Source organism: Arachis ipaensis, chromosome B10, assembly GCF_059453495.1.
Source record: "Arachis ipaensis isolate K30076 ecotype BB chromosome B10, ASM5945349v1, whole genome shotgun sequence".
NCBI lineage: Eukaryota > Viridiplantae > Streptophyta > Magnoliopsida > Fabales > Fabaceae > Arachis > Arachis ipaensis.
In genome coordinates this window covers 27,635,375-27,707,463 of record NC_142435.1, presented here as the reverse complement: position 1 = coordinate 27,707,463, position 72,089 = coordinate 27,635,375, and the positions used below count along the sequence as shown (strand labels likewise).

The following is a 72,089-nucleotide window of genomic DNA, read 5'->3' as shown; positions in this document are numbered from 1 at the left end:
ATCCAAATTTGAGTACAACTCATATGCATTGCTTTCACTATTTACTTTCGGGCATTTTGTCCCCTTTTACTTATTTGCTCTTTTTCTTTTCTTTTTCTCTTTTTTTTTATTTTTCTTTTCTTACTAAATTTTTTTTATTTTATTTTTTTCAATGCATATGATTAAGGTATTGAATGCATAAACATGTTCTTAACATTCTTATTCAAGAATACACATTACACAACACCCAATTCTCAAACCAAATATTTTCAAATCCAATTTTCCCATACTTAAATCATAAGCACTCTCACTAGTCTAAGCTAACCAAGGATTCAAATTAAGGACATTATTGTTTTTTGCTTAGAGTTAATGATGTGCTAAAGTAAAGAATAAAATGGGTAAAATAGGCTTAAATTGGTTTGCAAAGGATAATGAAAGGGTAAGGCCATATGGGTATGTAAGCTTAGTGAAACAAAGGCCTCAATCATATAAGTGCATGCATACATCAAACCATGGAAATATAGAATTAAGTAAGACAAAGATCACAATTTTAGAGAGAATAACATACACTAAAATAGAATATTGGTTGATAAAATGCAACCAATCAAATAGGCTCAAAATCTCACTGGTTTTATGTGTTCGAGCTCTAAACCATATTCCAAAATAATATTTCTTCAAATAAGTTTAACAAAAAATTTTATTCAAATTAGTGAAATATTATAAAAAGTTTCTTGAAAAAGAGAATATTACTTCAACCAAGTAGTAACTAAATGCATAAAATCAAACAAACATGCAATTAAACATGTAAATGCAACAATGAATTAACAAATAAAGTAAAATATTGGTATTGAGAAGAAAATAACTAACCCATGGAGATCGGTATCGACCTCCCCATACTTAAAGATTGCACAGTCCTCGGTGCATGCTGAGATGTGCAAGTGGACGGGTTGCTATACTGATGCTTTTCTCCAAAGATTGTGCAGATGGAACTTGTTTGTCTCCCCATTTAGAAGCTTTCCCTTTCCCTTCTTTGGTGGCCATCCTGAAAGAAGAGGAAAAGAAGAAAAGTAACCCAGAAATAAAGATAGGAAATAAATAAAGTATGGGTGTTAATGCCAAATAATAAGGGTCTCAATTACATGGTAGCTACAACATGCAAGTGGGAAAATAATAGAAGCACATGGCATACCAGTGGTGCAAAAGTTGCAACAATGGGGAGAGAGTGTGGGTAATGCAAGATACTGTAAGTTCATGTCAACTCAAGATAATATAAGTATCATGAAGGAGTAGCATTGACTTATAAAGAATAATACCCAGTCAGAGTAAAACAAGTCATGAAGCACCAGAATAATTCAAGAAAAGATGCAACAGTTGAAGAAGAAAATTTTAACACCAATGGAAAAATAATAAATTTAGAAAAAAATAAAAATATGCACAAAATTAAAATGCAATGTATGAAAGTATGCAAATAAATTAAATAAAATATAATGGAGGTTAAAAAGATGAAGAAGAAGAAGAAAGTAAAAAAAGAGGGAAGAAAGAAGTAGAAAGGAAGGAAGAAAGAAGTTAAGAATTTAGAAACGGGGCGCGACACGTGCGCGCAGGGCACGCGTGCGCGTGAAAATTGCATTAACCATGTGACGCGTAAGCATCGCCCACGCGTACGCGTGGGTGGTCAGAATTTAAAAATAGCGCGCACGCGTCAGGGACGCGTACGCGTGGGTGATTTTGTGCATTGGGCACAGTGCCCGCACCAGGCCAGCACAACTTTTGGCCTGACACCTCTTTACGCCGATTTGTAGGGTCATGCATACTCGTGGGTGACACGTACGCGTGGAAGGCTGATTTTGCAATTGACGCAGACGCGTCAGGGACACGTTCGCATGGGCGTGTTTGTGCCTGAGGCACGCCTCCAGCCACGCTCCCGCGCAACTCTCTCTAAGGTTTAGCGTTGCATGTGACGCGTGCGCGTGGTTCACGCGCACGCGTGGGATGCGCTTTTTTTTTATGTAGAATGCAAATGCAAATGCAGGCTATATGCAGATATTATAAATGAACACTAAGAAAAATAGAATAAAATAAAATTAAGAATAAAACGAAATAAAATAAAACTAAGACTGAAAAAGAACGATCATACCATGGTGGGTTGTCTCCCACCTAGCACTTTTAGTTAAAGTCCTTAAGTTGGACATTTGGTGAGCTCCTTGTCATGGTGGCTTGTGCTTGAACTCGTCTTGAAACTTCCACCAGTGCTTGGACTTCCAATAAGCTCTATCAATACCAAGTAAATTTCTCAAGCTTTGATGGAGTTCTTCACAAGCTTTGAGCTCCCAAATTTGATCCTCATATATTCCCGGATCCCAAATCTTGTTTCTACACCCGTGTTCAAGTGGATCATGATGATTCCATCCGGGTGGTTCAGCCTTAGAATTCTCATTTAGGCACCCAAACATCATCCTAGACCCAATTAATTGAGAATTATGCCAACCCTTGCAATCAGGCCTTGAGCTTCCAACCATAACGAACCTAGGATGGTGTTGCCAACCACTACCCATCTCCCTTTTACTCTTAATGCCACAAAGAGCTCTAAGTTGACCATCTGTCTCAAGTAAACCATATTCAAGTGGGATGAGAAAGCTAAGGGATATGAATTTTACCCACTTGAATGTTGTATTGGATGGTAATGGCTTTGGGGGAGAGATCTCCAACAGCTTTGGCAAGGTGATTTCAAGCTCCACTCCCTTGTGCTCTTCTTTGACAAATTCCACCTCTTTGCAAGCTTCTTCAATTCCAACCTCTTCCTCTTGGTAGCTTTCTTCCAATTTGATCTCTTCTTCATTGTTCACCAAGGGCATGGGAGGTTGTGCTTCTTCTTCTTTAATCTCCATGTCAAGTCCAATGGGAGAGGATTCAAATGTAGATAAGAATTTATCAATGATTGAATCCATCTCTTGATCATTCCCTTCAAAGTCTCCAACCATGATATGCCTTGGAGGTTGTACACCCTCCTCAATAACAAGTTCAAACTCCTTAGAAGGGGGCTCTATGACTGGGCTTTCCCATGGACGTTCTGCATCTCCTAAGTCTTCGACCACTTCTTCCTCTTCAATGATTACGGCTTCCTCCAATTGTTCCAATACAAAGTCATGCTGCTCACTGTCCACCAGAGTTTCTAGTGTCTCCTTCATGCTACGTTCTTCATTAGATTCTCCACATGAAGCCATGGGGGTTTCTTGAGTGTCCGAACGTCTGGAAGGTAATCGATTTATCGCTTGCTCCAGTTGATGAAGGGTTGCATGAAATTGATCTACTGCTTTATTGAGGCGAGCCTGTGATTCTTGGGTCGATGGATATGGACATGGTGCATATGAAAGTGGTGGTTCTTGGGAGTAATTGGATTGGAATTGGGGTGGATAAGGGTGTGGGTCATATGGAGGTGAATGGTTGTAGGTGGCTTGTGAGTATGGTTGTTGAAAGCTATGTTGAGGAGGTGGTTCATAAGCATAGGGTGGGGCTTGTTGGTAACTACAAGGGATTCTACCATATCTATCATCTTGGTATGCACCTCGGAATGGCTCTTGACCTTAGTAATTTGGTGGAGGTTGGTTGTCACGAAAAGGTCCACCATAACTATTGTCTTGGCATGCATTGTAAGATGGTCGTTGTCTATGGTATCTTGGAGGGTGTTGTTGCCTAAAGGGTTGATCAGATTCTTGTGGCTCCTTCCATCTGTGATTGTTTCGACCTTGATGCATGTTCCTGTTATAGCTTCCATTCCTTTCAACAACATTAGAATCAAACTTAAAGCAACAGGGGTGAGAGTTCATAGTAGCTAATAAAAATTAAAAACAAAAATAAAAGCAAATAAACAAGCAAAAATAAAATATTTACAATAACTAATAATAAGGCACACAGTTGCAATTCCCCGGCAACGGCGCCATTTTGACGATCGGATTCCTGCTAGTAAAGAATTTTCACAAATATAATCGCGTTATAAGTATAGTTTCTAAACCAACAGAGAATCCTTTCGTACAAAAGTTTGGTTGTCACAAGTAACAAAACCCAATAAAATTTATAACCGAAGTATTTAAACCTCGGGTCGTCTTCTCAAGGAATTGCAGGGAAGTATGATTTATTATTGGTTATGAAAAATAGTATATTTTTGGGTTTTTGAAATAAGAAACAGGTAATTTAAATGACGAGAAAAATAAATTAATAATTAGAAAATCTGTTGGCAAGGTATGAGAACTGGAAATCCTATCCTAGTTATCCTTATCAGGTGTGATGAGAATTGGATTTTGCTCCCACTTAGTTAACCCTTACTAAATAAAGAAAAGTCAAGTGGACTAATTAACCTGATTCCTCAAGTCCTAGTCAACTCCTATGGAAAGACTAGCTTTAGAGGGATCAAAATTAATCAGCAATTCCAATTTTCGATCAACTGCTGAGTTTGATAACTCAAGTGTCACCAATTACTTAACTAAAGCCAAAAGAAGAAGAAATCTAAATTAAATTGAAAATATCCATAACATAAATAAAACAAAGCAATCTTAATTCTGAAATACCTCAAATTATATTAAATAGAATATTCAAATCTAACATGGAAAAGTTCATAAGCCAATTTGGCAACATGAGTAATTAACAAGTAAAAGCATTAGAGTAAATAAAAGTAGAAGAGAAACATAAATTAAAGGAATATTGAACCTGGAATTGAGAAGAAGCAATCCTAAAATTAAGAGAAATCCTAAATCCTAAAACGTAAGAGAGAGGAGAGAGCCTCTCTCTCTAAAAACTACATCTAAAACCTAAAATTGTGAATTTGAAAGTTGTATGAATTGTTGAATGAATGGATGGATTCCCCCACTTTATAGCCTCTAATCTGTGTTTTGTGGGCCGAAAACTGGGTCAAAAACAGCCCAGTACGTCCAGGTTGCTGCAAAGTCACGCGGATTGAGTTTTTGCCAGGTCACGCGTTCGCGTGATCCACGCGTGTGCGTTGCCTGGCTTTGATGAAGCTATGAAAAATTATATATCATTGCGAAGCTCCAAATGTTAGCTTTCCAACGCAACTAGAACCGCTTCTTTTGGATCTTTGTAGCTCAAGTTATGGTCGATTTAGTACCAGAAGGTCAGGCTGGACAGCTTTAGCAGTTCCTTCAGTTTCTTGTATTCCTTCCACTTTTGCATCTTCCTTTCCATCCTCTAAGCCATTCCTACCCTATAATCCCTAAAAATACTTAACACACAGATCACGGCATCTAATGGTAATAAAAGAGGATTAATATTAGCAAATATAAGGCCAAAGAAGCATGTTTTCAATCATAGCACAAAATCAGGAAGGAGAATGTAAAGCCATGCATTTCATATGAATAAGTGAGTGAAGAATTGATAAAAACACTCAATTGAGCACAAGATGAATCATAAAATAGGGGTTTATCAATAACCACGCCACTATTTTGAGTTTTAAGTCCTTGATCTTTTTTCATTGTACAAAACTTGAACCCATGAACGTTATACTCCTCAAACCTCTTCACAATATTATTAGGCTCTTCTGCAAGCCACTTGATTTTAGGAGTGACATTTGGATCATTGTTTTTTGCGACCTACATGTGTTAGATAGATTCCAAAACGTGATCCTAAATTCTATTTAGGAAGGAACAAGTTTTACTAAATATAAATAACTCACATAATCCCTAAACCACTCATGGAATTTGGCGTGGATGTAGTCTACAACTAGTTTGGTTGTATTTTTTCTACCACGGTATATTCTGGCAATCTCACATCTACACTTTCTGGTAAAGTAAACTAAGGTTATGTAATAATTATAGAAAATAATTGAAATCTAAGTTAGAAATAACAAAAAACACATTCGTGGAATTTGTCCACCACTGAACAATTTATCAACACATAACGATGGGCTTGTAATTTCTTAGTTAGTGTTAACGAACAGATCTTGTGAGCTCCACGAGATATACCTAAGGCTGGAAAAATCTTAGAAAAGACAGGAGAGCAACTAATAGGAGTGTTGTCATTTTGGTCTTCATTGCCTTGATAGGTTGAACCTTGTCTCAATGTTGTCATCCTCTAAATATCTAGAGCAGAAAGTTAGACATTCCTCAATTATGTAACCTTTAGCTATGAACCTTTCCAGCGTAGCCTGTAACACCCTCACTATCAAAATGTCATGCTTCCGGCTGTGCCACTCTGATAGCAAGAAGTATTATGACCATTTCATATACTTAATAATAAAATAGGAGCCTTTGACTCAAAACAGTATCGTTGTCTCATTTTTAATAAAAACGGAAATACTTTTTAACTGAAAATAAACAAGCATATACATACATATAAGAGTTCTTACAGAAGTAACTTATGAATATAATATACTTACAAAACATTTAACTCATATCTCTCTTACAAAATATAATATTGATGGCGAGGGATAAATAAATAATAACTAAAACAACAACATCAAATAAGCAAAACACAATAAAACTCTTCGTGAGCCTATTCATCCGTCTCTTGAAAAGATAAAGTTATAGGGGGTTGAGAACCTAACCACACGGTCTCACCACGGAGTTTCAGAATTGTCATAAGAAAATATTTAAAGAGAAATATATTTTTAAACTCAGTGATTATCGATGTCTTGTGAATTTTTTAGAAACCGACGGTTTAACCACTCAAAAATTCAAAGCCTTTTTAAAAGAAATCAGTTAAGTATCCAGAAATCTAAAACTCACTTTTCTTATAAAAGAATCTTAAAAGTTTCCTAGCAGTATGAATGACCATCCTGTTTCAAACGCGTCGCAACCCTTGCATCTTACCCGCATACCCGGAGCAAGGGACAACTTCACCCTGCCTCTTACCCAGGTGGTGTTACAGTTCTCAACCCCCTACAACTTTATCTTTTGAGGATATGGATGATGAGGCTCATGAAGAGTTTTATTGCATTTTGCTTATTCGATGTTGTTGTTTTAGTTATTATTTATTTATCCCTCGCCATCAATATTATATTTTGTAAGAGGGATATGAGTTGTATGTTTTGTAAGTATATTATATTCATAAGTTACTTCTGTAAGAACTCTTGTATGTATGTATATGCTTGTTTATTTTCAGTTAAAAAGTATTTTCATTTTTATTAAAAATGAGACAACGATACTATTTCGAGTCAAAGGCTCCTATTTTATTATTAAGTATATGAAGTCGTCATAATACTTCTTGCTATCAGAGTGGCGCAGCCGAAAGCGTGATATTCTGATAGTGAGGATGTTACACAGCCTTGTTATGGACATAAGATTTTGAATGTCCTAAGGCTCTAATAACAAGAAGAGAAAATTAGTTAACCATAAAAAGTAGACAAAATAAATATATTCAATTAAAACTTGTTAGAGTGCCAAAATTTACCTTTCAACAGGATACATCCATATGTATTGTACTAGACCCGCAACCATTGCTTCCTCTACGAGATGAATAATTAGATGAACCATAATAGTAAAAAATACTGGAGGAAATATCATTTCCATGTGACAGAGTGTCAAAACAATTCGCTATCATAGTCTATCTAAATTCTCAAGGGATAGTGATTTGTCTGAGACTTCTCTGAAATAGTTGCATAGCTCAATGAGCACGGATGTAACCTCCTTAGGCAAGGATCTTCTAAGAGAAATTGGAAAAATATGTTCCATAAGAATATGTGAATCATGGCTCTTTAGACCGATCACCTTTCATTTTTTTAATATCAACACATCTAGAAATATTTGAAGAGTAACCATCTGGAAAAGATACACTTTTTAAAATACCCAGAAAAATATCCTTGTCAGCATTTGTCATTTTAAAGCACGAGGCAGGGTACTTGGAAGAATTAGGGTACGAATGAAGTTGCTCTCTGATTCCCATTAACTGCAAGTCCTTACGAGCTTGCAAGTTGTCTTTTGTCCTTTCTTTGTCATCAAGAACAGTAAAAGCACATTATCACAAACATTTTTCTCTATGTGCATCATGTCAAGGCAATGACGAATAAGACTATCTTTCCAATATGGTAAATCCCAAAAAATACTCATCTTTTTCCATTGTAGGGGGTTGTTGCCATCATCGAGCACATCCTAAGGTCTTTTTTGACTACCTTCGATGTGGAACAAAATCCTTCTGCCTGATAATGTTGGAGGTGGGCCTCTTAGTTCTGTAAGGCCATCAAAAGAGTGTTATTGTGCCTATACTCGTGGTCATTGGGTAACCATCGACGATGTCCCATAATGTAATACTTCATGCCAAACTTCAAGCTTCTGGAGACTGTATCAAAGTTACATGATGGACAAGAAAGGCTCATATGTTTATTCCACCCAGAGAGATTATCAAGACCTGGAAAATCATTAATAGTCCAAAATAATGCAGTATGCATATGAAACATTTTACCATCAACAGAATCATAGACGTCAACACCTCTCCATAATTCTTTCAACTCACTAATAAGTGGTTGTAAAAAAATATCAATATTATTTCCAGGCATCTTTGGACCAGGAATTATCATAGACATTATAAGAGAAGTTTGAACTGAGAGTCCCAAATAGATTGAAGCCATCAGTTGCTAAAGCAAGCCTTATGTTACGAGGATCTTTAGCAAATTCTGGATGTAACAAATCAAAGTCTTTCCATGTTTTGCTATCTCTAGGATGCTTTAACTTTCCACCTGAGTAGGAAATCTGAATGCTAGCGCATTAGTCTTGTTGTCTTAGAGGACATGTATAACACTTTTGATGGTATCCTCTTCTTTTGATCTTTACTTGTTCCCATAAATTCTATATTGTTGCCGGTGTTCTCTTCTACTTTATATTGAGATGCATTATAAACCACACATACATTTATTTTTTTCCTCATTGTCCTTTCCCGAAAAGAGCATACAGTTATTTGTACATGCACGAATTTTCTCGTATCCTAAACCTAACAATTTAATCATTTTTTTGGCTTCATAAAAAGAAATGGGCAGGTTAGCATAGGGAAAAGCATTCTTTAAAATGCTAACTATCATGGAAAATTTCTTGTCAGTAGCACTACACAATACTTTGATATGATACAACTCAACAATAAATAATAACTTGCTATATTTTGCACACCTGGGGTATAATTTACGATTCCCATCCTTCAGCAACTCTCTAATTTTCATTGAATCATCATTAGTGTCATATACTGGTGGCATTGGAACAGAATCAGTTTTTGAAGCAAAGGGCTCATCATCTTTGCCTTCATAGTTATGGTCATCTATACCGAAAACTTAAGTCAACATATCATTCAATGGAGGTTTTTTTAACAGGCTTTCCATGATTGTTGTAAACCCCGAAAAATTAGCGAATAATTAAATAATAAATTAAATTTTAATGAAGGAAATTAGAAATATAAATTTTATAGTAAAATAGGATAGAGCTAATTAAAATAAGAATTTTGACACTAATTTCAAAGAATCTAGCTCAAGATTGGGCCGAACTGGGCGAATTAGGCCCAAGGCCCAACCCAAGTCTCATAACTCTCAAAAGTCTTCAGCTCTCTTCCCTTTCTAGAAGCACAAAACGCTGGGAAACACATTTAGGGAAGAGAGGAGCTTCCAAACCCTAACTTCCACTTTAAACCACCGTAGCTTCTCCATTCGAGCTCTGATCGCCGCACCCTTTGCGGCCACACGACCACTGCGTTGAGCTCTACAAATCTATCGGAACAATTTTGTAGGTAAGCCTCATTCTCGCTCCAGTTGCTCTACCCCTTTGATTTTTGAAAACCTTGAGTAGACATGTTGAGAATTTGTTGGCTTTGATGTTATAGGTTCAATTTAGCTTGCGGAACTTGTTGGTTTTAGTTCGTTTGGTCCGTGGATACAGTAAGGATCCTAAACCCTAGCCATTTCTTGTTTTGGGTAAGTTGGGTATAGAGTTTTTGGGTGTATGTATGTATATATGTGTTAGGTGTGTATGTATGCATGATTTTGAGCCATTGGGAACTTGATCGGAAACTTGGTGGGTGTTAGAGCTGCATCGTGGTGTTGGAGCTTTGCCTTTTTGCCTAAGACGGTTGCTTGGAATAATACATGAAAATCGGCCAAGGTATAGTTTAGGTTTCAGGTATGTAATATATAACATTCTATGAAGACTTAGGCTAGTTGACTCTAAGATAGGAATGAATATATGAGCATGTAAATTGATTAGTCCTAAATCAATATAGAATGCCTAGTAATTAAGAAGAAGCTAGGGAAGGGGGTAACTTGCGGATGAAGAAAATGGAAATATTGAGGTATTATGACCAATGATAATTGTATTAGTTGTTGAGGAGGATGGTGGGAGTGCTGTGTATAATATGAGGTGAATGGCTGGATGTGATAATAGATTTGGGCTGGTAATGAATTACGATTTTAAGCTGGATGGCTGAGATGAATGTTGATTTATGGCTGAGAATGAATGCATATATGCTAATTTATTGATATTGTGATTGTTGCACTCCACCTATCTGAGATACGAGTTTCCCTAAATGAAAGCAGTGGCTAGCGACCACGTGCTCTAGGTTGAGACTCGATACTCTACTGACCTATGTCGTAAGTGTGGCCGGACACTGTGAAAGTTCCGGATGAGCTCGCCTTCGTGAATAAGCACCAGTGAGGGTGTTGTATGTGAAATATGATTATGTTGTGAATAACTCGAGTTGGGGATGCGCGACAGAGGGATAGTCTAATGGTTAGCTACCAGGGCTTGTTGGGTTGGATTTATAACCGACAGATGAAACTCATCAGCCACTAGGACATACGTACATCATATGCATTATATGTGATTTGTTTGGAATGCCTAATTGACTGCATAATTACTTGCTAATTGTCTGATTGTCGTATCTGCTTCCTATTTGTGCATTTCTTTATTTGATATAATTGTGTTTGCATATGAAATTACCGGTGGCGGTTGGGAGGTTTGAAGGATTTGAAAAGGGGAGTTTTAGTTAGACTGAAGATCCGTAGATAGTTGCCTATTTTCGTTTCCCATGGTTTAGTTATATTTATACGCTTTGATTATGAATTGGGAGTTCTAGGATTGCATTTAGCTTTCCCAAGACATTATATGTTAGATATTTGGGCACTGTTACCATGCTGAGAACCTCCGATTCTCACCCATGCGAATTTTGTGGTTTTCAGATGCAAGACGTGAGGCTCTTTGCTGAGGCATGCTGGAGACTTCTGTTTTAGCGAAGATCCTTGGCTCTCGAGACTTTATTTTGGTTTTATGTACTTACTTAGATACTTATTATCTCCATTGTGTATATATGTATATATATACTGTATTTACTCGTCTTAGAGGTTATTTTGGAGAAAGAGGTTCTGTAAATTGTCTTTCGGGTTTCTTTTGGGGTTTCCTACTTTATATATATGTATGTATACTTCTATGCTCGGACCGGTTATCTTCACAAATCGAGTCTTGAGCTTTGATATCTGTATTTTTGGCACTCTCTTGTATATATGCTCACGTTAGCTTACCTTATCTGCTTCGTTTATATTATCGATCGGAGTGTTGTGCTTTTCAATTTAACGGTTTTGATTTACCCCTTTTTCTCTAAAGGCTCATAGTTATAAACATTCTTCACACTACTATATATACTAAATTTTACTTTTAGAGGTCGTAATACCTCGCCACCTCTGTTTTATGACTTAAGTATAAGACTCTGTGTGGTAGGGTGTTACATTATGGTATCAGAGCAGTTCATTTCTATAGAGCCTGAGGGACGGACTGATTATGCTTCTGTGCATTCTCTGTGTATGTGTTTATGTGCTATTAGGATATCTGACTGATATAACTGGCATAAACATTCATGAGCATGCATTTGGGACATTGAAGCACTAGACTTCCGATATTGAGACTGATCAACTTGATATTGATTGTTTGGTGTGTATAGGAACCAGATGGCACCTCGTGGACGCAGTCGAGGCCATGGGAGAGGTTGTACTGGTACTCAAGGACCGGAAACCAACCCGAATGACTCGATAAACTTTATGGGGACGTTGGAGAACATGACTGCTGCTATGCAGGTCACTACGGAGGCACTTAGGTAACAGATAAATAATAATGGCAATGGCAGAAATGGAGCTCAGGACCCGATGATGCTAGCAACCTTCTTAAAAGTTAATCCACCAAAGTTCAAGGGAACCACCAATCTGACTGAAGCCGATAGCTGGTTTCAGGCCATGGAGCGAGCATTGCAAGCACAGTTGGTGCCTAAAGAGCAGTGTGTCGAGTTTGCTACGTATCAGCTTACTGGAGAAGCATCACATTGGTGGCAAGGAACCAAACGTCTCCTACAGCAAGGTGATGACCCTATTTCATGGGATGCTTTTCAAGTGGAGTTTTATAAGAAGTACTTTCCAAATTTCACCCGACAGCAAAGGAACTTGAGTTACTGCAGCTGAAGCAGGGTGCTATGTCCGTATCCGAGTATACACACAAATTTGAAGAACTATGCTGCTTTTCTTGTATTTGTCAGGGAGCTCCTGAAAGCTTTGAGGAGTGGAAGTGCATCGAGTATGAAGGAGGGCTCCGCAGTGACATCTTCAATTCAGTAGGGGCTATGGAAATCAGAACTTTCTCTGAGTTGGTGAATAAGAGCAGAGTGGCTGAAGATTGTGTGAAATGGGCAGCTACAGAGAAAGGAAGCCATAGGGGACCATTTCCACAGAATCGAGGGAAGAGCTTTGCTCCTAGAGGTCCGCCTTTCAAGCGGGGAGGCTTTGTAGCACAGCAGACTCAGGGTCAGAATAGCTTCAGAAGGCCTAACAACAACAATTTCCTGGGAAGAATATTTGGGAAGTAGCCTCTGAATGAGCAAGCTTGTGCTAGATATGGAAGTCACCATCTTGGTGTTCCGTATAAAGTCGGTTGAGGTTTATGTTACTCATGTGGTAAGCCGGGACATAAAGCCTCAAACTGTCTGGAGAAGCAAAGACAGGGTACTAGGAGAGCACAACAGCCTGGTCAGGTGTTCACTACCTCAGCTGTAGGTGCCGAAGGGTCTGATACACTTATCCGAGGTAAATGTAATATGGCTGGTCAAACCTTAAATGCTTTATTTGATTCGAGAGCAACACATTCATTCATTGCATTTGAAAAGGCTAGTGAGTTAGGATTGAAGATTACGGTTTTCGGCTACAATATGAAGGTGTATAATGCCACTCACGAAGCCATGGTGACTAGGTTAGGATGTCTACAAGTTTCATTTAGGGTCAAGCAGCGTGATTTTGTCCACAATTTAATTTGCTTGTCGATGACCGGTCTTGATCTTATCTTGGGATTGGACTGGTTGTCAAAAAACCATGTTTTGCTGAACTGTTTTGAGAAATCATTACATTTCATACCAGAAGGATCAGAAGGGCCGGTTGTGGTGAATGGCTGTTATTTGAACTACGTGACAGGAGTGTCAGGGCGTGATGCTATTAGCTGCGAGTGTGTCAGGTAAAGAACAAAATTTAGAGCAAATCCCAGTTGTTTGTGAATTTTCTGAGGTGTTTCTGGATGACATTGAGGAATTCCCTCCTAGCCGAGAGGTTGAATTTACAATTGAGTTGGTACCAAGAACGGGGCTAATTTCGATTGCCCCTTATAGAATGTCGCCTTTAGAAATGACCAAACTCAAGGCTCAGTTGGAAGACTTAATGAGTAAACACTTTATCCGCCCTAGTGTTTCTTCGTGGGGAGCGCCGGTGTTACTGGTGAAGAAGAAAGGCGGGAGTATGCAGCTCTGTGTGGATTACAAACAACTGAATAAGGTCACAGTAAAGAATAAGTACCCGCTGCTGAGGATTGACAATCTCATGGATCAGTTACAGGGAGCCGGGGTTTTCTCCAAGATTGATTTGTGATCCGGTTATCACCAGATAAGGGTGAGAGATGAGGACATCCCTAAGACCGCTTTCAGGACTCGTTATGGTCATTTATGAGTGCACTGTAATGTCTTTTGGGTTGACGAACGCTCCTGCAGTGTTTATGGATTATATGAATAGAATCTTCCGCCCGTTTTTAGATAAGTTCATTGACGTCTTTATTGATGATATACTAATTTATTTTAAGACTAAAGAAGAACATGTGGAACACTTGAGGATCGTGTTGCAGATACTAAAGGAAAAGAAACTCTATGAAAATTGTCCAAATGTGAATTTTGGAAGGACGAAGTGAAGTTTCTTGGCCATATAGTGAGTAAATAGGGGATAGCAGTAGATCATTCTAAGGTGGAAGCAGTAATGGAGTGGGGGCGACCGACCTCAGTAACTGAGGTAAGGAGTTTTCTAGGCTTAGCTGGCTACTATCGAAGATTCATCAAAGGCTTTTCGCAAATAGCTTTACCATTGACAAGGTTAACCCTCAAGGACGTGCCATTTGTTTGGACTTCATGGTGTGCCTACTACTATAATTTCTGACAGAGATTCCCGTTCACTTCAAGGTTCTGGGATGCATTTCAGAGAGCTTTTGGAACCTGTTTGAGCTTGAGCATAGCGTACCATCCTCAAACAGATGGTCAATCTGAGAGGACGATCCAAACCCTAGAAGATATGTTGAGGGCTTGTGTTTTGGATTAGCCGGCGAGCTGGGATCGGTATATGCCGCTAGTGGAGTTTGCGTACAATAACAGCTACCATGTAAGGATTGGAATGGCTCTGTATGAGACTCTGCATGGGAGGAAGTGCCAATCTTTGCTATGCTGGTATGAAGTTGGGGAGAAGAGCTTGTTGGGGCCTGAAATGATAGCTGAAACTACTGAACAAGTCAAGAAAATCCGAGATAAGATGCTCACTGCTCAGAGCCGTCAAAAGAGTTATACCGATCAGAGGTAGAAGCCTTTGAGTTTGAGGAAGGAGACCATGCTTTCCTTAAGGTCACTCCAACAACAGGAGTAGGTAGAGCGATTAAGACAAAGAAGCTGAATCTTCAATACATCGGTCCGTTTCAGATTCTCGAGAGGGTGGGACCGGTGGCATATGGATGGCTCTACCGCCTCACCTTTCGAACCTGCACAACATATTTCATGTGTCGCAGCTTCGGAAGTATACTCTTGATGCTAGCCATGCGTTAGAACCTGAATCGGTCCAGTTAAAGGAAGATTTGACTATGCTGGTGACTCCGGTCAGAATTGATGACACGAGTATTAAACGGTTGCACGAAAAAGAGGTTTCATTAGTCAAAGTGGCATGGAGTCGGGCCGGTATTGAGGAGCACACTTGGGAACTTGACTCGGAAATGCGAATAGACTGCCCGCACCTATTCTCAGGTAACTAAATTCGAATTTTGTGGCTAAAATTCCCATTTAGATGGGTAGAAAGTAAAACCCGGTTAATTAATGACTAATTAAACCATAAATTAAAATTTATTCTAGAAAATTAGAAACGTGATTTTTATGGTTTAATATGATAGAGAAAATTAAAACGATAATTTTGACACCAATTTTAAAGAAATCGGCCCAAAATTGGGCCGAACGAGCTAAACCAGGCGAACCGGGCGCAAAATGGGCCCAAAGCCCAACCCAACTCAGCCCAATTAAACAAAGAAGCACTCTTCTCCCCCTTTTGGCACTCATTCCACGCTGAACACAGCAAGGAAGAGGGGGAAAGCATGAAACCCTTTTTCCAAATTCACTTCAATCTTCAATTGATCATAACTTTTGATCCGGAGCTCCGATTGTTGTACCGTTTGTGGCCACGCGATCGCAGCGTCGAGCTCTACAAAACCCACTACTTTATTCTTGAGGTAAGCTACAATTTTCTCTCTGAATTTCCAGCCCTTAATTTCGAAAATTTTGGGTAAAAAGTGTTGAGATTTTGAGATTTTTGATGTTATAGGAGCCAATTAGCTTGAGAGAAAGGCTTAATCTTGTCTCTTTGATCTTTCAATAAGGTAAGATTTTTAACTCTAAGCTAAACACTTGGAATTTTGTGATTTAGTGATTGAGTTGTATGTGTGGGTGTATATTATGTGTATTAGGCAATGTATGTGTGTACATTAGAACTTGATTGATGGTTTTGGAAAGCTTTGGAGTGGATCAATAAGCTTGAAAATCTGTTGGTAAAGTTTTGGGACCTTGAAAGTTGAATTTGAAAGTGCTCCGGGTCGAACAGGAATCGGCCAAGGTATGGTTTTAGTTTCCTATATCTAAAATATAATGTGGTGTGAAAACTTAGGTAGAGACCCTAAGACAGGATTTGAACTATTGATGTTGTTGATTGGTTGAGATGAATTGTGTTGTTATGTATGTGATTAGTGGATTTTGGATGTTTTAATGGTATGATGTATGGGAGATATGCATGTTTTGATATATGTTTAATGATTGGTTAAAATTGGATTGTGGGTGAAACCATGTTAAAGGTGAGGATGATATTGATTGTATGTATTGATGGTTGATGGAATTGGTATTGTTGGAATTTGGGATGAGGAAAGATATATGATATGATATTTTGTTTGAAATTGAGTTATTTGATTGAGATTGGTCAAAATGGTGGATTGGTGGATTGTGAATTTAATAAAAATGTTAAAATATGAGTTGAGGACTCTTGAGGTTGATTTTTGGTAAGTCTTGGTTGGTTTTAAAAGGATTTGGAAGTGTATGTTTCGAAAATTGGAAATTGAGAATTTAGTGCACTTTTGTAAAAAAGGAAATTTTGATGAACTTTAATGGATCATATCTTAAGCTACCGTTTTTGAAATTTAATGAATTTTATATCAAATGAAAGATAATTTAACAAGCTTTAAAATGGTTTAAATTTTGTAGAAAACTAAATTCTGTGGAAAGAGATATGATTGTTGAAAGTTGGAGCTTGAAATCTGAATTCTATGAATGCTGCAGAATTTGTGATTTCTGGTTTGTGTGCGCACGCACAGCCCGTGGGTTTTTGAAACTGTGCATACACATAGCCTTGTGTGCACACACACATGGGGACATGGTTACTGATGGGAGCATTAGCACGCTCTGTGCGCACACACAACCAACGAAGTTTTGCAAGCTGTGCGCACACACACATTGGGAAGTGTATTCTGCTGAGGGCGTTCGCACGCCTTGTGCGAGCGAACAAAATTGGAAAAATTTTACACCTGTGTATATGCACACCTCTATGCGTATGCACACATCTTGAAAATTTTTCTAGGCGTGCGCACGCACACTGCCCTATTTTCTTATAAAAACCTTGTTTTTAAATGTTTCACCTTCCCAACAAGCTTGTAATCTTCCAAGACTCTGTTTCAAGCTTCTAAACCCCCATTTTCATCCTTTAAGTCCTAAATCAATATAGAATGCCTAGTAATTAAGAAGAAGCTAGGGAAGGGGGTAACTTGCGGATGAAGAAAATGGAAATATTGAGGTATTATGAGCAATGATGATTGTATGAGTTGTTGAGGAGGATGGTGGGAGTGCTGTGTATGATATGAGCCGAATGGCTGGATGTGATAATGGATTTTGGCTGGTAATGAATTATGATTTTAAGCTGGATGGCTGAGATGAATGTTGATTTATGGCTGAGAATGAATGCATATATGCTGATTTATTGATATTGTGATTGTTGCACTCCATCTATCTGAGATAAGAGTTTTCCTGGATGAAAGCTGTGGCTAGCCACCACGTGCTCCAGGTTGAGACTCAATACTCTGCTAACCCTATGTCGTAAGTGTGGCCGGACACTGAAAGTTCCGGATGAGCTCGCCCCTGTGAATAAACACGAGTGAGGGTGTTGTATGTGAATTATGATTATGTTGTGAATAACTTGTGTTGGGAATGTGCGACAGAAGGACAGGCCAATGGTTAGCTACCAGGACTTGTCGGGTTGGCTTTATAACCGACAGATGAGACTCATCTGCCACTAGGACATGCATATATCATATGCATTATATGTGATTTGTTTGGAATGCCTAATTGATTGCATAATTACTTGCTAATTGTCTAATTGCCGTATCTGCTTCCTATTTGTGCATTTCTTTGTTTGATATAATTGTGTTTGCGTATGAAATTACCTGTGGCGGTTGGGAGGTTCGAAGGATTTGGAAAGGGGAGTTTTAGTTAGACTGAAGATCCGTAGATAGTTGCTTATTTTTGTTTCTCATGGTTTAGTTATATTTATATGCTTTGATTATGAATTGGGAGTTCTAGGATTGCCTTCGGCTTTCCCAAGACATTATGTTAGATATTTGGGCATTGTTACAATGCTGAGAACCTTCGGTTCTCACCCATGTGGATTTTGTGATTTTCAGATGCAGGACGTGAGGCTTCTCGCTGAGGCTTGCTGCAGAATTATGTTTTGTGCCTTCCCAGGTCTCGCCGGTCTTGCCTGTAGGTCGTGATGCGCCTTGAGATGGCCGTCCGTATGGCTAATAAACTCCTCGCTTTAGTCCGTTCTTTCAGTTGCTCCTCCGTGGGAGAATACTTTTTCCCCCCGAGGTTGAGGTAGACTTCCCTATCCTTAAGGATAAAATAAGATCTCTTGCTTTGCCCACAAGCCCTACTAGCGTAGCAAGTCTGGTCGCAGGTGTGTTGTTCGTTCTAGCGATAGGCTCCAAGCGCGATTCTGATTCTAAATTAGGTTTTCTGTTCTGGAATGAATCTGTTCTAAAGAAAGACCTGCCTTCCAGTCTCCTCAGAAGTCTGCTCTTCCATCTTCGCTAGCTTGTTGAAGACATTATAGATAGAATAGATAGAAGCTCGGGGTAGAAAGAAAACTTTAGTAGCATAGATAGGGCCTTCTAGGCATGAAATAAGGGAACTCCACTTCTCAGGTATCCGCCTCAGGTTTTGCACCAAGAATTAATTGACAAGCGCATGAGTTTTCTCAAGTCGAAGTCGAGGCTTAGGTAACTCTTCAAACAAAAGTTCTTTGACGCTCCAGTTGTTAAAAGACACTATATATATATATATAACTTATCTTTTGGGTTTTTTTTGGGTTTTCCTACTTTATATATATGTATGTATACTTCTATGCTTGGACCGGTTATCTTCGCAAACTGAGTCTTGAGCTTTGATATCTGTACTTTTGGCACTCTCTTGTATATATGCTCACGTTAACTTACCTTATCTGCTTCGTTTATGTTATCGATCGGAGTGTTGCGCTTTTAAATTTAACGGTTTTGATTTACCCCTTTTTCTCTAAAGGCTCCTAGTTACAAACATTCTTCACACTACTATATATACTAAATTTTACTTTTAGAGGTCGTATTACCTTGCCACCTCTGTTTTATGACTTAAGCATAAGACTCTGTGTGGTAGGGTGTTACACCGCGAATGCAAGGGCACGAGATTGTGACGACGAGATTCAATCTCAGACAAGATGAGACCGAGTGAGTGACGAGGTGAGACCGTGAGAGACTAAGAGTGACGACTGAACGGACTGACGAGGTGAGGGGAGAGATGAGGGTTAGGGGTTCACCATTCACCATTCAGGTTAGGCATATGGTTTCATCAACATACAGAAGGGGGAAGGGGGGAGAGGAATACCTGAAACGATGTCGTTTTCAGGTTTAAAAAAAAAAGCACGGCCTGAAAATCGGGTAAAATTAACCAGTTGGGTCATCGGTTTTACTAAAAACCTCCAGGTCGAACCAGTTTTCGCCGGGTCCAATACTTGTCTGGTTCGACGAGTGTCTTGGCCTGGCCAGGTGACCGAGTTTTCGGTCGAACTGGCTGGATCAAGAAGGGTTTAACAACTAACATTCCTCTAATAAATATATTAAAGCCATGGTTTTGAAAACCGGACTGCAACGGCCGATTCGACCAATTCAACTGTGAATCGTCAACTTAAACAGTTCAATTTGTCATTCAAAACCGCTAATCCAAAAATCAAATTTAAATAACTGAACCGGTCAAGAATCGGTCAGTAGGACCAGATTGGGACCCGACCACTTTTCATGAAACAATGCCATTTCACGTTAAACGAAAACAAAATGGAAGCACGCATGAAGCCCAAGGTTCCGAAAACTAGTTCAAATTGTTTGGTCGAACTGGTCAAATTGTGAACCGACGAGATTTGCGGTTCAGGTAGAAACTATAACCGCCAGATTTAAAAACAGCTGTTGAACTGCTAAACCTGTCGAGAACCGATCAGTCGAACCAAATCGAAATCCAGCCGGTTTTCAAAAATTTTCCCAAACAGCGCCGCTTTGTTTCAAACCAAAGAGACCCTAACTAAACTACAACACCCTCACAACCTCACTCACTCACTCACTCACTCCTCCTTCTAGCCCCCTTCCTGAATCAGAAAGCAACCCAACCAACCATAGCTTCCAAACTCCAAAGGCTCAAACGGCAACCCTAGCCTCCACCACCGTCGTCGTCTTTGTCGAGCAGCTTCGTTGTGGTAGATATCATCTTCATCTGCCCTCTGGTCACTTTTGTCTTTGTCTGCCTTTTGGTCGCCATTGTCCTCGTCTGCCCTCTGGTCGACGTCGTCTTCGTCTGGTCGTCAAAGGTCAATGCTCAATGCTCCCGTTGTCTCTTTTTTGTGTCGCGACAGCTCCGCTGTGCTTGTTCGCGAGGTTGCAGTGAAGCACACCCGCAGAACCACTATCGCCAGTCTCGTTCATCACGCCACCACCGTTCATTGCACCACCGTCCTCGTTACCATTTAGCACCTTGTCGCTGCCTTCAATCGCGGTATCTTCTCCTTCGTCGTTCACCAACGACCTCGGTGCCATTGCTTTGCTCCGTCGTGTGACAACGGATCCACAGTGAGTGAGGTCGCATTTTTCTCAATTGAATTTCTTAGATCTAAATTCTCAGGTAGCGTTTGGTAGAGAGATAGAGACTGAAAGACTGAGACTGAGAGACAAAGACTCAGAGACAGAGACTGAAATAAATTTCAGTATTTTGTTTGGTATAAAGTGGAAGACAGAAATTGAAACAAGAATGAAGCTCTAATTTAATTTCTACAAAGGGTAAAATTAGAATTAATTAATTGAAATAAGGGTATTTCAGGTATAAAATGTTATTAAACTTTCAGTCTTCATCTCTAAAAATTTCAATTCCCTGTGTCCCAACTTTTTAGAGGTATTGAAATACTAAAATTTTGGGGACAGAGACAGAAATTTTAGTACCAGTCTCTGAGCCAACAAACATGATACTGAGTCCCAGTCTTCCAGTCTCTGTCCTAGTACCTCAAAACAAACGCTACCTCAATGTGCTGTTCTATTACTTCTTCTACTACATCTCTAATTTTTGAATTTTGGCATGAAGTTTTTTAGTTGTTGCAGTTGGTTCTATTGATGCTGAATTTGTGTTGCTGCTTCATTGTAATTACTAATTTGCTATCATATAATTTCTGTTGTTACTGAGTTTAGATATGAAATTATGGTTGATAATTGTTGAATTGTTGGTTGTTAGCTATGATCAATGTTCTAAAAACCGGATCAGATTGACCGGTCAGACCAGTTCAACTGCAAACCGGCAACATTAACGGTCCGGTCAGGCATAGTAGGGATGGCAAAACGGGTTGAACCCATCGAGCTGACCCACTAAACCCGCTAAAAATGGCGGGTTGGGCTAGGATTTCGAGTCCGCCTAATTAAAAAAATCTGCCAAACCAACACCGTCAATTTGGCAGATTTTGGCGGGGCGGGGTAGGCCGGTCCGCACGGGTCAAAGATTTTTATTATTTTTTTTATTAAATAAAAGAGTGATTATTATTATAAAACTAATAATTATAGAATTTTCAAACACTTTTGTTTTTGTTTTTGTTTTTATTTTTCTTTTAGTTATTAACTTTATTTATTTTATTTTACAATTTCGTATATTTGTTCAAATTATGCGACTTATTTTTTAAAATAAAGATGGTTCTATTGACAAATATTATTTTGAACAATTTTATTGAAGTTAAAAATAAAAAATAAATTATATTATAATTTGGCTATTTTTTATTTGTATTTGATTTTTTAATTATTATTTTTTTGGTTAATTTTAATGAATTCTTTATTTTTCAAAAAAAAAAAAAAGTCAAGCGAGCTAGCCCGCCGACCTGCTAATCTGTCATAAAGCGTGACGGACTGGCATTTTGAACCCTCTTAGTTGGCGGTTCCGTTTATAAGACGGGCCTAGGCGCGGGACGGGACAGATTGGGGCAGGCTGGCCCGCTTTGCCACCCTTTTATACCTCATTTAGAAATGCTGGAACAAAAAAAAAAAAGAAATTCTGAAACCGGCCGGTCGGACCGAACCAAAACCCACCCGGTTCACACAAAAACGGAAGCTCCTTCGTTTCTTTCTCTCTTTCCCCCTTCCTTTTCAGAAAGAAATCACACCACCCCAGCCAAAAAACCCTAGCATTGTAAGCCTACACCCCCGCCGCAAGGAGTGGCATACGCCGCGTCCGTCGCACGCAAAGTTCGCCATCCGTCCGTCTATCTAGCTTCCCTCGTGCTCCAAGTCTTAAACCCTTGTTTGCTGTCACCGATCGCGGCTGCTTCCTCGAGCTCCGCGTCCGTCGTCTTTGTCTGCTCAGCCGCGCTTCCGTCGCCGTTTGTTTGCCGTTCACGTTAGCGTCTTCGTTCAGCTGTCGTCTTTGTTCGCGTTCTTCGCCGTTCACGTTCGCTCGGCGTTTACTGTTCGCATTCACTCGCCGTTCACCGTTCGAGTTCGCATTTGTGTTCGTCTGGAAGCCACGTTGCTCTGCTTCAAACTCTGCGACCAACCCGCGCGCTCCACCTAGCAGTCAAACTGTTCTCTTTTGTCACCGCCGTGAGTTCCCTAAACCCGCCACCAGACAATACACTCACACAACACCAATACTCGCTTCAAACTCTGCAACTTCTGATTTCTATTACAATAAGTAACTATTTGATTTGGTAGTGGTTTGGATTATTTCATAGACTGAATTAAAGTTATAATAGTTATGTTCTCTTCTCTGTCACATTGATATTAAGCTTTGAATTCTCTTATTTCATCTTAATTTTACCGCACTCAACATGTTTGATGAAATGCTTTAACCATATTTCTGGTTGGTTTTATAATTTCTAACTTTTAGAAACTTAGTAAGTTGATTGCATGTGAAATTAGAATAATTGGATCTTAGTAATTAGGAAATTTTAGCTGCACAAATAGCATCTTTGCAGAAAACATATTAGCATGATGATTCCACTTGCATTAGTATTTTTCTGGTAAATTTTTTTGTTTTTGTTGTGATTTTCTGTTCTTGATTTAAGCTGTGATTGAAGGTTCTTTGGTTTTGGCATTCTTCACTTTCCTGTAAGCTTAGCTTTTAATTCTTTGAGCATACACGGATCAAATCATTGTTTTCAGCAATGGTGATTTTTAGATTTTTTTTTTTGGGTTGCTTTGTTTTAAATGTTCCTATTGTTGTTGTGTTTTTGCTGTGATTTAAATGTTCTCTTGGTTCTTTTTTTTTTTTTCCCCGAATGCCCAGTCAGTACTTGGTTGATTGGTTTTGCTCACTGATTGTATTTGATGATAAATTTTAAATTGATAACTCTATTACTGCTTTACTGTCTGTTTCCGTAGTTAAATTTTATTAAAGTTTCTTGAATTTGCACTGCCTATGTTACTGATTCACTGTTCCTTCATTGCTTTTTTTTTTTGTTAATCATTGTGATGAGCTTTGTTAAAATTGGGATGCAAACTGCTAATCTTTCTTCATTTTTCACTGTTCTAACTTCTGTTCTTATTAAGAAATTTGCAATTGGTGATCTTTTGATTTATTATATGCTTCATGTTTTCATTGTTCTGTTCTTATGAAGAAAAAATTTGCAATTAGTGATTGTATGATTCATGTTTTGATTGTTTTGTTATATAAACAAAATTCTGTTTTCATTCTTCTTGTTTCAGGCTCTACCTTTAACTTGTGCATTGTAATTCAATCTAGCTATTTTTAATGGAAGTATAATTATGTTAATTGTCAACAAATTTGCAGCAAGATATTGCATATTTTGATGATTAATTACATTTAGTTGGTGATATTTTATGTGGGTTTTAAATTTGAAAGATATTTAGGATGTTTATTTATAATTTATTTATTATTTTATCATGGAACGGTTTTTCTGGTTGAACTACAGTTAGACCGGTTGGACTAGTAAATCAGTGAAGCAGTGACTAAAGCGGTTTGATGACCGGTCTGGTTTTCAGAACCTTGGCTATGATTGAACCATCTTAGAGCTTTCCCTCCCATAACTTGAATCATTGAATGATTAGCTATGCTCCAGACCTCCAGTACTGTTCTGTACTCTATATTCTGTATTCTTGGTAGGGGTGTGCAAAAAAATCCAGATTTTGGATTTTAAACTAAATCCAAACCAAACCATTAAAAAAATTCAGTTTTAAATAAAAAAAATCCAAACCAAATTGGATTGATTTTATAGTTTGGTTTTTTAATCCAAACCATTTAAACAGTTTTAAATCTGGATCCAGATCCAAATTTAAAAAAACCCTAAATCTGATTTGGTGAACCACAGAACCAGTTCATAGTTGACACTTTGCACGCACAAATCCAGTCCTCTTCTCCTTCGGTTCTTCTCCTTCAACCGTGTAGTCTCCGCCGCAGCTGGCACCGGAGCAGGCAACTGGCACCGGCACCGTGTTGTCTCCTTCAACCGTTCAACGGCCTCACCTCTATTTCTCTTCTTCTGCCTTTGGTCCTCCTTTCTCGTTTGCCATCGTCATCCTTTGGTTTCACCGTCACCGACTCGCCGTCACAGGTGCGGGCTTCCGGTTCTTTTGCTTTCCATTCGCCTCTGCTCGTGCTTATTGCCTCTGGGTCCCAGGGTTAGTACCATTTGCCTCTGCTCTTGCTTTTTTCATATTTAATTTTTTTAATCAGTTGATAATTGCTTTACAATTAGTTGATAATTACTTAATAAGTTGATTGGTGCTGGTAAATAATCTCATACATATTTGATTGATTGATTGATTCTCACAGGAAAGAATCTGATGTAAAAGAAGCCATTTGGCGATAGTTAATCTTTGATGATACGTAACTATCCAACAAATGAGCTTCAATTCACGCATTCACTGTTAATATGAACTTGATTTGTGAAACTAAAATGTACATTGATTTCTGCCTCTTGATGAATTCTATGAATCTAGAATGCAATGCACTTTGAAATTTCCCTGTAACTGTGTGGTATTTGAGATTGAAATTGCCCTGTGTGGTATTTGAGACTGAAATTGCGCAAATGCAAAAAGGTTTTTGGAGATTTGCATTGGCTTTTGTTTCTGTTCTGCTGTTAGCAGTATTGCTGTTTCTAGTTTTTTACTTTGAATTATTTCTGTTCTACTGTTAATAGCAATTAGCACCAAATTTTAGTATGTGAGATAGATAAGGCCGTTTTGGTAGGGTAGTTTATGATATTTTGTGGTAAAATGAGAGTATGGTGGGTTAGGATTTTAGGATTTGGTTAGAAAGGTGATGGTTCTATATAAGTGTCATTTATGGTTTGTAGGGGATCTTGGGTATGATATAGGTTAAATACATGTTTTTAAGGTTGTTGAGGTTGTGTTTTGACAGTGAGGAGTACTAACATTGTCACAATCTTCTCTTGGAGACCCATCTTTGACTTGCAACATTCCCCTTCAAATGTAATCATCAAGCAATCATATCTCACAATAAAGATCTCAACTTCTTTTCTTAATTAATTTATTTGGGCACCCACCTTTTTTTGGCTTTTTCCTTTTTAATTTAATTTTTTTCAACCCCAGATTTATTTGCATTGCTGAGATCACCCTTTTATGTCCTTGGGAGTGTTTCATAGTTCACAAATTTTTGGCTTTGCACTTAACAAAATGACAAAGGCGTTGGGGTCATAGTCATACATTAACTTTGTTTTATTAACTTTGTTTCTCCAAATAAGTGATGCCTTGTTTGTGTTCCTTGGCTTTGGATCTTAGTTTGTTCATTTGACTGAATTCGGATTACATTTGAGTCTACCAAGTACTAATATTAAGCTGCAATTATTTTTAAGCATTACTTTTCTTGCATTTTTTCCCTTCTTTTTTCTTTTCGGTTATGTTATTCATTTTTAATCTTATTTTCTATTTTTTGTGATGCAGAGTGCCTCATATAGAAGACTATGTTTGAGTGATGTACCTTGCTTTATATGCAGATATATTTTTCTCCAAGGTTGTGGTTGTTTGATGATTTTGTTAGCATCTTTTGATATTTTGGGTTGGTTGTTTTAGGGAGATTTTTCAGTGGTGTTCTTTTGATGTTTTGAGAATGATTAAATGTTACATAAATTAGATATTGTCATTAGATTTATAAAGAACCAAATTCTAGTTGTAATGAACCTATATAGTTTAAAAAGACTTTAGTATTAATTTTACTTTTAAAAAAATTATGGTTTGAAAATTAGATTTCTAAAAACTGGTTTTAAAACTGGGTTTTTTGTTAAAAAGTCTGGTTTTGGAAATTGGATTTTTAAAACTGGTTTTAAAACTGGATTTTCTAAAAAAAATCGGATTGGATATTTAAAAACCGGATTTAAAACCAGTTTTTATATAAAACTGGATTTAAATATTAAAACCGGTTTTTATTTTTTCAAACCGGTTTAGAACCGGTTTTTCTTTTTAATCCGGTTCCAGTTTGGTTTCATCAACCACAAAACTGGTTCTAAAGTGGATGCAGTTTGGATTTTTGAAAATCCAAACCATGCCCACCCCTATTTCTTGGTGTTGATTGAATCATTGAATGATTAGTTTACTGTTTGGATTTTTTTTGGTTAATTTTTGGAAAAAAATTGTTAATCTTTGTTAAAATTGTGATAAAATTTTGCTAAAATTGTGATCAGCTGAAAATCTTGTTAATCTTTATTAAAATTATGCTGTAAATTTTGTTAAAAGTTTTTCAGGATTCTATTTGTTCATTATGATCCGTCTTTTGTTATAGCGCAATTTTTGTGAGAACACAATACTACTGATTTGCTCATTTGATTGTTCAATTTTTGTATGAACATACTCTTGTTATTAAGCTTAGTACCTACATTGTTCTCAAGACTTTCACACTATATACTATAGTAGTAGTAGTAGTACTTTCACACTCTATTATAGTAGTAGTAGTAGATGGGAATTGATGGTAAACTACTTACTACTGCCATATGAAAATATATTATATAGGATGTGTCATTATGTAAATTCTTAGCTTGTTGAAAAGTAGGTGTGTTTACTGTTCAAACTAAAGAATAATTGTATGCAATGGTAATGGGAAACCTTAAATGCTGTTCATTCTGGTGCGTTTAATTCTTGTCTTCAGAATGCTTCTGTTTGAATCACACTACTGCCATGATCCACTCAAGAAATGAGATATTAAACACAGCTGTGACATATTGTCAATATTTTTTTTGTTATTTGACTTGAGTTTATATTTGAATGAGATTATAACATTGTGGTTTATGTAGTACTTTTAATTTGGATGATATTTTAAAGTTTATATTAAACTATAATTATGTTCTAGTGTGTTTATTTATATTTTATTTATTATTTTATTATAAAATGATTTTTTCGGTTGAACCACGGTCGAACCAGTAAACCAGTGAATCAGTAGCTAAAGCAGTTCGATGACCGGTTTGGTTTTCAGAACCTTGGTGAAGCCACAAGAACCAACCTTTTCTCCAATTCTCCCATTCTCCCCATCTCCTTCCTCCTCTCCAAAGAAACGGAAACCCTAGTCTCACTGCCGCAAGCCACAAGAAGTGAGCCACCGCTGCCGTCTGTCGCAGTTAGGGGAACGTGTGAAGCACAGAAGCCTCTCCTCCCAACCCTAGAGCCCCTTCTCCGGTTTCTATTATCTCCTTCCTTCTTTCTCCCCAAACAAAAATGGAAACCCTAGCCTCATCGCCGCAAGGAGTGAGCCACCCACGCTGTCCATCTCAGTCAGGGGCTCCTCTCTTTATTCCGTCAGTGTCCTCCAAAGAAGAATCCCTGTTGGCTCTCAGTCTTCGTTTTCTACTGTCGACGTCGTCTGCTCGCAATCGTCCTTCGAAGGTCAGTGCTCACTGCTAGTGCTTGTTCTTCGTTTGCTCCGCCGCGCTTTTGCACCTTCCGTCGTCCTGCTCGTCGCTTAGTCTCCGTCTCTGTGGTGCTTCTGCCCCTCTGCTCAGACCGCTCACAACGAAGGCAATAGCTTCATTTTTTTTTTAATTTTTGTTCTCTGTTCTTCATTCTTTACTCAGAACATTGTTTTTTTTTTTTGGATTCTGCTAATGCTTGATTGAAATTTGAATTTAGCTATATTATACTCTGTTTTCTTGTTTTGGATTGAATCATTGAATGATTAGTTGATTTATTTTTCTGGTTAATCTTTGTTAAAATTGTGCTGATTCAGTTGATTTAGTTCACTGTTTAATCTTGTTAATCTTCATTAAAATTGTGCTGCTGTGTTTTGTTTTGTGTTGTGACTCGATTATGCTTAGATTGTGACTGTCTTAATGACTTAATTGTGCTTAGATTGAATGATTAATTGATTAGCCATGGCTGTTTTGCTGTGTTGCTGTTTTGTGTTTTGTATTTTCATATATAGTGATGTGCTGTTGTTTTGTGTTTTGTGAGTTAATTGTGCTTAAATTGAATGATTAATTGATTATTGATTAGGATTGATTGTTCTGCTATGTTGCTATTTTGTGTTGTGATTTTTATATAGGATGGTTATTCTGCTATGTTGCTATATTTTAGGATGTTTATACTAGTACTAGGAAATATGAATTATATTCTATAAGCACCCTTTTATTTGGATCTTAAGACTGACCTTTGTGTATAGCTTCACAAATTATGTTGCATTATGAAAGTCTTAATTCTCAGATTAATTTATTTTTTCTTAGTTTAAGGTGGATATATGAGTTTTTAAATAGTGATATGGTGAAAAATTTTGTTTTTGATTTACTATCTTATTTTTCCATATAAATTATGAGTATCATGTCATTATACAATAATAATTTAATCTTAGTCATCAAAAGTTATACATAATGCCATTAAAGTTTGAATAATATTTTGATGTTTGTATTTTTTAGGGTGTATTTATAATTTTAAAATTATTTTATTATAAAACAGTTTTTTCGATTAAACCATGGTTGGACCAGTAAACTAGTAAATCAGTGACTAAAGCGGTTCGATAATCGATCCAGTTTTCAGAACCTTGATTAAAACTTAAAATTTTTTTCAAAGCATTAGTTAAACCGAGTATTTAATACGAGCATTGATGGCATCATAGACTTATAGTGATTCACATTTTCAGTGTATGATATTCATATAATTATTGCATAAGAGGTATCAACAGCAACCAACCACCATCAGAACCAGGTCAGCTTCTAGGGGTATACATAAAAAAAACCAAAATGTGGTTAACTGGTTAAAATCCATAACCACATTTTGGTTAACCAATTTAACAAAATTTTAAAAATTTTATTCATATTTTTTAAAATAGGTTAACCAAAACCAAATTAAACAAAATCGGTTTCTAACTGGTTAATCAAAACCAAAACCAAATTTGAACAATTCTAATTTCAATATTTTAGATTAAAAATTCAATTTAAGAAAAAGGTTTTTTTTTTTTTTTATGTAAAAACCGTTTTTTCCCCCAAAAACTAGTTATTTTTTTAAAATGGGTTGTTATTTTTATAACTGGTTAAAAATCGGTTTTAAATTTTTTAACCGGTTAATAACCGGTTTTATCATATAAAATCAATTTGGTTAATTAACCAAGATTAAATTTTTTGTTAACAAAAAAACAGGTTTGGTTTTTGGATTAACCAAACCATGTGCACCCCTATCAGGTTCTACAACTTCGTGTGGATTCTTCTTAAACCCAATGACATCTACTTACTCTTATTTCTACATACCTTCCTTCACATCCATTTTCATTTCCATTTTCACTTTCGCAGTTGCATTTGCATTTCATCTCTGTCACTTTCAAACTTCTTTTCGTTCTCGTTTGGTTTAGACCGAAGAGAATGTGGAGGCTCAAGGTTTCCGACGGTGGAAGCCCATGGCTTCGGACACTTAATGATCACATTGGCCGGCAGATTTGGGAGTTCGATCCTAATCTCGGATCGCCGGAAGAGCTCGCTCAGATTGAAGCCACTCGCAAGAGTTTCCGCGAGAATCGCTTTGAACACAAGCATAGCGCTGATCTCCTCATGCGCATTCAGGTACTCTTTTTCTCTGAGGCTAATTTCCATTCAAGTTTTGATAGTTTTTCTTTTTCCATTTAAGTAAATTTGTTTTATTTACTTACAATTTATACTATAAAAATTTCTTTTTATTTTTTCATTTTTTTTTATTTTTAAATAAAGTATCAAAAGTTACAAGAGCATTTGATTTGATTAGTGGTCCCTATTTAAAAAATTTTAAGGATTAGAGTTATCAATGATTCATACTTTATGTAGAGGAGAAGTGACAACATATGTTAAGTTTGAATAGGTGGGTCTAGGGCAGTAAGATCATGAATTGTTTTCTGCTACATTTGGGTGCGGAACTAATCCTTGTGCAGGTGTTTTCTTTAGCCTTGTCTACAAAGTTGGTTGCTATTGGCATAATAATCCCCTCTTATAGAAATTCTGCTTTTAGTTGTGGTTTTATTTGCTGTTAATCAATCAGACACTGACCTAGTTCATTAATTTCTTAGAAAAAGCAATTATTATTATACTGTGTACTTGTTTGATACTTGTTCCTTCTTCGAACGTGGAAATCAATTCGGAAGTGTTTTTTAAATCTTTAAAATGAGGACATTTTAGAAAATCATTTTATCATATTGTTATACTGGGAGGTTGTATATTATATTTTGTGCGTTGTTATGGTATCAAAGCTATAAGTTTCTGATATCAGAAATTCAATCCTTTTAAGTTCAATGATGTTTCTTAAAAAACATTGCAGTTTGCAAAAGAGAACCCAATTAGTGAAGTCTTACCCAAAGTTAGAGTAAAAGATATTGAAGATGTTACTGAAGAGACTGTGACAAGAACATTGAAAAGGGCCATTACTTTCCATTCAACCCTCCAGAGTGACGATGGACACTGGCCTGGAGATTATGGAGGTCCCATGTTTCTTATGCCTGGCTTGGTAAGTTTTATTTTGAACACTTGATCTTTTCTCCTTTGTGAAATTTTTTCTCTGTTAATTGTTATATTCCACATATTCTGACCTTGAAACGCATGTTTTTTGACAATATTGAAACTTCAGCTTTCAAATTTGTGTTTGAAATTGTCTTCCCTCCCAAATGATAAATGTGGAACTCAAATAATGTTTGGGTTAATTGTTATATTATGCATATTCTGGCCTTAAAATACATTGTTTTTGACAATATTGCAACTTTTTCCTTCAAAATTATGTTTGACATTGTCTTTCCTCTGACTTGATAGCTGTGGATATCTAATACTGTTTGGGATATCCAATCAAACAGATAATTGCTCTTTCTGTCACTAGAGGACTGAATGCAGTCTTAACAGAAGAACATAAAAAGGAAATATGCCGATATCTCTATAATCATCAGGTAAGAGCTTTGTCCCATCCTTCACCCTAATCTTTGGACTTGTCCCAGAAATTATTCTCATTAGTGAACTGTAACTACAGAACAAGGATGGTGGATGGGGTTTGCATATTGAAGGTCCAAGCACCATGTTTGGCTCTGTCTTAAATTATGTTGTTCTGAGATTGCTTGGTGAGGGACCTAATGATGGAGGAGGGGACATGGAGAAAGCACGTAACTGGATTCAATCACATGGTGGTGCTACTTACATAACATCATGGGGAAAAATGTGGCTTTCAGTTAAAATCTTAGCCTATCTTTGAGTCTATTTTTTATTTTAAATTTTCATCATATGAATATTAAGATATTTTTAATGATTTTACTAATGTATATGGTATATTTGTTTATTTTCTACTTTCTGATTATAGGTGCTCGGGGCACATGAATGGTCAGGAAATAATCCCATGCCCCCTGAGATATGGCTACTTCCATACTTGCTCCCATTTCATCCAGGTTATTGTGTTTTATTCTAGTTGTTTATCAATCAATCTTCTCAGAGAGAATACATGAACTAATAGATGTGTAAAAATATTCAGTTTAGGAACAACTATCCACTTAAGTGGTTATCGATGTTAATGAGCTGTTACATAAATGATAGATTGTTTCCAAGAGTTCATTTTTCTTTCATGCTTCACAGTTGAGTGTTTCATGATAGGATGTTTACAAATGCATCAAGTTTCTTTATATGATCAGCTTTTGTATATTAGTTGGACTTTTTACTCCAGGAATAGAGCAAATTGCACTATGATAGTGAGAATTTCTTTCAACCTTACACGAAACCTGATCTTGTTGCTGGAGAGATACATATATTATTTTAGGTTGAACAATATGACTTCAAATTGTACAAAAGACTTTTGATGTAAAGTTTGTGCTGGAATTTATTTGTTGTTCATCTAGGAACCTTTGTGTTGTGATTAAGTACTCTATATCATCGTTACTGGATAAAAGGCTGGCATTGTTGTATGTGTTCATGAGTTCATGCGGCGTATGCAGTCCTTATTCCTTAAGAATGACTTCTATTGTTGATTACTTGTACAAAGAATCATTTTAAAATTAGTTGTCTATGTTTATTGTAATTTGTTTTTGGGTGAATTATCTTAAACACTGTTTAATGTTATATGTATTTTTCATTTTGAGTTATATTTTTTGTACTGTACAGGAAGGATGTGGTGTCATTGCCGGATGGTCTATTTGCCCATGTCCTACTTATATGGCAAGAGGTTTGTTGGTCCAATCACACCAACAGTGTTATCTTTGAGAAAAGAGCTCTATAACACACCATATCATGATATAGATTGGGATAAAGCTCGCAATTTGTGTGCTAAGGTTAGTGATGCTTGTAAGTTTTGAAAACATTTTGAGCCTCCACACTTGAAATTTTCTCTTGTAGTTAACAATTGCATGGAAATAGAATTTGCACTTTGTTCCTCGTATTGGCTTCTTTTTCTCGTCAAAATCATATGTTAATTATCCTGTTGAATTGATACCAGAACTTATATCCATGCAAAACCAGTTACTATTGTTTATGCCCACATAATACCAATCTACAAACTACAATGGCAACCATCATGTCACTATTATTAGTGGTTACTTTGTTTGCCACCCCGTTATCAACCAAGTAATTACTAGGATACTTCTTATATGCTTATTATTGTCCTTAGAATAATGCCATTGTAAACTATCATTATAACATGTTATTTTCATTTCAAAGCATTGATTCTTCCAAAAGCTTCAACTGATAGGTGATAATGCAATAAAGGTTTTTATATATTTAATGTCCTCTGTTGTTTGAATTTGAAATTCCCTTGGCTTGAAGCTTGAGCAATGCAGAGGCTCATTCCTTTTGTGATGAAATTAAACTTTGTGTGGAAGAATGTAGGTAGAAAGTGTCAGACTATTGGGAACTTTGTCATCAGCATTTGATTTCTCTAAAATTGTTAACTACCAATTTAATTGTGCTAAAGATAACGTTACAAGAGGATTGTCTTTGTTTTCATGCAGGAAGACTTGTACTATCCTCATCCTTTTATTCAGGATGTTCTTTGGGCCACTCTACACAAGGTCGTTGAGCCTGTTATGATGCATTGGCCTGGAAACAAGTTGAGAGAAAGGGCTCTAACAACTGTAATGAAGCATATACACTATGAAGATGAGAATACTCGGTATATTTGCATAGGTCCTGTAAACAAGGTAATTCTTGAGAGGGGACAGGAGTCACAAGGTTTCTCTTCAACTATTCATTGTTTCTTAACTTCCCTCCCTTTGCATTGGGGTATTAGAAATCTCCTTCTATTCATCTTTGGATAACTTGCTTTTCTAATGACCAAAATAATTGTTAGGCTTTGGTTACATATTGATTTATTTTTACTGTGTTATTTTCATTTAGTGTTAAACTGTTGATTGTATTTTTTGTGGATGCCTGAGCACCTCTTCGTTGTTCCCGTTATATATATATTTCCAGCTAACTGGGGACTTGATTAGCAAAAATACTGACAATTTTTATTCATTTATTTTTGGGGATAAAAATGAAATACTAATTATCTTGTTAATGTTATTTTGCCCGATTCTCAATCAGGTGTTGAATATGCTCTGCTGTTGGATAGAAGATCCAAATTCAGAGGCCTTCAAGTTGCATCTTCCAAGGCTTAATGATTATTTGTGGATTGCTGAAGATGGCATGAAAATGCAGGTCCACATATTAGTCAACTTATTCTCTTATCAGAGTGATCAGAAGATGTTTTTGATATAATTGGACATAGTCACGGATGATTAGGAATGATATGGGCTTAAAATTGATATTTATATAGTGCAAAATAATATGTGAAACTATTGTTGCAGCATTATTGGGTTTTTCTTAAGGTCATAATAGTGTTTGCTCAAGCTTATATCACAAAATTTACTTGTAACCAATTTTTGTTGCAGGGATACAATGGAAGTCAACTATGGGATGCTGCATTTGCTGTCCAAGCAATTATTTCATCTAACCTCATTGAAGAATATGGCCAAACTATTAAAAAAGCTCATTCGTTTATTAAGAAATCACAGGTAACTTTCACACTTTTATTACTATTGTTGCATCGGTTCACCCTTGTTGATCAACATTTCTCTTCTTTTTCTTGTAAAAGGTTTTAGAAGATTGTCCAGGTGATCTTAATTATTGGTACCGTCACATTTCCAAAGGTGCTTGGCCTTTTTCAACTAGAGATCATGGATGGCCAATATCTGACTGCACATCTGAAGGACTAAAAGTAATTATTGATTGAAAAAAGTAGAAGAAATTGTACTTGTTTAATTTATTCTGCCACTTTAATAAATATGCTACTTTTTAGGCTGCTCTATTACTTTCCAAAATTTCACCAAAGATTGCTGGTGAGCCAATCGAAGCAGAGAGGCTATATGATGCTGTTAATATCGTGCTCTCATTGCAGGTAATAGACTTGTCATGGCTGAAGCTAGATTATCTGAGTAGTTTGAGCAAATAAATCATTGATAGATTGGTGGAAGAAGATTTTCATTTTATCTTTTTCTTTCTTGTAAAGATACCATGTCCTCTCTCTATTTAACCTTTTCTTTCTCATTAATTTGTTCATTTTTTTTATCAATTTTTATTTATTTATTTATTTTAAATATCTTGTGTGTCTAACTGTGATCTACAGTGTATGAGCAAATAGCTTCTTTAAAATTTGTTGAATCTCTTTGAAGAATCAACACTATTATCGAGAGATGTATTTATTCATTTATGAATTTTCCCAACTCTTCAGAATAACGATGGTGGCTTTGCAACATATGAACTCACACGATCATATAGATGGTTGGAGGTAACTTTCTTTTATGAATAATTAGAAATTAGCCTACTTGAATTACACCATGTGAATAATAAAGTATGAAAATCTGTTACAATGTAGTCAATGCTCCCTCTGCCATCTTCCCCCAAAACTTATTTCTCAATTCGTCAAGCACATGAATTTGAAGTTATACCACAAAAGCTAGAACTTTGAAATTATTGTTTGTGAACAAAATTTTTTGGCCTTTCCTCTAGATTTTGGAATTACAGATGACGAGTTGATCTTGAAAATTTAGGAAGTTGATTTTGGATTAAGATTAGATACACACTTAGATGAATGCTTTCTCTTTTGTCAGATAATAAATCCAGCAGAAACTTTTGGCGATATAGTTATTGATTATTGGTAAGCTGTCAAATACTTGTTCAGTATAAGTTTTTGCATTCCTCTTCCTATCCCTTAACCCATCATTTGAATCTTTTAATATTTTTATTTGCTATGTGCTATAGTTATGTGGAATGTACATCAGCCTCTCTGCAAGCATTGGCATCATTTCGGAAATTATATCCCATGCATCGCTCAGAAGAAATAAGCCGCTGTATTAAAAAAGCCACTGCATATATTGAAAGCGTTCAAGCTTTGGATGGTTCATGGTTTGCTACTTCCTTTTTGGAAACCACTATTTTCAACTTTTTCCTATTGATTTGATAGTTGATTTATGCATGTTGTAGTTTTGCTCTCTTGCTTTTAGCATGAATGGAACTTTGTTAGTTTAGTAGACCTCTAAACCACTCAAATTTGCTTAACAGGTATGGTTCATGGGGAGTTTGCTTCACCTATGCCACATGGTTTGGGATAAATGGGTTGATTGCTGCTGGAAAGAGTTACAGTGATTCCGCAGCCATCCGTAAAGCTTGTGAATTTCTGCTGTCTAAGCAGCTTTCAAATGGTGGCTGGGGAGAGAGTTATTTGTCTTGTCAAAACAAGGTTAAATTTATTATTTCTAAATGCCAATATCATTTATTTTTCTTCTTAGAAATCCCTAAAACTACTAAGCATTTTCTTGTGGGAGAGTCTTTTTCGAGTAGTGCATGCATGAACACGATAAAGAAGTTGTCGAGATTATAACTTTCTGGGAAGTGTGTGGGAAGGAAAGGAGAGTATAAGACGAAGAATTTGATGAAACTGATAGTTGTCGAGATTATAACTTTCTGGGAAGTGTGTGGGAAGGAAAGGAGAGTATAAGACGAAGAATTTGATGAAACTGATACAATTTCGATATAACGTATTGCATTTTGTTTTTAAGTAACATTCAGTTAGAATACTCTATTACTTTCAGGAATCCAAAGGATGAGAGTTATAGTTATGTTTCTCCCAATGTCTGTTTTTCAGGTGTATTCAAATCTTGAAAACAACAGGGCTCATCTCGTAAACACATCGTGGGCCTTGCTGGCTCTCATTGCTGCTGGACAGGTATATACAGCAAAATATTTGCTACTTTTGTGCTGCTGCCATGGTTTTGAACTGATTAGTTTATTATTACACCAAATCCATTCTTCATTGAGGTAGGATAATTTATCACTTTGACAGTTTTTAAAAAACTTAAATAGCTTATACATATCCCACCTGTGTTGATACATGTATTATATAAAACCCATGGCAATGCTTTGTAAGTTCATGTTATCCTGCATTTGTCTTATCATATAATTTTATATTTCACGTGGAATGTATATGTATGAACAGGCCAAAAGAGATTCAAAACCATTGCACCGTGCAGCCGCATATCTGATAAATTCCCAGATGGACAATGGTGACTATCCACAAGAGGTATTGATTTCAAAATCCCATATCTTGCATTCTGTATATCATTTAAATTGTTAAAATGCCAAAAGAAATCAACTAAATCAATATTTCTTTTCTCTCCTGTTAGGAAATCATGGGGGTGTTCAACAGGAATTGCATGATCACTTATGCTGCGTACAGAAACATATTCCCTATCTGGGCATTGGGCGAATACCGATGTAATGTGTTGCAGGCTCGTTAATCTTTCTCCATTTGGATGCTGTCTGAATTGTTTCAGTTTTAGATCTTACTTGTTTCCATTATTCCTTTATTGAATACTTCATGACTAAATTAGTTTGGTAGTGAGCTAAACAAAGAGCTGACTTGTGGAATATTGCAATGTTAAATAAATAGAGTAAACTAAATATAGGATAAGAACATTTTGTCAGAGTTCAGAATCTAATTTCACTTTTTGTCTACATACTACTAATGCTTTTATAAAATATTTGGGGACCCCATTGCCCTAAAGAAGCTCCGCCCCTACGTACATGAGTTAATCACGTTACCGTAGGTGAGAACGCGGGGAGTTGAAAATATTATAAAAAAGGTTAAAATATATTCTTTGTTCTTGAATTTTGTTAAAAATTTTTAAAATATATTTAAATTGTTTTGTTTTAATTTTGTCTCAAAAGTTTTTGATTTGTATCAAATATATTTCTAATAGTTAAATTTTTAAAAAATTTAAGACAAATTTAAAAATAATACATGAAAATTATGTTTGATTTGTTTGTGTTGAGGGTTGTTCTTATGAAATTGTTGTTAAATTTATTTTAAATTTTTTAAAAAATTAGTTGCCAAAAATATATTTGATGCAAAATAAATTTTTTTTGAATAAAATTAAAACAAAATAAAACTTAGAGATATTTTTAAAATTTTTACTAAATTTTAAAGATAAAAATATATTTATTCTTAAAGAAATGTCACATAGAATATAGTATAACAAGTAACAACAACCTGTGATGATCGAAAATATAATTTTAAATTAAAGTATGGTGTCATAGATAACGTAATGATATATTTATAACTATATAAAAAATTTAAAAATTACAAAAATAAATGTTACTTTCCAGTATAATATAATTTTAAAAGGGAAAAATGTCACAACTCACAAAAGAGCTTCTACCGGCCACTTTTTTTTTTTTCTTTGGTCAAGTGTACCGGCCACTTTAAATTTTGGAAAAACTACCAAAAAAATCCTTTTTGTGAGAAATATATGTCATCCCAAATAAAAAAAAGAAACACGTCGGCAAAAGAGCGAAAACCTTGTAATGCAAAACGATCATTAATCTCCAGCCCCTTTCCATAAGGCCTCTCTGACTCTTTCGAATGATCCTTTTAGCCCTGACTCATGCCATATATGGCACGTTTTTTGTTCGCTTGTGACTATTTTCCCCATTTATTGCCGTTATTTTCAAAATTAATTATTTGAATCTCACGATTTAAATATATTATTAATATGCCATTATTTTTATATAATAATTAAATATTTTATTCTGTGAGTTTTTATATATAAATTTTAGATAAATTCTACTCAATCCTCTCTAAAATAAAGGATAAATTATCTTTTTATAACATATCTTATTATTATTATTATTATTATTATTATTATTAGATAAAAACACAATTAAAAAAGAACCCCAATTTTTTCTCTCTCCAGTATATGATTCGGAAAAAAAAAAAAACAGATACAAACGCGAAAAAGCCAGGACAGAGGACTCACCGTGGAGAGAGTGGCAGCACAGTGAGAGACCGGGGTCGAGCTTGGCCGTTGAAGACGCGTGGCAGGGAGGACAATCGACGCTGGTTCGAGGCCGGTGCAGAGACCATGCTGGACAGGGACGTCGCTCAGAACTTGTGTTGAGGCGTCGACAGCGACGACGTGTGGAACTAGGTTGAGGTGGCGAGGGGTCGGTCGGCGTTAGCGAGTACGCCTGCAGCTGGGTCGACGCAGCGTTGCCAAGGACGCGTGGAATGGAGCTTGCGAGGAGCAACAACGGCACGGGACCATGCTTCCAGTTGGAAAAGGAGAAGATGCGACGGCGCGATGTGGTGGCAGGGGAACGGGAGCGGCGCGATACATGGGAGAAGAAGGTGCAGTGGCGGCGGTGAGGTGCGTTGGTGACGACGCAACAGGGAAGGGGGTGTGAAGTGGTTGCGGTAAAAAGAGAAAAAGGTAGAAGGTGAAAGGCTAGGGTTATGGTGGATAAATGGGATGTGATGTCTTTTTTGTTTTAGTGGGTTTGGGTGTATTTACGTTGTTCGCAACTTCTGTTGTCTATCTAGTAGACTCTCTGACGTGGTTTGATGACGTGGATTATTAATGACACGTGTCACTTCATAATTTGACCACATGTAATGATATGATGATGGGTCAAACAGTGACATGTGGCATGCTAGCGTGGATGGATGTGTCACGTGTCATAATACTATTCAATTATGTGTCACAACATTAATCATCCATATGTTATTCACTATGTCATTATTGTAGATGCATCAAATTGGTTCGTGACTTTGCATTAAGAGCCCGTTTGGGAAACTCTAGAAGTAGCTTTTTTAAGTTTTGACTTATGAAAAGTAGTAGTATTAATGTCGGGTGCAATTTTCAAAACCAAATTGCAACTTTCTAAGAAGCTATTTTGGAGCTTATAGAGAAATTAAAAAAAATGACTTCTCTCATAATACTTCTACTTTTCATTACATTTCTTTAAAATAAACACTTTTAGAGTTAAAAATCCAAATACAAAATAACTTATTTATAAGTTACTTTTAACAGAGTCATTTATTATTTAAGTTATTTTATCAAAAGGAACTTAATTAAGTTAGTTACCCAAATTGGGCCTAAGTGACTTATTTTAGTTCTTGAAATTGAATGTTATTCTCCAAATTAGTCCCTTCAATAATTTTTTTTCTCTTTCTTATGAATTCAAAATTCTCAATATTTTTGAATGCACTAATTTTAATTATAATTTTTTTACATATTTTTTAAATACAAATAATGTTGATAAATATTATTAAGATTTTAGTTTTTATCATACAATTTTTTTCAATAATTTAATACTAATAGCTACGCCACTTGAAATAATTTGTTAACTTCTTATGCAATAACGAAGAAACTACATACTCCTCTTGAGATAAGATCATTAATCAAATGACTAAGTTATCATCTCTTTCTATAAATATCCCAACAAATTAAGGTATTTCTCAACTCAATTCTCACATAAATCAACTTAAACTCTTGCTGATTTAGGTATTGGAGTCTCTTATAGATACCTCCAACTATTGTCTTGGAGTTGACATGAAGGTACTTCAAGCATCTTACCAATGGCGGAGCCACACAGTAGAAAAGGGGGGCCAGGCCCTTAATTTTAATTTTCTACTTGTAAATTATATGTAAATTTCAGTTTAACCTCCCTTAAATTTTTATTTTAGTCTTATTTTATTGTGTAAATATTTTTAACCCCCTTCTAATATTTCATCTAGCTCCGCCCCTGACTCTAACTATCATCTTCGGCCTGTTTCATTTAGCTCATTTACACACAACTAGTTTAAAGTACGCCTCGTAACAATAATTATATGATTGATTTAAAAAACATAATTTTTTAAGTTAAAAAAAGAGTATATTTTGATTCTTGATTTCTTGTTAAAAATACACGTGTTTTTTTACGAAAATAAAAAAAATGTATTTAAGCATACATACATACATACATACATACATACATACATACATACATACATACATACATACATACATACATACATACATACATACATACATACATACATACATACATACATACATACATACATACATACATACATACATACATACATATTACAAAATTTATTAATGTTAAATTATTATAAAAAAATAAATAATTAAAACTAACATCTTAAAAATATTTTAAAAAAGTATTTATATTTAAATGACATGTGAAAAAATAGAATTAAAATTAGTGTATCTAAAGATATTGAGAATTTTGAACTAAAAAAATAAAAGAAAAAACTTGTGAAAGGACTAATTTTGTGTATGATATTCAATTTTAAGGACTATAATAAGTCACTAATGCAAAGTCAGGGACCAATATGATGCATCAACAACGCGACATAGTGGATAACATGTGGACAATAATGTTGCACATGGGGCATAAGCTAACAAATGGCCAAATAGTATTTTGGCACGTGATATACCTGACCACGCCAGCATGTCACGTGTCACTAATGATTCACGTCATCAAGCCACATCAGCATGCCGTTAATGAAAAATAGATCAGGGACTAACATGATGCACTTTTACTAATTTTAGAGACGTAATTGGTACAATTAAAATTTCAAAAAATCTCAAGAACCATATTGGAGCTTAACTCTAACAATATATAACTTTTTCTCCAAAATTTTTGTGGGAACAGGTGCCATCTCTCCTCTACACATAGGCTACTTTTGTTTCCAAAATCATAATTTGGGATTGAGATATAAAACTAAAATTTTAGTCTTGAAATACAAAATTTTAATTTTTTTAGTATCTCTAAAAAATAGGAACACAAGAGACTGAAATTTTTCAAAATGAATACTAAAACTTTAATAACATTTTTTTCTTAAAAATACCATTATTTAACTTTTCAAACTCTAAGAGCTTGTTTGGATGCAATTTTCAAAAAAGATATTTTTTAAAAGATCTTTTACAAAAGTAAAAGTGATTTTATGTTTGGATATCTCATATAAAAAAGATCTTTTCATCTATCAATTATATTTGGGTAAAATAAGATAAAAGTACTTTTTTGTTCATTTTTTATGTGAAAAATAACTTTTTTTTAAGAAAAATTTTTTTTTTTAAAAAAGATGTAAATTGTAATTTCTCGAAATTTTTTTTATTTTTCTAGTGCTGCACTAAATCTACCTCTCAATTTTCAGATTTATCTTAAACTAAACATAATATATATTGAGCAAGGTTCTGAGAAACGAACCGGTCATCGAACCGCTCTAGTCACTGATTTACTGGTTTATTGGTCCAACAGGTTCAACCGTGATCCAACCAAAAAAACCGTTTTAGAATAATATAATAAATAAATTATAAAAACATCCTAAAATATAATTATAGTTTAATATAAATCTTAAAATATCTTCCAAATTTAAAACATTACATAAAATGTCATCAACTCAAAATAGTAATATATGTATGTACTTTATTATTTTTTTTAACTGAGCATGCTAATTAAGATGTAAAGCAGAAGCCAAACTACCTGCATTGCTCTAACAATGGTGAAAAATAATTCATAAAAGTAGAAAATAGGTTCAATATAAGATACATGATTAAATAAAATTATTGGAGCAATTTCCCATGGAGCAGTTTTTCCCTTCATTTTATCCCTTGATACCTGCAATAAATCGAAGGAGACAACAAACACAAAGAAAGCCATCACTTCACCACCAAATTAAACTTAAGGCCAAAATGGACAAACCCTACCAATAAATTACCATCTCCTTTAAACTAAAAGTCAACACAGCATAAGCAGGGTCTGCAGTAGTGGTTTCACTGAGAGTATGATCAAATTGATTCAACAGTTATTATGAGATCATCTACCATCATATATACACTAGCTTAGTTTGAACACCCTAAAAATATTTTTTTTCACCTTAAATTTTAGGGGAAAAAACCATTTTCAAGAGCTATGTCTTAAATTTTTGTATTACAGATTATTATTTCAAACACAAACTAACTTAATCAAGTAAACACTAAAACATTGGTACATTAACCAAAGATTAACCAGCAATTCAGGTTATTATTTTTGTATTACAGGTTATTATTTCAAACACAAGCATTCGCCATTCAGCAGTAATCACACTAAACCTTTCACCAAAGATTAACCAGCAACCAGCAATTATAAAACAGAATATTGGTACATTATGAACCAGAGCAATTACAAAAAATCACAAAACATTAAATGAAATTTTGAACAAAATTTTCAGAAATTAAAAGGAAGAAGAACCAAGTATTCAGAAATTAAACAGAATCAGTAACCAAAGCAAAATTAAAAAGAAGAGCCAGTAACCAGAGCCACTAACCTTCCAAGCAAACATGAGAAGAGAAAAATTCCAGGGAATAATCTGACCAGCAACACCGATCGGTTCATACAATGTTTGCACATGATGTTGCCCGTCAGCAATGGTTTCAATGTTTGCAATGTTTCCAATAACAATATTACAGGCTTAAAGCAATCCATTAATCTCATAGATAATTAGCACATTGATACACAATAAAAAAAAATTAATAGTAGCAAGGTTGGAATAAAAAATATCAGAAACAAATCACAAATTAACTGATTAACTAACAAACTAAAATCACAATTACAGTTACAAAAATAAAAAATACCTTCGAGGGAAGGGCTGCGCCATGGAACAGAGCTGACGCCGCTGAAGGGACAGGAGTTGAAGGGACAGGAGCGCGGTGGAACAGAGCTGGCGTGGCGGGACAGTGGCTGCGCGATGGTGGCTTTGACGTTCGAACGGTGGCGGCGCGATGGAGGGAAGGAAGTTTGCGACGTTTGCTGCGCGATGGAAGGGAAGTGAGGGTGCAGGCGGTGGCTGTTCAAAGTTGGAAGTTTGCGACGGTGGCTGTTCGAAGTTGGAAGTTGCGATGGCGACGGTAGCTGGCGGTGGTTGGACGGAAGTGAGGGAGTGAGGGAAGAGCAGTAGGTCGATGAGAGAAGCTCTGGCTAAGTGTGAGAGAGGCAAAGAACATGTTTTGCTTAGGGCTGAACTCTGAAGTTAGGGTTCTGGATTCCTCTCCATAAAAACGACAGCGTTTCAGCAAAATTAAAAAAACCGGTCGGGTTACGGTTCGGTTCGACCGACCGGTTCCTGACCGGTTCAACGGTTCAAAGACAGTTTTTAAAATCTACGATTTTAGCATCTGACCGATTCGTTTTTTGTGTCGGTTTACGGTTCAACCGGTTCGACCGGCCAGTTCAAACCGATTTTCAGAACGTTGATATTGAGATATAACTCAATTTAATACATTTTACACCAAATACAATATAATTTCTATCTCGCAATCTCTTCTCCCAATCTCAATCTTTCATTATCATCTCCTTTCCAAACATAGCTTTAAATATTTCTGAAGACACAGGAAGTGGAAACTAAAACTTTAGTTATATCTTTTTTCGAAAATACAGAAAGAAGAGGCGACGACATGGAAAGCCACCGCTGCCACCGTCAGCGTCGCGGTTGTGGTGTAAGGAGAGAGATAAAGAGAGAACAAAGATTGAAGGAGAAGAAGAAAATTTGGGCTAAGGAAGGAATGAAGGGTTAGAAGAAGATGATGAAGGAAAAGGAAAATACGACAATGTGTGGAACTACTGCTGCCTCCGTCACCATAGTTGTTGCTCTTTCTATTACACCTTCATTGCCTTTTTCCTTTTCTTTTTCTCCTTTAGATTCCAAAAGTTTCAATTTTTTTTCTATTTTAAATTTTATTTGAATTTGACTGACTGGTATCAATTATTATTTGAGATTTATGAGATTGATGCACAACCTCTCAGTGGGCACATAAAAATTGTGTTTCTATCATCTAATTGTTAGTAAAATTTTCACACTCATTCATATTCCATCAATCAAAGATCCAAAATTTAACCTCTTGAAATTGTTGGGGGTGCTCATTGTTGTTGTGGAAAGATAATTCAGTTGTTATTTTTAGTGGTGTTCATAAAGGCAGTGATGATAGTGGTGCTATTGTTCAAGACGTTAAAAGAAGATAGTGATAATAGGATTGGATTAGTTGAAGAGGGGTAGAAGTAGGGGTGGAAATAGATTATATCAGATTAGACTTCACTCTTAGCAGACTAGGCTTGTAACGTATTTAACTGGCTAGCTTTGTAAATTCTGAGAAATTAGTGAATAATTAGATAATAAATTAATTATTATTCAAAGATATTAGAAAATTAAATATGATAAGTTAGAAGAGTAAAAATAATTAACACACGAATTTCTATTCTAATTTAAAAAAATTTGGTCTAAAGTTTTGGTTGGACACTTAAACCGGACCCAAGGCCCAACATAAAGAAGTCACACTTGGTCTTCTTCCCCATTCATTCATTGAAATCACGCTGAGGAGAAGAGGGAAAACGTGGAACCCTAGCCTTCATTCCTTCCTCAACTTCAATTTCATGTAACTTTCAATTCAGAGTTTCGATTGACGAGTCGTCAGTGGCCACGCGTTCATCTCAGAGTCCTCTTCAATTCTAATGAAACATTGTGGTAAGGAAATGTAAATTATGTGCCTAGTTTTTCCTTCTTTGTATTTCGCAAATTTGGATTTTGGTATTGAGAGATTCTGTGATTTTGTTTGTTTAGGAATACTTAGTGGTGGATAATTGTTGAATTTTGTCTAATTAATCCATGGATAAGGTAAGAAAACTCTAAACCCTTGTGGTTTGTTCAATTATGTGAACCCTATTTATTAATTTGGTGAATTTCATGGAAATATATTGAATTGTGTTAAATTTGGTGTTGAATTGGAAAATTGGAGCTTGTTGGAATTGATTTGGAGTCTTGGAAGCTTGACGTTCGGTGTTTTGAGCTTAGGGAAGAATCGGCCTAAGTATGATTTTGGTTTCTCATAGTTAATATATAATGTTGCGTGAAAACTTAGGCTAGTTGTTTGTAAGATAGGTTGAACGGTATGAGTTGATTGAGTAATGTGGTTAGTAAATGAGTATTTGTATATGTATGTATGACATTGGCAGTAGTATTGTGAAATTGAATTGTTAATATAATGAGTTGATGATGATTGGAAATTGTTAATATAAATGTTGAGTTTGGTGGAAAATTATGCATGAGATTTGTGAATAACAAAAAGGGTTTGTATATTGATATGTGATGGAATGATTGAGTGACATGAGGAAGTGGTTAGAGGTATTTGGTATTGATTCTGAATATGAAATGGTTGGTTAGATTGCTTAGAGGTGGTATGTACATTTTTTTTGAAACAAAGGAGCTCAACACAAGAGTGGAGCAAAATAAGAAAACAGACATAAATTAAAGACAACTAGATAGCACCACACAAAGCAAAACCATATCCCGCTGTCATCTTCGGCATTGCCATCAACAACAAAAGGGATTCTGATGCCTCCACTCCTCAAAACTCTGAACAGATGCGGTAATGGTATCTTCTACACTTTTTCCTGCATTTTGAAAAATCCTCCTATTCCTCTCCATCCAGACGTTCCACACAATAGCAAAGAAGCAAATTAGCCATTTCTTTCGCTCTTTCTTTCTCATAGTTACACCTGTCCAACTGTGAAAATGTTCCTTTACAGTACCAGGAAATGACCACTTCCTATCAAAGTGATTCAGCCATGCGCACCATACCCGCCAAGTAAAATCACACCTAATAAACAAGTGATAAACATTTTCAGCATCCTTACTACATAGGACACACATGTTGTTGTCATGACCAACTATCCCAAACCGGCACAATCTGTCCTTTGTATTCACTCTGCCTATCAAGACAAACCATATAAATAGCTCCACTCTTGGCGGAACTAATCCTTTCCAGATAGAATTGGTAAAACTATAACTTGTTATGTCCTCCGGGAGCGTATCCTCCTGTAATACCTGCACAAAAGAGTTAGTAGAAAACACACATTGTTTATCAAACTTCCACACAATCCTATCCTCACTGTTTGGCGCTAAATTAACCACTCTCAGAGTTTCATGTAACTGATTTAGAAGTTCCAATTCCCACTGGAACGGCTCACGCCTCCATTGAAAGTTCCAAACCCAATCTAACCCGTCCCATAACCCGCAGACCCCAATGACACATCCTTTTTGCATTGAAATCGAGAAGAGCCTTGGAAACCTATCCTTTAGGGGACCACAGTATAGCCAGACATCTTCCCAGAAACGCGTTCTTCTCCCATCTCCAACCTCCATGGACAACCCATTTATCATCTTCTCTCTGACATGTTGTTCCTTGATCTGTAGCTGACATATATCCTTCCAAGGACCTCCTTTAGTGGGCAATATCTGAGTGGATAATAGCTTGTTAGGATTGAGATTATTGCACGAACACACCACCTTCTTCCACAGCGGACAATCCTCCTTTGAGAACCTCTACCACCATTTAAACAATAGCGCTGTGTTACGTATCATCGCGTCTCCAACACCTAGCCCACCTAGCCTTTTTGGCGCTTGAACCACTTCCCATCTAACCAATGCCAAACCATTCCTTCCATCTTCTCTACTCCACAAGAATTTTCTCTGTAGTGAAATCAACTTTTCAGCAACAGCTTTCAGCATCCTGTACAAGCTTAAATAATATATTGGCAAGCTATTTAAAACAGCTTTGATGAGCACCAACTTTCCTGCTTTATTAAGCACCTTCGACTTCCATAAGCTTAGTTTTTCCTCCACCTTGTCTATTATAGGCTTCCAAGTCTTAACTAACTTCGGATTAGCTCCTAGTGGGATTCCAAGGTACCTGACTGGCAGAGCCGCTTCCTTACACTCTAACAATCTGCACATACGTCTCACCCACAGTTGATCTCAATTGATTGGTATTAAACTGAATTTGTCGAAATTGATGCTTAACCCTGACATTAGTTCAAAGCAACGTAGTAGTCTCTGATAGTTCTTCACAGTCTCTTCCTCCGGCGGACAAAACAATATAGTGTCGTCGGCGAACTGAAGGTGCGACAACTCTATATTATCTCTCCGAACCAACAGAGGAGATATACGACCATTTCTAACTGCCTCTCCGACCATTCTATGTAGTACATCCACCACAAGCACAAATAAAAAGGGGGATAGTGGGTCGCCTTGCCTCAAACCCCTTTCCATCATGAATGGCTTCGTCGGTGAACCATTTACCAACACAGACATAGAAGAAGTACTGACACACTCCATTACCCACTCCCTCCATCTTCGACCAAATCCCATCTTCTGCAACACAATGTCCACGAAACTCCACTTTACTCTATCATAAGCCTTCTGAAAATCTAGCTTGATGATTGCCGCTGCCTTCTTCCTTAATTTGAGCCACTGCACAGTTTCACACGCTATAAGTGCTCCGTCATGTATTTTACGACCCTTGACAAACGCACTTTGTGTCTCCCCGACCAGCTCTGGCATCACTGCTCTCATCCTCCTAACTAGCACCTTTGAAATCACCTTATAAACACAACCAACCATGCTAATCGGGCGGAAGTCTTTGATTTCTTTAGCCCCGCTGAACTTAGGAGCCAACGCAACCCATGTGATATTAGAGTCTTTAGGTAACCTAGCTGTCTGAAAGAAAGCAATCACAGCAGCTGTAAACTCAGTCCCAATTTCTTCCCAGCACCTCTTTATAAAATTCATATTGTACCCATCATTGCCTGGTGCTTTAGACGATTCACAGTCCCAAACTGCCTCTCTAATCTCTTCCACTGACGGTAATACCTCTAACGCTATAGCATCCTCTTCAGATATCCTTGCCACTAGCCCATCTCTGAATCCCACCCTAGCAGACTTCTCCTGATGATACAATTGCCTATAAAACTCTCGGATAGAAATCTTTATTCTAGCTGAGTTTCTAATCAGTCTTCCATTAATAACCAAAGCATCAATTCTGTTATTCCTCCTTCTTGAAGAAGCTATTTGGTGGAAATACCTGGTGTTCTTGTCCATATCCTTCGCATGCTTCGATCGTGACATTTGTTTCCAGTGTAGCTCTTTTCTAACATACCATCTCTCACAACAAGTCACCAACGCCTTTCTTCTTGCCTCCACTGTTCCATCATATGTTCCACTGCTTACCATGTCATCTATCTTCTTTATCTCATTCTCAAACTACAAGATTTTGTTATCCATGTCACCAAAGTTGTCCTTGTGCCATCTTCTCAAAGGAATTGTCAAGGCCTTCAATTTATCTGTAAAATCTACCTCTCCAAATCCCTCCATTCCTCTTTGACCATTCTTAGGAAACCTTCATGGGTAAACCATGAGTCAAGACTTCTGAACGGTCTTGGGCCGCCTCGCATCCTTGTGTCTTCCACAATCATCGGGCAGTGATCTGACAAACCCCTTGGTCCTCCTTTTAGTCGAGTCTCTGGAAACTCCTCAAACCATTCCAGGCTAACCATTACTCTATCAATCTGGCTACATGAGCTCCCTCTAAACCAGGTATACTTGCGATCATTGAGCGGCAAGTCTACTAAGTGCATATCTTGTATCCAGTTCTTGAATTCTTCAGCAGCTCCTGTTAATCTATCCGCCCCCTTTCTTTCCTCCACCTGAACAATCTCATTAAAGTCTCCCATAAAAGTCCCCCATAAAACAACAGAAAACCTAACATAATCCAGCAATATAGCTCAACTCCTCCCATACAACCATTTTCTCGTCTCTAGCATGAGCACCATAAACCAAGAAAAACGCGCAATTAAAGTTATTCTTCAACAACACACCTTCGATGCACATCCACCTCTCCCCTTTATAACAGTTATGCATTTTAAACATACTTTCATCCCACATTAAGAGCAGCCCACCCGATGCACCCTCAGACGCAACATATTCCCAGCCCACACTATCGCACCCCCAGAGACGGACTACATCAAATCTAGTTACAACATGCCTTTTAGTCTCTACCAGTCCTAGCATATTCAAGTTATTTTTCATCTTCAAATCCTTTATCATTCTCACCTTCCCATCCCCCCTCAACCCCCTAACATTCCATGAGCTAAAAATCATTTTAACAAATTATTACACACCTTATTTTTGTTTTTGGGTCTGCATCGTCTTGCTTTCGCCCTTTGTTTAGCCATTCTTCTTTTCTGAGCATTTTCTTCGTTCTGAGTTTGGAGTATCGCCATAATATCCTCTTCTTGGTCGTACAAGATTGCACCAGATTCCACCGCCAATTCCCATGTCCTTTTGTTCTCTGTCATTTTCTCCTCTGCTTTAGAACACTGGTTATCCTCCGATCCACTATCATGTTCACTATCCAAGCCATTCATTATAGACGTTCCAGCTTTGTCCCTACCCTTCTCCGAATCTTTCCTGCCTATCATATCACCTCGATGTTTAAGACCAATACTTTCATGATCTACACCGTGCTTTGACGAGGTCGTATTTCCATTTTCACTACCAGCGTCATTTTCGCCCTCTGTACTTGTTTTTCCAGTATCATCCCCTTCTTCACTAGCATTCCCAACCCCTCTAAGCATATCGGCGTCCTCACCATCATCCCTAGAGCACCTTGTGACCATTCCTCCAAGTTTCTCCACCACCACTTTCCTTGCGTTCAACTTATCCCAAACTGCCATGTTCGTCCCGGCTTCATGGCTTCCTGGCATCGACGCACCAGCACCTCCGTCTACCACAACCGCGTCATCTTCAGCCGGGTCCACCGTCGCATTTGATCGTTGCAGACAGACGCCTAGCTGGAGCCTCCACGCGCTGGCCTCGCCGTTCGCCACTCGCCCTTCTCCATTGCGCCAGGTCTGCGGGCTACCGTGCAGGGCAGCGCGCTCATCGCCATGTGGTTTCTTCGAAGCAGCTGCGCAAGGATCGGGAACCTTCTCCCCCCAGAAACCCTGCATCCACCAACCCGGTTCAGTTTGGTGTGGCCCAGATTTCCGGACCTTGCCTCCATTCCCAACGCTACCTTGGTTCGGGCCTGATGAAGATTGCTGGCCCAATTGCAAGATCAAACCCATATTATAGTAACTTGTGTATCTGGCCCAATCTTCATCTTTTTTGTCATTTGTTCTTGTTATTTTTTCCCTTATGGCTCCCTCATCCAGCTCACTTGCATTGTTTCCACAAAGCCCAGACCTGGTTCTTTCTGAATCCTCTCCATCACTCATCATGTCGTATCCCATGAAATTAGCTTTGTCTTTAACTCCTTGTTGATACGAATCAGCCGTTACCATTTTCAATAAGTTAATTTTTGAATTGGCATTATTCCACTCATTCAAAATTTCTTCTGAATTTACTATTCTGCCCTTGTCATTTTCCCTTCCCCTCATCACCATCGTTGCCAACTCCGCTGCCCTGTCCCTGCATTCCGGCTCATTTGATTGACTTGCTGGATCTATAGCCATAATTTGAGAGTGGCTTGTTGCATCATTATCTCGTTTCTTGCTACTTGTTTCACCAGCGTTAATCTTTTCCGGCTTACACTCCGAACTATATGTCTCTTCACCCACCTCTTTTACCAACACGTCAAAACCACTGAGCCCAATTGTAAGATGTATCCATTCGTTGATAGCATCTAATACACATGTATCGATTTGCACGCGTCCGACACTAAAAGAATTGCATGATTCTGTCAAATTATCACAGCCCACCACTTCACCCCATTGACTCCCGATGATATTGAAAGTGTCCACCGACCAGGCATGTAATGGAACTCCATAACATTCTAACCATACTCTCCTAGTTTCACTTCGCTCCGCCTCCTCCCATCTCCAAACATTATGGAAGAGTTGTAGCAGACTGTTCAATTTAAATGTGTAGGTTTCTTCTGCGCTTCGCACGCAGTTGAACGTCAGAAGAGCTTTATACGCACCGAGTTCTCGTATTTAGACAACTTGAGGCAGAATTTTCGCGATCTTATCTTCCATAGATCTAAATTCAATGGCCTTTGTCGTCCCTCCTACTAAACTTCTCTGCAGCCACTCCAAGTTATCTTTTGCCACCGGTACTTCAATCTTTTTGGTCCACCCATTTTCATGTAGGACTTGTTCTTTTTTATCCTTCCTGACCTCCATTATTTTCAGATGCGCATCATGAGCCTCTTCATTTTGTTGTCCCCGAATCGTCTTGTTTCGGGTGTCTTCTCCTTTCTGTGACCTCTTCGTATCATACACATCTGATATCCTTCGGTACTTCGCTTTCCCTACAAATACAACTCTTCCTCTCAACCTTAACCGATTCATTTCTCTAATTGCCTTCAATGCTCCTCCCTTCGTAGTATATCGTATGAACGCAAAAATGTATATATTATCGCCTTTTTGTTTACGCGATAAATATATGTCATTTATGTGTCCAGTCCAGTTGAACAACTGAAATAATTCTCTCTTAGAGATGTCTTGAGGAAGGTTATCCACGAAAACGGAAAAAGACTCTTGCTCTAGCCGTCGATACTCTTCTCGATTCTAAATTCTCGGATCTTTGTCATGTTCCCTAGCTCTACCCCTCCCCGTGTTTTCCACCCACGCTCTCTCTCGCTCTCTCAATTGTTGATATTTGATGTTGATGTTAGTAGTGATTATGAACAGAAATTGGGCTTTGGTTGATAAATTTAGGTGTTGAGATGTTGAGATTATATGTACTGATGATGAGAAGTGTTTGAAAAATAGGTGAATATGATTTTGGGAGCATTAGAGTTGTTTTGGATGTAAAATAACGGTATAAGAATTGAGGTTTTGGAAATATAAAGGTTTAGTGATTTTTGGTAAAACTTAATTTTTAACCAACTTCGGCAGACTATAACTTGAGTCTCGGATTTTGGATTTGAATAAAATTTATTTCAAATTAAAGATAATTTTAAGAGTTTTAAAAGGATTTAAAGATTGAGGAAATCAAAGTTTGGTAGAAGAAGTTATGGACATTGGAAGTTGGGTACAAAAAACTAAATTTGGCTAAGTTGCAGAAAACTTAAAATTTTGGTGTGCGTGCTTACGCACGCTATCGTGCGCACGCACGGACCAGAGCGTGTGGTTGAGCTCGTGCGTATGCACAAGAGGTATGCGTACGAACACCCTGAGGATTTTGCAAGTGTTCATATGCACACTATGATGCGTACACACATGTTGGGAAGGTCTCTCTGTTGCGTGCGTACGCACACTTCAAGCAAATTTGGTGGTGTGTACGCACGCATACATGATGCGTACGCACAGTACCTTGTTTTACACTAAAACTCTATTTATCACTCGTTGAACTTTCGGCAAGCATGTAAACCTCCGAAACCACTGTTTTGATGAAAATACACTATTTTTAAACTATCAACCTTTTTTTTAAGTTTTCCAAACCTTGAAAACTTTGTTTAAGGTCCGATAGCTAGGTTTTAGGTTATGAAATAGGGTTAAGAATGTTGATGGGGCTAGTTTTTGTATCAAAAGAGAGTTGAGAAGTGAATAATTAATTCGATGAGATGTTGAACGTGATGAATGAGATATGATGAGAATGGTTGTGATATTATGAGATGATGATGACAGATTATGATTGAGTTATATGTGACTGGGTAAGAGACAGTAGCGTTGTCCACTTGCTCCGGGAGAAGAATGATGAGAACTGAGTTTAATTATGAATTTTAATGAATATGAATGAATCAAAGTGATATTAAAAATGAGATTGAATCTGATTGTGATATGTCACCGGCTAAGAGGTAGTGGCGTGATCCACTTGTTTCGGGTAAAAATTGAGACTCTGGGTAAGATGCAGTGGTGTTATCCACTTGCTCTAGATAAGAGTCAAGAAGTCGGATAAGATGCAGTGGCGTTGTTCACTTACTCCGGATAAGAGTTCGAGACTCCGGATAAGATGCAAGGGCTGAGTTTTGTCGTTGCTTGCTCTGGGTTGAAAATTGTAACACCGTCTGGGTAAGAGGCAATGATGAGGTTGTCCCCTTACTCCGGGTACGCAGGTAAGATGGAAGGGTTGCGGTTGGGTCCTACTTTCTCCGAGTTTGGTGTTCTGTCTAAGGTTCGCTAATGAGACTCATCGGGCATAGGAATGACATGCATCATGTGCATTTGTGTGATTTGCTTGATAATGCTTTGTCTCGGCTTGCCTAATTATTTTTCTGTAATTAATTGCTACTTGTCCTATCTGTTGTACTTGTTATCCATAATTGTATTTTTCTTGATTGTCTTGTATGTCTTTGCAATTGAGAGATATAACACCCTAATATACAGATCCTTATGCTTGAGTTATAAGTCAACGATATTACTATGTCTTTACAACTGAGAGATATAATACCCTAATATACAGATCCTTATGCTCGAGTCATAAGTCAACGATATTACGGTGGTACGACCCAAGGTGGAATAATAGTAAGTATGTGTGTGTGTGTGTGTTTAAATGAAAGAATTAGTCGCGACCTGCGAAGTTTAGACCAGCTAGGGTACAGAATTTAAAACTAGTTTTACAACAGTATTTCCTATCTCTCTCAATTAAAGTTCAACACCTCTATAGGCAAGTTGTAAAATAAACATTTACATACTTCATATTAAAAGTTTTTCAAAATAAACATGAGAGATTCTAATAGTACAAAACAGAATCAAATAAACTTCGCCGCTTTCTAGACGAATCCAGCTCACTACTAAGCACCAGGACCTGTATCTGAAAAACAAAGAATATATACCGAATAAGAACCCCCGACCCATGGGTTCCCAGTACGGTAAAAGTTCCAAATAAAAACAAAGCACTATAATATAAATTCACTAAGCATCTTAAACTTCTTACCTCGACATATCCATCCTAAGTTCTCACTAATCCATAACTTGGCAACTATGATAGGGGATTCTAATTCTAACCCAATACCCTTTATACTTTCACTACCTTCCAACCGAATAATGCAAGACCCGAAGCATCCCTCAAGTAATTCAACTTTACACAAACACAAACAACACAGATAAGTAATGCACAAGTAAGGCAAGTATGGCAAGTAAGACAATTAGCAAGTAATCATGAAACATGTACAATTAGACAAACCTAACAATTAAGCAAACCCAAACAATTCAAACATATGCATATGATGTATGCCTATCCTACTGGCCGTGAACTCACATGTCGGTTACCTTGCCAGAACCCGACACACCCGGTAGCTAACCCGAATATCATCTCTCTGACATGCCTCCACACTTTTGGGATATAGTGCCCGTCACACTTTTGGGATATAGTGTCTGTCACACTCTCGGGATATAGTGTCTGTCGCATTTCCTGGGACAAAGTGTTCCCACACTCTTGGGATATAGATCCCGCCACGCTCTCGGGATATAGTGCCCGTCACACTCATGGGATATAGTGTCCGACACACTTTCCAAGGTAAGGTGCTCCCACACTCTTGGGATATAGCGCCTGCCACGCTCTCGGGATATAGTGCTCATCACACTCATGGAATATAGTGCCCGACACACCTTACAATAGAGAGAAAACTCAACATACTCATCATCAACAATCTCAATCAGATTTTCATTATCATATTCATTCATTCAATATCATTATGGCCAAGAATTCATCAATTATATAGAACTTCCTCAAGTAATCAATCATAGCCACATTCAATGTCTACCAAGGATATAGTGCCCAGCACACTTTTGAGATATATCTCCCATCACGCTTTCCAATCTCACTCACTATTTATCATTACCACCCTTATACCCTCTCTCGTACACTCACATTTCATCAATTCATATCTCAATTCAATCTCAAGTTCATTATTTATCATCATCATCAGTCACTTCTCATTCAACATTGCCAACACTTCATTACTTAGTTGCTCACTTTATCCACACTTTTCAATTCAAACCCCCCACTTCAAAACCTTTCTTCACCTTTAAGTCACCATCCTTTCCTAGTTCAACCCCCTTCATTACCATTACAACTCAATTATAGGGTCTTAGAGAGAAAAAATAGAGGTTTAGTGGTTCAAAATTACATTTTAAAACACTAAACTCACTTTGCTGATTTCAGGGGTCACGCATACGCGTGGACGTGTTTTTCTTGCTCGCATACGCATGATCATGCTCGCGTACGCAAGATACCAAACCCGAAAGAGTTGGTTGCATCGCGTGTAGGTGGTCGCTACACGAGTTCTTTTGAGTGGGTAAAAAATGCTAAGTGCTGCAGAATTCTAATTTTGTACACAGAACTTTCGACGCACATAACTTTTTCGTTTTAAAATATTTTTTATCCGTTCTTCAAACGGTGTAAACTTCACGGACCCAATTTTCATATGAGATAAGTTTGAAAGAATTTAGGAGTCCGAATGCCAAGTTATGGCTCGCCGAAGTTCGGCAAAAATTCAGTTTTTAACAAAGTTTATCAAACCTCTATTTTCACCAATCTCATATCTCAATACCAAAACTCAAAGCTTTTTGACAATAACTAATCATACCAATTCTATTTCAATGCCCAATTCATTTCATAATACCCCAACTCACCACTCCAATAAGCCTAATATTTCCAACTCACAATTAAATCAACTAAACTTCAAAGTTCATACTCAATTCACAATCATATACTCAACTATCATCTTCATGACTCATCATTATCAAAATTTTATTCCATATTACACATCATCATATGATATAAATATCACTTAACTTTCTTACTTCTTCCAGCCTCCGGCCCAATTTCACGGCCTCCGACCCAATATTTATCAATTCAATATATACATATTACTCATAGTGCACAATGATTATCCAATCTCAATATCATCTATACCAACATCAATTCATAAATACCATATCAATTCTCTCCATACTAATTAATCTCATCCATACATTCACTACACATATCAACACATTCAAATATACTATTCAAGCTTATCCCTAGGGGGCATCTAACCTAGGAATTCACATCACACCACACGGTACTTAAATGAAACTTAAACCGTACCTCTTGGAGCCAAAATAATTGAACTTTTTCTTTGGAAATCTCTACCAAACTTTAGCTCCAAGCCTCACCAAATTCCCACAAGCAATATCAATCTCCCAATTGTGCACCAAAATCACCTAATACTCTAACATTACTAATTTTCACACTTATAATCAACCTAGGATTCATGAAATTGATAAATCACTAGGGTATTAAAATTTCTTACCTTAAATCATAGAATTGGTTGATGAAACTCATCAATAGCTCATATTAGAGCACTCCTAAACAACCAAAATCACAATATCTCAACATACACTTAACCAAATTTGAATCCAAAGAGGGTAAAAAAAATTGGGCTTTGAGTTTTAAAATACTCACCACAAAACTTAGATAGAATCGAAGAGGAGAAAAAGAGCAATGCGTGGCCACAAACAGCTCGTCAATCGAAACTCCGTAACTCAAGTTATGGTGGTTTGAATATTGGTGAGTTAGGGTTTGGTGTTCATCTTCTTTTCTCTCTTTCTCTCAACGTGTTTCACCTCAAATGAGGGGTGAAATGCTGAATGTTGGTGCTTTTATGGGTTGAGTGAGTGGGCCTTGGGACTAATTGTGGCTCAGGTCCATTTGCTTAGCCCGTTGGCCCAACTGTGGACCAAAACCTTTAAAATTAGAGTTTAAATTCATACTTTAAATATTTTTACTTTTCCAAATTAACTTTATCTTCTTACTGTCTTTACTCAAAAATTAATTTTCTCAGACGCAGTACCGGACGGGAGTAAGCCAATACTGCCGGCAAAAATGCTACTTCGCATTTTTACGCTGAAAACTATGTTTTTCAACTCAGAAAAATCCACTGAGTCTAAATATCATATTTAAATTATTAAATTTCGATTGCTAAATTTTCTAACCATATTCGCTCATATTTAATTTATTATTTATTTAATTTTCATTTATTCGGGGTTTTATAAGAGATCCCTTATGCTGGCGGAGGTGACGTTGAGGGTAGTTCCATCGATGATTTGAAAGGTTGGAGAAGACAGAAAGTAAAGTGTTAGGTTAAAGTTAGATCTAGAACTGGAATACCTTATATAACTTACCAAATCTCTGGTTTAGTATACTTCTTAAGTTTAATTCTAAGTGTTGGAGTTCTAGGAATGCCTCTGACTTTTCTGAGATCTTATATATTATCTATGTGGGCACATTTACCATACTAAGAACCTCCGATTCTCATTCTATACATATGTTGTTGTTTTCAGATGCACGACGGATGGCACCTCCTTAAGCATTCTAGAAACTCTTTGGAAGCGAAGAACAATTGTGGGACTTAGTGTTTATATTTTGTTTATATATATATATATATATATATATATATATATATATATATATATATATATATATTCTGCCTTGTATATGTTGTATTTTGTCCCTCTTAGAGGTTGATTTGGAGAAATATGTGCTTATTTTTGGGTTATACTTTATGGGTTATGTATATATGTATTTATACTCTGGTCGGCCTTTGTTTCGCAGGTCGAGTTTAGGACTTGAATTATATTTATCCATTAGAACTCTATATATATCTGTCTTTTGGTTTTCTGCATAAGCTTTCCACCTTATTATTTTTTGTGAGCGATACATTTTCGATTTTGTTTTTATCGTACCTCTTTTTTCAAAACTCCTAGTTATATATATATATAAATAAAAGCACGGACCTACCTTAGGAGGAGAGGGGACAATTGCCCCTATTGAAATTTTTTGAAGAAAAACTAAAAATTATATATATCTATATATTTTTATTTTTATTATGATGTTTTTGTCCCATAATAAATTATAGATAATTATTTTAGAATTTATTTTTAAAAATATTTTATTAAGTTTAGAACAATATTTATCTTATTAAATCTGATATAGTATTAAAACTAGAAATAAATGAATCAACTCAATAAAAAAAATTTAATAAGTAGTGATAAGGTACTTTTTTTTAAACTAACCAATTAATTAATTACTAAACTAAAAAATTAATTTTTTAAATACACATAAAATTATCAATATCTTTTTTCATCTTCAAAAATTATTTGATATAAGAAAGAACATTATTTATTTATTATCTATTAATTAATGTTATATATTTTAACTTTGAAACAGTCTTATTTGTACCGTTATTTTTATTTAAAAAAGTATTCTTTTCATAAATATTATAATAAATAAATGAACTTTTTAATTGAGTGAGAGATAATCTATATAGTTAAATCTTTTGGTACTTAAATATGATTTAAACTTCAAATTATAAATACTAGTATATTAATAAACTTAACGTGCCTATTGATTAACTCTTTTATTTATTAAATATATAAAAATAATAAAATTGTAGTTGATTGAGAACATGGAACAATAAGTTGTTTATAATTTCACTAAGATTTTGAGTTCAGATTTTAGACTATAGCCAAAAAAATATTTTTTAAAAATTGTTTATAATAAAAAGTATTTTTTTTATTTTTATATCTCTAATTTTCTATTACATAATATAAATATTAATATTTAATAAAATTTATTTTAGTATGTTTTTGCTTCCATTATTAAAATTTTTTGGGTCCGTCAATATATATATATATATATATATATATATATATATTATTTTTAGAGGTCGTAGCGTCTTACCACCTTTGATATACGTCTTAGGCGTAAAATTCTGTGTGGTAAGGTGTTACAAGCTTGACCTGTAGTCTATTATATACTTTATTTTAAGAGGCCTGCTACACATACAAGTCTTTTTGGCTTACAAGTTTTACAAGTTGGTACAAGCCCAACAAAAAACACGCATTACATTCCCACATTCAAGAGTAAATAAACGCACGTTATTCAACCACTTCCTGTTTCCAAAGCGCGCTACTCACCATGCATTATAAACGACTCTTCTTCTTCTTCCTCTATGAAAACGAGTCTCTTGCCAAATTTGAAGATAATGAAACTTTAGAAATACACTCAAACGATTACAGAAATACACCCAAACGGTTACAGAAATTCACCCAAACGATTATAGAAATACACCCAAAGGATTACAGAAATACACCCAAAGGATTACAAAAACTACACCCAAAGGATTTAAGAAATACACCCAAAATTCCTTGAAGTATACCTTATGCATAATTCAGAACTCTTTCTCTTTCTCCTCCTCATCTTTTGCTGCTTCTTCTTCTTCAAAAACGATTTCAGAGCTTGATGTCAAAAAATAATGGAAATCGAGAATAATGAAAAAAGAAAACAGAGAGAAAAGCATGTAAATGAAGAAGGAGAAAGAGAAGGCGAGAAACGAAAGAAAAGAAGAAGAAGAAGAAGAAGAAGAAGAGGAAGAAGAACATGCAGCAAGAAGAAGAAGAAGGTGCAGTGAAAACGTGCAGTAACGGTTGAAGAAGGAGAAAGAGAAGGCAAGAAACGAAAGAAAAGAAGAAGAGGAAGAGGAAGAAGAACGTGCAGCAAGAAGAAGAATGTGCAGTGAAAACGTGCAGTAATGGTTGAAGAAGGAGAAAGAGAAGGTAAGCAACGAAAGAAAAGAAGAAGAAGAGGAAGAGGAAGAAGAACGTGCGCAAGAAGAAGAAGAAGGTGCACTTGTAAAGATTTGTATAAAAAAACGCTTGTATGTGGAGAATTTCTCTTATTTTAAATACTAAATATGACCTGTTATTGAACTTGATCTGGCCTGAAGTCTAATAAAAGGTCTGATATATATAATTTTTTACTAAAACAAAAAAATAAAAAATGTTTAAAAAATATTTATATGCAATATACTAAATTCAATCCTTATAATAATATCTAAATTTTTAAAGTATTTAAAATATAAACAAATATTTATAATAAAGTATAATAAATTTAAAATTTTAATAACTGTTTTAATTATAAAAATTTATTTTTATATTTATTTATATTTTAACAGACTCAGACAAGTCCTAATAGGTTTATTAGGCTATTTTGTGAGTCTGACCGGATCTATTAACATAATTAGATTTTTAAATAAATTTGAGACTAAAATTTATGACAAATCAGATTAGATTAGGTTAAATACAATCAGATTGCAGGTCATGATAAGCCATCTAACTTATTTTCACCTATGTAAAAGTCTCTACTTTATTTTTTTTGTTCTGTTTATTTTATTTTTATTTTTTTAACTAATAAAAATATTTAAATAAATTTATATATTTTATACTAAATAAAATATAAAAATTTAATTTAATTTCTATCTCTCGATCCCAGTTAGCCAAGGTCTATCCATCATACTCAACACTCTAATTTCCGTATGATATATAATTAGTTATTTACGTAACGAAAATTTATTTGTTTCATGTTGATCACTGAAAATATATGTTCCATTCAATTTATAATACTTGCAATTCATTTTTTTTTTCAGTTCAATATCTATCATTTTCGCAGTTTAAGAAAATAATTGTTAACTGTTTTTAACCCTTTTCCCATTTTTATATTCCGTAATTTATTATGTACAATGAAGAATAAAACCTGTATTATAAATTAATTATAAAATAAGAATAATTCACTAAATATTGTCTAATCAATTTCTTATTTTAAATTGCTTAGTTAGTCCTGTGTAAAGAGTCAAAATCCAATGAGTGTGGTTGTGTGTCTATATAAAATTATAAATAATCAGTAACAAATGTAGATAAAGAGTGGAATTATAATTTAAAAATTTAGATACAACTAATATGTGTAAACTATATATATAGCAATCTAAATCCCAACAAACTTTTAATAACTAAAAAAGAATTCTTTTAAAAAAGAATAACAAAAAATAAAAGAATGTCTCAGTTTCAAAATGTTAGGCGACTAATGTTTTTCTCTTGTATTTGTCTTGTATTTTTCTAATTTTTTAACTAAAAATGTTAATTGCCCAAAATACTCTTCAATTGCAACTTCAACCTATGGCATTACATCATTATTGGTTGTAGACCCTCTGTTCCTCATAATTTTGCATATTTCTCACACCAAGAAAAGAAAAGAAAAAGTTTCGAAAGAATAAACAAATTTGGAAAACCCAATAATCATACATACTAAATACATGGATGATCCATTCCAACCAATTCTTTCATGCCTAGCACACTTTTTTTCTCAAACCCAATTGTAATCATCATCAACACATCCTGATCCAAATCATCATCATCATCATAATCTAATCTCACTTAGCCTTTGAAACAAGACTTTGTTGTTAGCTTCGTCATATTCATATCATAACTAAGAAGATCAATTCATATATTAATTAATCTCCCCCATTATATATTATTATTAACTAAGATCAATTTCACCACTCTCCTTCACCTTTTGGATTCTATTCACAGCTTCTTTGACATCCAATCTCTTTTCAACATCAGTTTCACAACAAGCCAATGCAATCCTTAATAGCTTTGCCATCTCAACCTCATTTTCTTTGCTTGTACCCATTTCTTTATCAAAAACCTCACACTCCACTCTTCAGGAACAACTGAATCAACTCAATTTGCTAAGCTCAACTCACTCTCTCTCCCTTGTTGCAAGAAATTTGCTTGGAATTTTCCAGTTAGGATCTCCAAGATTAAGATCCAAAGGCTCTACACATCAGTCTTCTTTGTAACTCTGCCTTGTTGCAAATACTCTGGTGACTTGTAAATTACCATAATGTCTGATGCAAGCTCTTGATTAATCACTGGCACTAAACCATAATCTGTTAGGATTGGTTCATAGTTTTCATTTAGAAGAATATTTGATGATTTTAGATGTCCATGTGGTGATATACTGCTATTAGCCTTGGCATCTCTTTGTGTAGATATTCAAGACCTTGTGCTATGCCTTTCACTATCTTTAATCTTGTTGGCCAATCAAGGCTTGGTTGCCCCAATGCTTGGTGTCCTGAATTTTTTTTTTCAATAAATAAATAACTATTCTCCTATGTATACACAAAAAATCAACTACCAAATTAAATTAATCATTCATATAGAATATATATTAAAATACAAAATATATTTTTAAAATAAACTAAATAACATATATATTTATACACAAATACATGATAACTAATTTGATTGCTGATTTTCTATGTGTATATAGAATTTTTGTTCTATATAATAAGAATGAAGTGGTATATAAATATTTCAGTCAAAACAATTAATGATTGGCTGAAAATCTCTTGGATTTAGAATAAAGTATTATTTTTGACGATAAAAGATTTAACAAATTAAAAATTCTAATCATAAAAAATTTAAACAAATTCAATACTCATCAAATATAGATTGAGTTAGTTTGACAAAATGTTGGACAAAACTATCAAATAATCTACCAATTTTTTTTTTTAGTTTTTCCAAACTAATTAATCTAATTTTTCATAGTTAAAATTCTCAGCGCATAAATATTTGATAGTTAGAAATGGTAGTTTACTTGGCGACGAACAGACCGTGAAGGCAAACAGCCAAGCTGCCATTAGGAACAAAATCAGTAATCAAGAGCTTCTCTTCCCTTCTGTAGTAGAAAGCTACCAAAGGATGCAAATTAGGACAACATCCCAATCCTTCTCATGTATTCTTGGAATTCTTTCTTGTTACAATTGTTCATCTGCTTGAATCTTTTCACGACCACCATTGGTCCACTTAACAAAGAAGCCTTATAGGATGAACTGTAACAACCACTGCCCAAAATCTCAGCAGAGGCCTTCAAAAGATCTTGCATATTAAACTCTTTCCTGTCATCCTCCTTATTCACAAATGACAACCTCATCCTATGTTTCTTGCTTCCACGGGAAGATCCAGTTGACCTGTCAATCCAGAAAATTTTTATATAATCATATACATAATGTATGATTCGCACAATATGTATAATAATATTTTTATATATTGCTAATAAAATGAGTACATATTTTGTAGTGATCAATAATTATTTAAAAGATAACATTTTTAGTTATGTTTTTTGACATTTTGGTCATTATCACTATGTTTGTAAAAAAATAAGTGTCAATAAAAATATTAACAAAACTTGTTTATCTTTTCACAAGTATTGATGGAAAAAAAATGTATCTCAATATTTTTATCTACAACTATTAATTATTACAGTTGGGCTACACTTCTAAGTCTTTTTGCATCCAAGTCCAACTAAGTAGGCATAATACCAAAAAAATCCATTCTTATTAAAGAGAGTGGTTACACGCGCTGAAAATCCCAAACATTACTACTGTAATTCGTGCTCTAATATGAAAAATGGTTCGTTCTTCAAACTCAAAACTGCAATAAAAAAAATTTCAAATCCCTCTTAAAATCTCTCAAAAATCTTTCAAAGTCTCTTCGGAAACTACAACAAAATCTGGTAGTGCATTTGAATTCATCAACAAAAAACATACAAAAACAAGAACAAAGATTCCACAAGGTACTGAGAAAACTATTGTTATTATGTTCAGTTAATTTCTCGCAAATCTCGCATTTTTACTAGTTTGATTTAAGGTTTAGCAGATCGAGTTCGTTTAGTAGATCGAGTTTCTCTGATTCTATTTTTTCTTGTTTTTCTCCGTAACTGGGGCATCGAATGAAACTGTGTTCTTAGTTTATTGGTTCTTATAAATAATTCAGTTCATATCTTAGTTTAATTGAGTTCACTTGCATGCAGAAATGAATTCAATGTGTTTTTCTTGCTGATTGAATGTTTATGACGTTTTGTTCAAATCTAAACCAAATTCGGTGCATTTGTGAATTGAGTGAGGTTCACTTGATACTACTGTTAAGTATTGACCAAATTTGTTATTCCTTAAGAAATTTAGGTTCATTTCTTAGTTTAATTTATGTTCATTTGGTTTAGTTTGGCTTGAATTTGCTGAACTTATTCATGTCGGGTTGTTTAGTTAGTTTTTGTTAAAATTTAAACCGAATTCGGTTCATTTGTGAATTGAGTGAGGCTCACTTGATGCTACCGTTAAGTATTGACTAAATTTGTTATTACTTAAGAAATTTAGGTTCATTTGTTAGTTTAATTTATATTTATTTGGTTTCATTTTGCTTGAATTTGCTGAACTTGTTCATGTGGGGTTGTTTAGTTAGTTTTTATTCAAATTTGAACCAAATTCAGTTCATTTGTGAATTGAGTGAGGTTCATTTGATGCTACTGTTAAGTATTGACTAAATTTTTTATTCCTTACAGTAAAAATAAAAAGGATGACCTGTTAAGTATTGACCAAATTTTTATTCCTTACAGCAAAAATGAAAAAGATAATCATCGCAAAAAAGGAGAAACCACATTACAATGTAAGCATACACACCTTAAATCAACTATATTTTTGTATTATAAATATATCATAAATAATGTTTCAAATCCTTGTAGAAAACTCACGATTTGAGCTACTCAACGAGATCGATAGCTAGGGTGTTCACCGAATTGGGTGAACGAAAGAAAGCTATCGTTGAAGAAATGGAATTCGGTGCGCTGAGACATATCCCAGAATTGAATATCTCACACAAGCTCTTGAGGGAATTGATTCTTTCCTTTGATCTCTATCATGAATTTTTGGACACTTGCTATGCCAAAGTCTACATAACCTCTGCCAAGATAGGAGATGCACTGGGCCTAAATTCAGGCGGTGTTATACTTTTTATCTTTTACATTTGTATTTTTTCTTTTTGATCTTTTTTTATTTTTATATTAATTTATTTATATTAAAATATTTCAGTTCATTCATTTGGTATTGATAAAAATTTTTATTCCTTAAATAATTTCGATTCATTTCTTAGTTTAATGAGGTTCATTTAGATACAGAAAATGAATTCCATGTGTTCTTGTTAATGTTTGAACCTTTTTTACTGCTTGCTTAAATCTAAATTGATTTGTTTATATTAAGATATTATAGGGGGTCATTTTTTTGAAAAAGTTGCGTATAGCAAACTGAATGAGCAGCAGAAGGAGATTGTTGACAGCTTCAAAAGTGCTACTTTGGCATCTTTGACAAAATCTGTGATTGATATGAGTGTTAAAGGGGAGAAAAACTTGCTGAAATTCAAGACAACTTTCCTCGTCTTCGTCCAGAAATGCTTCTTGTTGCCGACAATAGTAAGCATAGTCTCCCCGGTGCATAAGACACATATCCTTCATGTGGAGACAATCCGACAATGAATTTTGGCATCTCATGTGCTGAGCTTCCTGATCAAGGGGATCAAAGCTTAGAGAGCAAGACACAAAATTTTAGTTGACGGCTGTGTCTTTGTGTTGGTGTTAATATATTTTCATGAAATGAAGTTTTCTCATCCAGTAGCAGATGACACTCCCAGACCACCATGGGTGGCATACTGGACACAGAGAAGACTAGTGGACCAGATTGCCCTTGAAACAAATAATGAAATGGTAAATAAAAAAAAAATTATTTTCCTTGAAATTTTAGTTCAGATGTTTTTAAATTATTGTGCTAACTAAATAAGCTTTTGTATTAGAAAATTGTGAAAAGAGCATAATTGAGGGGGAAGAGATAGAAGAAAAGAAGGGAGAAACGAAGAAAAAGATGAAAGGAAAAAAGAAACTTGTCATCTTGCATTTGTCTTCGAAAAAAAAAACTTTTTCTGAATCTGAGTATACTTCTCTCCATCACTTATCGAAAACTATCTATTTATTTAAAGTTTTATATTGTTATTTTAACAAAATTTTTTGTATGTACTGTAGAGAAGAAGAAGAAATAGAAAAAATACCGCGAAAAAAAAGAAAATTGTTCTGACAGATTTGGAAAGCGAAATTGAATCCGAAGATGAGTAAGATTCAGAAATGATTATTTTGTTGTTATAAATATATGTTTTGTTTTTATTGATTGAGTCTTTTTGACTGCTTGTTCAAATCTAAAATAATTTTGGTTTATTTATGAATTAATTGAGGTTCACTTGATGATGTGATAAGTATTGATAATTTCGGTTCATTTTTAAATTTATTTGAGGTTAATTTGGTTTAATTTCACTTGGATTTGCTGAACTTGTTTATGTGTGCTTGTTAAGTATTGAGTCTATTTCACTGTTTGTTCAAATCTTAAAATAATTTCGGTTTATTTATTTTTTAATTAAGGTTCATCCTGATTTTAAATCAAAACTTTTTGTATGAATTGTCAGAAGTGAAAAATAAAAAGAAATGTTGAAAAAAGAAAATAAAAAGAAAAAGGAACAAAGAGAAAAAATGACAGTGCTAACAAAATAAATGTTGCTCCGGATGACCGTGACTTGACAGACACGCGATATGATTTATCGCAGACGTAAGATTAATTTTCTTATATAAAGTTCTTTTTCTTTTTCTGCTAAGTTTTTCTAAAACCTCATGTAATTTCTTTGATTTTACTGAATAATATTTATTGTTTTTGCTTAGACTATCGACTGTAAATTTGGGCAGCAAAAGTAAACCTGTGTTACAAACATAGACGAGCTTGGCACGGTCTGTAAATACACCAAGCAATACCAAGTAATTTCTCTTAACATTTATTTACTTCTTCTTTTAATTAGAATATCTTTGGTTGATGATTTTAATTTCGTGTCTTTTTTATTAAAAAAAATATCCCTAAATTTTCGGTCACCATTTTTAGAAGAAAAAAATGGAATGAAAAAAAAAGGAAAAAATAGAGTTTACAACCTCCAACTATGTAAGTTGAAATACTTACGTTGATTTTTTAGGCTGCGTTTATTTATAGAAACAGGACATTGAGATAGTGATACAGAGACACAAAATCGTGTTTGATAGAAGAGACATGGATAAAGACAATGTGTCTAAAGACATTGAATTAGTGTATTTTGTGTCTATCCTGACAGGAAGGACACATAGAAATTAACAAGAGACACAACTTATTTTTTTTCTTTCATTATTCTTGTCAATTTTTTATAATTATATTTTTTATTATTATATTTTTCGTCTCAAATTTTTTGAATGAAAAAAAAAGAATAAATTAAATTTTCATAATTTATTCTAACTTTACTAAGGAGAATTAGGTCAGTGGCATATCGGGTAACTCTACCCCCACATCTTTCGAACTGGTACGACGTATTTCACGTCCCGTAGTTTCAAGAGTACATTTCTAATGGCAATCACATATTAGAACCTAAATCGGTGCAACTGAGAGAGAATCTAATGCTTCAAGTAACTTCGGTTAGAATTGACAATACCAATGTTAAACGGCTACGCAGGAAAGGAGTCTCATTAGTAAGGGTTATTTGGAATAGAATCAGAGACGAGGAACACACCCGAGAACTTGATCAGAAATGAGGGCAGACTACCCTTACCTATTTTTAGGTAACTGAATCTAAATTTTGGAGACAAAATTCTTAATTAGGTGGGTAAGATGTAAAAAATTCGTAAAATTAATAAATAATTATTCAATAAATTAATAGTTAATTAAAGAAATTAGAAAATTAAATTTTATAATTTAGGAAGATAGAAATATTAAAAATACGAATTTTCACACTAATTTTAAAAATTTTGGCCTAAAATTAGGCCAACAGACTAAATCGAACGAACCGAGCCCAAATGGGCCTAAGCCAACTCACCTAATCCTCATATATGGCTGGCTAACAGCCTTCTTTCTTCTTCATTATTTCCTTTATGCAGTGAAGAGAGATTTGAAGAAAACCCCAAAACCTCATTTAATTTCCAATTCATTCTTCCTTTCATCATAACTTTCAATCCGGAACTCCGATTGACGAGTCGTTTGCGGCTACGCGTTCATTTCAGAATCCTCTTTAATTTTATTTAAATTAAGTGGTAAGTTTTTTTATAATTCGTGCCCAGTTTTCTGTTTTCCTCTTTTTCACGAAATTAGTTTGAGTTTTGAGTGATTTTAAAGATTTTGGTGATTTAGATACAATCTAACATTGGATAATTGTTGGGTTTTACTCCAATCATCAATGGGTAAATTAAGAAAACTCTAAACCCTTGTGCGTTATCTAATTTTGTGTGCCCAAGTGCTAAATTATTGAATTGTATGGACTAGTTTGAGTTCGTTTATGTTGAATTAGAGTTGAATTTGTCAAATTGGAGCTCTTATAATAAATCCTTGGTAGCTAGAATCATTGGAGTTGATTGAAAATTTTGAAGCTTGAATTTTGGTAATTTTGGGTTTAGGAAGGAATCGGCCAAGGTATGACTTTAGTTTCTTATAATTAAGATATAATGTGTCATGAATACTTAGGCTAGTTGACCATAGGATAAGATGAATATATGAATTATTATGTTTAGTGAATAATGATGATAATTGTCGAATTTAATGTAAATGGGGGTTGAGTTGGTTGGTTGGATTGATTAGTTATGACATGAACATGAAATGTAGATTTTTGGTGTTTGATGTTAAAATTTGTGAAAATTGTGATTGTAAAAGTTGATTAGATTGGAGGGTTGGGATGTGATATGTTGTGGAACGAATGGATGGTATATGAATATGGTTTGAACATGTTTGGTACTGTTTTGGTTAGGAAATAAGGGTCTTGGAATTGAGAATTTGGAAAATTTGTGGTTTGGTGATTTTTAATAAAACTTGATTTTTAACCAATTTGGGCAGTCTATAACTCGAGCCTTGAATTTAAGTTTTGAATGAAATTTATTTCAAATTAAAGATAATTTCAAAAGCTTTGAAACGATATAAATTTTGTGGGAATCGGAGTTTTGTAGAGAAAGTTATGGACGTCGGAAGTTAGGTGCAAAAAACTGAATTTATGGACTTAACAGCTTTTTACCCATTCTACGTAGCTCGTGTACGTGAACACACACGCGACGTAGCCATTGGGCTCTACCCAGAGGTTTTGCGTACGCAGAGGGGTGACGCGTACGTGGGATGCCCATTTTCAAAGCCGTGTATGCGACCATATGGCACGTGACGTGGGGAAAGCTTGCTGTTTGAGAGGCTCGCGATGCGGATAGAGTGACGTGTACGTGGAACCCTTGTTTTCTGAAAGGTAAATTTTTGAAATTTTGAACCATTTTTCTAACTTTCCAAACCTCTGTAATTACTTTTAAGGTATGATAACTAGTGTTTAAGCTTTAGGACGAGTAAGGGTATATTCAATAGGATAAAAGAGGTAGTTTCTATTTAATGTTTACAACCGGTGACTTAGGATTACAAAGTACTATGGATAGGTTAACTAGGGTGGTTTAGTAAGAGTTCTGCATTGATTAAACAAAAGATATCAGAGTGTAGAGGAGATAGGTTGTATATATATATATATAACTGATTAAAGAAAGAAATAAATCTTTTATATGAACACTCTTTTTTAAAAGTGCAACCCCAGGTGATGGTGGAAGGTGAGGATCCTCTTCTTTGTCCCGCCTGATATTATAAAATCGCCCCTAACGAGATGGTAGGAGGTTAGGATCCCCTCATTTATTCCTCGTGAGCATATGAAAACGTATCTCATGGTAGACGCAAGAGTTATAATTGTGCCTCACTTTAATTTTATAAAATTTTAATTTTTTTTATTTTTTTATTTATCGGATAATGTTGACACCCGAAACCTTTGACATTTTTATTTCTTGACTTTTTTAAAATTTATAATAAATTAATTAAAAAAATTTTATTTTTTATTTACTTAATGTTGGTGAACTTTTTTAAAAATATAGAATAAATTAATTTTAAAGATTTATTTTTTTTGTTTATTAGATATTGTTGGACTTTATTTTACTATTTTAATAAAAAATTAAATTTTTTTAATTTTAAAAGTAAAAAATTAAAAAATAATTAATTTCATAAAATTTTAAATTTTTTAGCAATGAAGCCTTGACTTTTTATTGTTTGACATATTTAAAAATTTATAATAAATTAATTTAAAAAATTTATTTATTTTTATTTACTGAATACTACGGACTATCTTTTTAATTTTTCTATCTTTAATAAAAAATATAAATTTTTGATATAAAAATTGAATAATAAAAAATTAATTTTATGAAATTTTAAATTTTTTATTTTTTAATTCACCAGATAATGCTAAACTCTAAACCCTTGACTTTTTCATTGCTAGCCTTTTATTAAATTGTAGAATAAATTAATTTTAAAGATTTAATTTTTTTGTTTACTGTATACTATTGAAATTTTATTTTATTTTTTTTCTTTTAATAAGAAAATTTAACTTTCTTAATTTAAAATTTTAAAATTAAAAAAGTAATTAATTTATAAAATTTTAAAATTTTTATTTTTGTTTCTTATTCACTGGATAATGCTGGACTCCCGAACTCTTGGCTATTTTTATTGTTAGACTTATTTAATAATTTCTAATAAATTAATTTTTAAAATTCATTTTTTATTTACTGAATATAGCTGGTTTTTTTTTCACTCCAACCTTTAACAAAAAATTTAATTTTTTATTTTGTTTTTTATTCACCGGATAATACTGACCTTCGGACCCTCGACATTTTTATTGCTGGACTTTTTTTAAAATTTATAATAAATTAATTTAAGAAATTTAATTTCTATATTTAAAAAATATTGTTGGACTTTTTTATAAATATAGAATAAATTTATTTTAAAGATTTAATTTTTTTATTTATTGAATATTGCTGAATTTTTTTTATTTTTTCACTTTTAACGAAAAATTAATTTATTTAATTTAAAAATTCAAAAATTAAAAAATAATTAATTTTATAGAATTTTAAATTTTTATTTTTGTTTCTTATTCATTGGATAATGCTGCACTCTCGAACCTTGGCTATTTTTATTGTTGGACTTATTTAATAATTTATAATAAATTAATTTTAAAATTTTTTTATTTACTGAATATTGCTGGTTTTTTTATTCCTACCTTTAGTAAAAAATTTAATTTTTTTAATTTAAAATTTAAATTTAAACTAAAATTAATTGTAAAAAATTTAAATTTTTTATTTTTGGTTTTTATTCATCGGATAATGCTATCTTGCGGACCCTTGACATTTTTATTTCTAGACTTTTTTAAATTTTATAATAAATTAATTTAAGAAATTTAATTTCTTTATTTACAAAATATTGCTAGACTTTTTTTTAAATATAGAATAAATTAACTTTAAAGATTTAAATTTTTTATTTACCGAATATTGCTGAACTTTTTTTTTTCACTTTTAACAAAAAATTAATTTATTTAACTTCAAAATTTAAAAATTAAAAAATAATTAATTTTATAAAATTTTATATTTTATATTTTTGTTTTTTGATTCCTCGAATAATACTAGCCAACGGACCTTTGATTATTTTATTGTTGGACTTATTTGAGAGTTTATAATAAATTAATTTTAAAAAGTAATTTCTTTTATTTACTGAATATTGTTGGACTTTTTTTAATTTTTTAATGTAAAAATTAAATAATAAAATATAATTTTATAAAATTTTAAATTTTTTATTTTTTATTCACCGAATAATGCTAGACCTGAATCCTTGACTTTTTTTTGTTGGAATTTTTTTAAACTGTAGAATAAATTAATTTTAAAAATTTAATTTTT

At 35.1% G+C, this 72,089-nt stretch overlaps 3 protein-coding genes and 1 pseudogene across 10 annotated transcripts; 2 read left to right on the top strand and 2 right to left on the bottom strand.

The window, feature by feature from the left end:
- The first annotated feature begins 12,094 nt into the window (after window positions 1–12,094).
- On the top strand, window positions 12,095–12,804 carry LOC107620348 (uncharacterized). The gene is made up of 2 exons (XM_016322524.1): window positions 12,095–12,334; window positions 12,478–12,804. The coding sequence occupies exons 1-2, from the start codon at window positions 12,095–12,097 to the stop codon at window positions 12,802–12,804; spliced, it is 567 nt and encodes a 188-aa protein (XP_016178010.1).
- Window positions 12,805–22,209: 9,405 nt separating this feature from the next.
- On the top strand, window positions 22,210–37,483 carry LOC107622483 (cycloartenol synthase). 8 transcript variants are annotated; one of them, XM_088507238.1, is made up of 21 exons: window positions 22,210–22,682; window positions 24,014–24,167; window positions 24,410–24,719; window positions 29,884–30,091; window positions 30,816–31,001; window positions 31,342–31,431; window positions 31,512–31,706; window positions 31,836–31,920; window positions 32,627–32,793; window positions 33,469–33,657; window positions 34,043–34,156; window positions 34,390–34,512; window positions 34,593–34,715; window positions 34,797–34,895; window positions 35,229–35,285; window positions 35,608–35,654; window positions 35,759–35,902; window positions 36,059–36,236; window positions 36,642–36,722; window positions 36,993–37,076; window positions 37,180–37,483. In XM_088507238.1, exons 4-21 carry the CDS (start codon window positions 29,894–29,896, stop codon window positions 37,291–37,293), a joined length of 2,274 nt encoding a protein of 757 aa, XP_088363364.1. In that variant the 5' UTR covers window positions 22,210–22,682; window positions 24,014–24,167; window positions 24,410–24,719; window positions 29,884–29,893; the 3' UTR covers window positions 37,294–37,483. The 8 variants fall into 8 exon arrangements, with proteins under 8 accessions (XP_088363364.1, XP_016179883.1, XP_088363361.1 ...); XM_088507241.1 differs by lacking the exon at window positions 24,014–24,167 and adding an exon at window positions 29,179–29,243 and having other exon boundaries at window positions 22,243–22,682; XM_088507235.1 differs by lacking the exon at window positions 24,014–24,167 and having other exon boundaries at window positions 22,218–22,682.
- An 11,520-nt stretch (window positions 37,484–49,003) lies between these two features.
- LOC148579494 (uncharacterized) lies at window positions 49,004–49,384 on the bottom strand. Its single transcript, XM_088490405.1, has one exon. It carries the CDS (start codon window positions 49,382–49,384, stop codon window positions 49,004–49,006), a length of 381 nt encoding a protein of 126 aa, XP_088346531.1.
- A 12,411-nt stretch (window positions 49,385–61,795) lies between these two features.
- Window positions 61,796–71,033, bottom strand: LOC107620349 (pollen receptor-like kinase 2; annotated as a pseudogene).
- Between the last annotated feature and the right edge of the window lie 1,056 nt (window positions 71,034–72,089).

Coding starts and splice junctions, on each gene's coding strand:
- LOC107620348 (XM_016322524.1), top strand. CDS start 12,095: ATGATGCTAGCAACCTTCTTAAAAGTTAATCCACCAAAGTTCAAGGGA. Junction 12,335..12,477: donor TTTCATGGGATGCTTTTCAA/GTGGAGTTTTAT, acceptor TGTATTTGTCAG/GGAGCTCCTGAAAGCTTTGA.
- LOC107622483 (XM_088507232.1), top strand. CDS start 26,035: ATGTACCTTGCTTTATATGCAGATATATTTTTCTCCAAG. Junction 35,903..36,058: donor CAAGCTTTGGATGGTTCATG/GTTTGCTACTTC, acceptor TTTGCTTAACAG/GTATGGTTCATGGGGAGTTT. Junction 37,077..37,179: donor ATGGTGACTATCCACAAGAG/GTATTGATTTCA, acceptor CTCTCCTGTTAG/GAAATCATGGGGGTGTTCAA.
- LOC148579494 (XM_088490405.1), bottom strand. CDS start 49,384: ATGGGAGACTTTAATGAGATTGTTCAGGTGGAGGAAAGAAAGGGGGCG.